Raw genomic sequence first — 71,350 nt, 5'->3', positions numbered from 1 at the left:
AACTATAGTGGCACTGAGGACATCATCATCGGTGACGGTAAAGGAATTCCTATTACTCATACGGGTTCTACACTGCTTAATTCACCTACCACAACCTTTACACTCGATAATGTTTTATGTGCACCTTACATTAAACGAAATCTCATTTCTGTTTCTCAATTTTGCAAACAAAATAATACTTCCATTGAATTCTTTCCTAACTCTTTTCTTGTTAAGGATTTGAGCCCGGGGGCATCATTGGTCCAAGGCCAGAGTAAGGACAATGTTTATGAATGGCCGTCACTTCCACAAATAAAACAGCCCACTGCTTACTCCTTCGTTACAACTTCAATCGATGTGTGGCATCGTCGTCTCGGTCATCCCTCTCTCCCTATCCAAAATAAATTACTTTCTCGTTATTCTCTTCCTACTCTTACAAATAATAGGGTTGTCACTTATTGTGATGCTTGTCTTCATAATAAAAGACATAGACTTCCTTTCAGTGTTTCCTCTATATCATGTTCTAAACCATTTGAAATTATTTATACTGATGTTTGGGGCCCTGCTCCTGTCACTTCTTTTGACAAGTTTAGCTTTTATGTTATTTTTGTCGACTATTTTACTAAATACACATGGCTATATCCTCTTCGTCATAAATCAGAAGTTTCAAAAGTCTTCACCAACTTTAAAAAGCTGGTTGAAAACTTCTTTCAGTCTACAATTAAAACAGTCTACTCTGATGGTGGAGGTGAATTTCAAGCCCTCACATCCTACCTCTCAACCTGTGGCATCCAACACCTTAAGTCACCCCCACACACTCCTCAACTAGTTGGCTCTGCTGAACGTAAACATCAACATATCGTAGAAACTGGTCTCACACTTCTACATCAAGCCTCCATGCCACCAACTTTTTGGTCTGTCGTCTTTCAAACTGCTGTCCACCTTATTAATCGTTTGCTCACTCCAGTTCTTCAATACCAGTCTCCATTTGAAAAACTATTTTTCAAATCCCCAAACATTCAAAAACTTAGAATATTTGGTTGTTTATGTTATCCGTGGCTACGTCCCTATGCCCCACACAAGTTAGCGCCAAGATCTAAAGCTTGCATCTTCATAGGATATTCTCTTGAGCATAATGCCTTTCGGTGCTACGAACCACAATCTCAAAAAGTCTTTATTTCACGACATATTGTTTTTGTTGAATCTGCCTTTCCATTTCAACACCATGAATCTCCTACCATTCATACCACTCCGAAAAATATTCATTCCTGGAGTATACATTCGATCCCCTCAAACGAACCTCCTCCTACACCATCCAGTCCTATTGTTGAAGATCCACACTCTTTTGTTCTCCCGGTTCAACAACTCTCCACTCCCCCCATTCCTTCTCCCCTTCCTTCTTCACAAGTCTCCCCTACCACTGAAGTCGTATCCTCAGAAACACAACAACTTTCTTTACCTAGTGCCATCGATGTATCTCAACCTCTCTTGCATCCTGTCGATGCCTCTCCACCACTCTTACCAATAACACAACCTGCAGTTCTTAGCCATCCAATTACAACACGCTCAAAAAGTGGTATCTTTAAACCACGTCAGGTTCTCGACCTCCATACTATCACCAATTCTTCTCTTGAGACCAGTGAACCCACCACAATTACTCAAGCACAAAAATCTTCACATTGGCGTCAAGCTATGTGTGAAGAATATGATGCTCTTCTACATAACTCTACATGGACTCTTGTACCTTCTCATCCTGCACAAAATATCATCGGGTGTAAATGGGTATTCCGAATTAAGCGAAACCCCGACGGGTCCGTTGCTCGATATAAAGCACGATTAGTAGCCAAAGGGTTTCATCAACGACCTGGAGTTGATTTTACAGAGACTTTTAGTCCTGTAGTTAAACCCACAACAATTTAGCTTATTCTAAGTTTGGCCATCTCCAGATGTTGGAACTTACGACAACTGGACATTAACAATGCCTTTTTATAGGGGACTCTAACTGAAGATGTCTTTATGCAGCAACCCCCTGGCTTTGTTCATCACCAGTATCCGAGACATGTTTGTAAATTACAAAAAGCCATTTATGGTCTTCGTCAAGCTCCCAGAGCTTGGTATACTGAACTTGGATCGTTTCTGATATCAATTGGCTTCATCAACTCCAAGTCCGACACCTCTTTATTCCTCCGACAACATCATGGCAATACAATATATCTTCTAGTTTATGTAGATGATATTATTATTACAGGCAATGATCCCTTGGAGGTTCAGACATTTTTAAATCAATTGGCTGATCGATTCTCCCTCAAAGACTTAGGACCATTGAGCTACTTTCTGGGAATGGAAGCAACATTTATATCCTCCGGTCTCTTCCTCTCTCAAAGAAAGTATATTCAAGACTTATTATCAAAGACAAATATGCAGGATGCGAAAGTAGTTGCTACTCCTCTCTCTACTGGTGAATCACTCAAATTATGTGATGGCAGCCCTACCACGGACTCAACTCAATACCGGCAAGTACTTGGCTCCTTACAATACTTGGCTCTCACCCATCTAGATATCTCATTTGCAGTCAATAAAATGTCTCAATACATGCACCAACCTTCTGCTATACATTGGTCTACGGTTAAACGAATTTTGCGATATCTTAAAGGGATCCTTAATCATGGTCTCTTTCTCCGCAAAACCATTCAACTTCATCTCCATGTCTTTGCTGATGCTGATTGGGTGGGAAACTTTGATGATAGAACCTCCACATCAGGGTATGTCATCTTTCTTGGGTCTAATCCAATCAGCTGGAGTTCTAAGAAGCAAAAGACAATGGTCCGGTCTACAACTGAAGCTGAATATCGTGCTATTGCTACCACTGCTGCTTAACTCAACTGGATCACAAATCTCCTCAAGGAACTCAAAGTTAGCTTTACTCATACTCCCACAATATTGTGACAATGTTGGAGCTACCTACTTATGTGTCAATCCAGTGTTCCACTCACGCATGAAACACATCGCCATCGACTTTCACTTCGTGCGAGATCAAGTTGTCAGACATCAACTTCGTGTCTCTCATGTCCATATGGCTGATCAACTTGCAGATTCACTTACGAAGCCTCTAACCCGCAAACTATTTTTGTTTCATCGATCCAAGATCGGTATCCTTGACAGGAGCTCGATCTTGCGGGGGCATGATAAAAGAGAGATATTCTCAACTGCATGAGGAAATCTCTCTGCTCAGTTAAAGAAATATCCTTTTTCACTATGTATAAATAGACTTCACATACTATTTGAAATGTGCCTTTTTGCTTTATCCTTATAATTTCATTCTCCATTCTCTCATTCTATCAAGCATCACTTAGGCCAAGATCGGGTACAATCCAAACAAGCCATAGTACCACTGATCAATGCCAATAACAACTATATTGTGCGCAGGTCTTGAGATACCCACAAACCAAAGGAGTGCTTTGTGCTTGGATTAATAACCCTCCAAATTAGGCAGGTTATAGTAAATGTGAAAAAGTACACTTTGAGAATTTTAAATGCAAAAGAAGTATGGAAATTTTATTTTTGGTTGTGAAAAGTTAATCTACTAAGATACATTCTCTTTAAACCTTCCACCTTAAGGTTTCAAGCTTAAGGTTCTCACTATATAAATAGGAAGATATAAGTGTCTTGACCTTTATCAAGTGGTTATTGATGACTTTGAGGGTCGAAAGAATTTGGATGTGTCTAAAGTAAAGATTTTTTTAACCTAAAAAAAATTAATTCAAATGTAGGATACCTATTCAAATTCAAAAGTTTTTGTAATTTGTGATTGAGTTATCAAAGATTTAATCTTTTTTAACTCTATTTGTAATTCATTAGAGGCTCCAGAAATAAAAAGAAGGCAAAGATATATATGAATGAGATATCCAACAATAAGAAGAAAAAAATAATTAAATAGAGAAACTCTTGAGTATTTGTTGATATAAGATATGTCAATATTATTAGGAAATATATTATTGAGAAAAATAAATTATGATAAAATTATCACGATCAGCTCAATATTTTAATATTATATTATCACGATTCTAAATCATAGAATTTATGATAACATATTATCATGATTCTATCAATACAAATCATGATCTTAAATGATTTAGCAAATATTTTATATTTATTATTGATTGAGAAAATCATATAATTACTATATTTTATAATCTCTCTTTATGTATATAAATTCACATTCACTATCAATAAAACTACATAAGTCATTTCTTCTCATGGTAAGCTATAGTTGTTAGGATCGGAGCGGCACTAAGAGGGGGGGGTGAATTAGTGTAGCGGATTAAAACTTCAGTTTTGGACAAATCTTTCATACGATAAAAACTCGGACTTAAAAAGCTTAATAACTTAGAAGCATATGGAAGCGTAGTGACTAAGTAAAGTAGTTTGCAGTATGTAAATGACAAGAATAAAATGCAAATCAGAGAAGACGGTAGTTTATAGTGGTTCGGTCAATCATGACCTACATCCACTCCTCCGATTCCTCTTCCGTCGAGGCCACCGGCATCCACTAATGATCTTCCTTTACTAGGCGAAGATCAACCTCCTTCTTACACCCCTCTTACAACCTCTTACAAGTGGTTCACCCTTTTACAAAGATTTTAATGAAAAGAAAGGAGGTGAACACTCAAGCTATTGAAAACAAGACTTTTCCTAAAGTTTTTCTCAACTTCTAGTTTCTCAAAAGGTTGTATTCTCTGCTGAGAAATGAGGGGTATTTATAGGCCCCAAGTGGATTCAAATTTGGGCTCCAAAATTTGAATTCTCTTGGGTTTCCGAGGTCGGCGGTGCCACCGCCTATCAGTGTCTGACACTAACAGTGGACTAGCGGTGCCATCGCCCAGTCTAGGCGGTGCCACCGCCTAGGCCAAATCAGCTCATTGATTGGGCTCCAAACTTGGCCCAAACCAGTCAGAACTCGGGCCCAATTGGCCCATACTTGGGTTATAGGATTAACACTTAATCCTAACCCTAATTAATATGCTAACTATGAATTTAAAGATATTTTCTAAGCTATTACAAAGTCCGTAAGTCAAGACTTCTTCCGGCGAACTTCCGACGGTCTTCCGATAAACTCTCGGAAACCATTTTGCGGACTCCCGACAAGCTCCTAGACTTCATGATTTGATCTTGGCGAGTTCCAACGAGCTTCTTCGACCAGCTCCGATCTTTCTCGGCGAGCTCTGCGAACTTCCAACGAACTTTCCGGTGAGCTTCCGAAAAACCCTTCGGCAAGCTCCCTACTTATTCTTGGCTAGTTCCGGCAGCATTCCCGACGAACCTTCGGACTTCCGTCGAACTCTCGAACTCGCAACGAATCCTTCGTGCTTGACTCTAACACTTTGTTTTGCTTTATGTCTTCGTCGTTATCATAGTTAATCCTGCACACACAAGCAAAAACTCTACTCCGACCTAGACAATTATTACAACGCGAATTGACATTCTGTTGCCCGGCACGTCATTGGTTGGTGCTTCATCCGATTCTTCAGCACATCATCCTCTCTTGCGGCTTGTTGCCCAATCGGCGGTTGACCTCCACAACCCCGATATCCTTGGTGTAATTCCGCTCTCCTTGGCCCGATGCCCGACGTCCGAAGCCTTCTGTCGTCCAATACCCTGACGTGATCTCCTCCGGCACAACGTTAATTCTTCCTGCATTAACTTGTCTAATCCTGATCGAGTAGACCTGCATCACTCAAAATGCAGTTTAAATTATAAACACATATCAAGTGGTTTCATCATCAAAATACGAGATTCAACAATAGTTGCTCCAAGAAGTTTTTTTTTTCCTTTGATCCTTTCATTGCTATTGTTGCTTTATACCTCCTCCTTATCATATTTGAAGATGAAGGTAGCATTGTAACTCATTACTACTATTGCTTTGTACCTCCTCCTTTAACGTGGTTGAAGGTAGTATTATAATTTTTTTTGAGTTTTACCTCCTCCTTCGTTGTGGTTGAAGGTAGCATTATAATTTTTATTAAATTTTATGCTTTAGCAAGCCTCTTTTTCTCATAAGCGGTTTCGAGTCTTTTGTTTTTTTCTTCACTTTTTGACATGGCCGATAATGTCTCTTCAACTAATCATTTATCTCGTATCACCCCCAACCGCTTTAATTTTAAAAATATTCTGCTCACCATTAATGTTTAGTCTAAGCTCCTCTCAAACTCATATCTACAAATTATATCTCTTGGTATACTTAATTTTATTCTCTTTTAATAGACTACGATCTAATGGGCTATGTAGATAGCACCATCACTTGCTCTCCACAATGATTAGAGAGAATAATCTTAAAGTTATTAATCCTAAATATATTTTTTAGACTTATCAAGATTATCTTCTTAGAAGTGCTACCATTGCCTCTATCTCTCCTCAAATCATTCTCTATATAGCCTTCACAAAATCCTAAGTATAGTCTAAACTTGCACCAATGTATGCCAACCAATCTCGTGGCCACCTCATGCAACTTTGAGAAATTCTCTTCAAACTTTCGAAGGGCATAAAACTCAAACCGATACACTTGCTATGGTTGATGCATCTCTTGATGATGAAGAGATCATTTTTTATGTATTAAATGGTATTAGTTTAGATTATAAGGAGATCTTTCCTATGATTCATGCTCACAATAGTCTTATATCTTTTAAAGAACTTCATGATAAGCTTTCTGACTATGAAGCATATCTTAAGCAACGTCACCACCTTTTGATGCTGCTTCTATTACTGCCAATTTTGCTAATAATGCTAGTTATAGCAACAAAGGAAAAATCCACAACTAGTAAGACAACTGTCCAAATAATTATTCTGGAGGAAATATGCAATAACATCACAACAAAAGTGTCAATAAATTTGGTCAACAATTCAACAACAAAGTAATATGTCAAATATGTGACTTGCGATGCCATGTTGCTAACAAATATAATTGCTTGCAAGCTACTATTCTATAGATGTTTCAACCTTCATACCTATCTTCTTCTACATATCCTACTGTATCGCCTACTCAATTTTCTATACCACCACCACATGCTCACTTTGCTACTTAGTTTTTTCAACCTTTATCAAACTGACTTGTTAATTCTAGGGCTTCTCATTATGTCACATCTGACTTGAATAATCTATCTCTTCATTCAAATTATGATGGTTCAGATGATATCATGATACGTGATGGCAAAGGTCTCAAAATAACTTATACTATTTTTACAAATATTCCCTCTTCCTCAAAATCCTTTTTACTTTCTAATGTTCTTTGTGTTTTGTCTCTAAATAATGTCTTCTAATAATGTTTCTATTGAATTCTTACCCTCTTTATTTATTATAAAGAATCTCAATACAGGAACATATCTCATAGAGGGATTGAATAGAGATAGAGTTTCTGAGTGGCCAACTATTATACCATCCAAATCCATCTTTGCTTTAGCCACCATCAAGGCTCCATTACAAGAATGACATGATCGCTTAGGGCATCCTTCTTTTAAGGTTATAAATCATATTATTTATTCTTGTAATTTATCTTTATCATTATCATCTTGTCGTATAACTCATGCAAATACAATAAAATGCACAAGCTTCCATTTTTTACATTCTCTCTCAAAAATAATTTGCTTCTTAAACTTATATATTCTGATATTTGGGATCCTTCATCAATACAATCTTATGATAGATTTAACTGTTATATTATTTTTATTGACTATTTCATAATGTGCATATGGTTATTTCCCATAAAGAAAAAATCTAAAGTTTTTTTCAACGATCCATCATTTCTTTTTACTATGATAATGGTGGTAAATTTCAGAAACTTTGTAACTTTTTTGAAACTAATAGAATCTCTTATTTTCTTACCCGTCCACATACTCCTAAACATAATGAGACTATGGAACATTGTCATCAACACATCATCTAAACTGGTCTCACACTTCTTATTGAAGCTTTCGTACCTCTTCAATTCTGATCTCATGTATTTATCACATCAACTTATCTTATCAATCACATGCCCACTCCAGTTTTAAATATTGTTTCACCATTTGCAAAACTATTTGGATTCACTCCTAACTATAGTAAATTATGTGTTTTGGATGTCTATATTATCCATGGTTAAAATCTTACACTGATAATAAACTAAATGTTTGATCAAAACCATGTGTCTTTCTTAGATATTCTACCAATCAAAATGTCTTTAAATGTTTTGATCCATCAAATAAAAGAATTTTTATTTCTCATCATGTTAATTTTGTGGAATCTATTTTTCCTTATAAATTACCTGACTCCTTTTTACCTAGACTAACTTCCAATAACTATGTTGATTAAGTTTCTCAAAATTCATAAGCTACCTCATAGTATCATTCTCGTCCAAGTTGAAACATCAACCCTACCCACCAATCTAAACACTTTATCCATTCGGATCCCACCATGTCCTTCCTCAATAGTACATAATGAACAACATGTTATCTCATCCATCCGGTTATCCTCATGAGAGTGTCACACAACAAGAGAATTCACACCAAGGTTTGGTTTCAATACCCCGACTTCAAATTATTCTCATTCAATACATCCTAGAGAAGTAATTGACCCTACACCAATTCATCAAATGGTTACTAGATCCACTTAAGTCTTTAAACTAAATATATTTTTCTTTGTTTCCATAAAATAATCCTAAAATTTTATTTATGAGCCTTCCGCTATTAACCAAGTTTTAAAAATTCTTGAATGATAAACAATAATATTTTAGGAATATAATACTTTGTTACAAAATGATATATGTGACTTAATCCCATCCCATCAAGGTCAAAACTTTATAAAGCAAGACTTAGCTTAATATATCTATCAATAAGTACCAAATATATCTATCAATAAGTATAAAGCAAGACTTATTATAAAGGGATTTCATTAACATCCAAGCATTGAGTACCATGATACAATGATAATTCATATTATTTTATGTATTGTTTTATCTAACAATTGGCGACTTCAATAGTTAGACATGAGTAATGCATTTTTTCATGACCATATTTCTAATGATGTATTTATGAAACAACCTCCATGCTTTAGTGATCATAATCTCTCTCAATATATATGTAAGTTAGCTAAAGCAATTTATGGTCTCAAGCAGACCCCTCGTGTTAGTATCATTAACTTGGAATATATTTAGTCTCAGTTGGATTTTATAATTCTCAATATGATAATTTATTATTTATTTATTCTCATGAAGGCATAATCTTGAGTCCTTCAACTATTTTCTTGGTGTTCAAGTAATCTACATGACAAATAGTCTGTTTCTTTCTCAATAGAAATATATTCATAACCTTTTTGATCGCATCAAAATACTTGAAGCCAATACTATTACAATGCCAATCTCTATAAGTGTTCCTCTTACCTTATTTGATAGTGCTAATCTCAGCGACACCATTGAGTATCGCCAAGTTGTTGGTAGTCTACTGTTGGGAAAAACCTGTTAAAGCGGAATATTCTTTTCCCTCTTTATGTATCAAAATGGGTTCCTCATCAAAATAACAACTTGATATCCAAATGAAAATATCAACTAGCACAGCATAAACAATAGAGCAAATAATCAATCACATAGTGAGACCAAATCTTTTTAACGTGGAAAACCCAATGTGGGAAAAACCACATGACCGTAGTCCACCTCAAACTTCCACTATCAATAATAATGATAACAGGTTTACAATAGGTCTTCTCTAGATAACTAGAGGATCACAATAACATCAAGATCATAGATCTTGGCTCAAGAATAGCCTATCTTCATCACATAGGATGGATCTCCTCGTAAGAGAATTCTAGATCTCACAAAGTGGATATATCAGGAAAATACCTTAGAGAGGGTAAACTGTAGATCAACACCATTAGGATTGTAGAGTTTGCTGCAAGGATTCTCCACATAAAATTTGGGTCAAAACTGACAACGTTTTGCCACCGATAGTCAAATAGAAATCTCGAAAACCTAACTTTCTCTCTCTGTTTCTCTCTCCTCTTTTCTCTGCACGCCGCACATGTTCACTGTGCACTCTCTTGCACGCTGCACACCCACTTCACCAAACCCTATCCCTCTTAATTATTGATTTGGGCTCCAAAAGCCTAATTGTCCAAGTCCACATATGGGCTGGACCCAACAATTCTCCCCCTCCAACTCATATGTTGGGCTGTACCAAGCCCGCTCTTCGCCTATATGCTTTAAGCTTCTCTTTAGGCAAAGACTTTGTCAACATATATGATCCATTCTAATTAGTATGCACTTTTTCCAACTGTAATTCTTTCATCTCAAGCACATCACGAATCTAGTGATATCTCACATCAATATGCTTGGATCTATAATGGTATGTTGAATTCTTGGAGATGTGAATGGCACTCTGACTGTCACAGTAAATAGTATATCCTTCCTATTTCAAGCCCAATTCTTGTAGAAACTTTTTCATCCATAAAGCTTCCTTGCAGGCTTCAGTAATTGCTATATATTCTGCTTCTGTGGTTGATAGAGCAACACACTTCTATAACTTATACTGCCAAGAGACTGCTCCTCTTGCAAATGTCATCAAGAATCCTGAAGTGGACTTCCTGGAATTAGTATCACCTGCCATGTCTGCATTTGTGTAACCTTCTAACATAGGTTCATCATTACCAAAACATAAACATAACTTGGAAGTACCTCTTAGATATCTTAATATCCATTTCACTACTGCCCAATGTTCCTTTCTAGGATTAGAGAGAAATCGGCTGACAACTCCAACTGCATGAGCTATATCTGGTCTAGTACAAACCATAGCATACATCAAACTGTCTACTGCAGATGAGTAAGACACTTTGGACATTTCTTCTTTTTCTTTCTCACTTGTAGGACATTGTTTCGAACTAAGCTTGAAATGACCTGCAAGTGAGGAACAAACTACTTTGGCTTTACTCATGTTGAATCTTTCAAGAACCTTTTCAACGTAAGTCTCCTGAGATAGCCAAATCTTCCTTTTCTTCCTATCACGAAGAATCTTCATACCAAGTATTTGTTTCACCGATCCCAAGTCTTTCATAGCAAAAGACTTACTTAGCTCTCTTTTAAGCTTTCCAATTTTTCCAACATGATGGCCAACAATCAGCATATCATCAACATATAGCAGTAAAATAATAAAATCATCATCTGAAAATTTCTTCATAAACACACAATGATCAGATGTGATTCTATCATACCCTTGGCTTATCATAAAGGAATCAAACTTCTTATACCATTGTCTAGGTGCCTGTTTGAGTCCAAATAAGCTTTTCCTAAGCTTACACACTATATTTTCTTTTCCCTTGACTTTGAAACCTTCTGGTTGCTCCATGTAAATTTTTTCTTCTAAGTCACTATAAAGAAATGTTATTTTTACATCAAGTTGCTCAACTTCTAAATTCAAGCGAGTAGCTAAACCAAGAACAACTCGGATAGAGGACATTTTCACAACTGAAGAAAATATTTCTTCAAAGTCAATACCTTTCTTCTAATTGAATCCTTTCACAACTAGTCATGCCTTGTATCTTTGTTGTGAGCTATTATTTTCAGTCTTCAATTTATAAACCCACTTATTCTTGAGAGCTTTCTTCTCTTTAGGCAATTTTACCAAGTCATAAGTGTGGTTCTCAAGTAAGGATCTCATTTCTTCTTGCATGGTTTTAACCCACTCATTCTTATTCTCATGTAGAATAGCTTCTTGGTAAGTTTCTGGCTCTCCCCCGTCAGTAAGCATAACATACTCATGTGGAGGATATCTAGTAGATGGTTATTGCTCTCTAGTGGATCTTCTCAATGGAATCTCAACTCGTGGTGGAGGTGCCTGTTCAGTTGGTTCAACATCATCAACTATAGGTGTATCATCACTAGGATTCTCACCACATTCTTCATGTTCATCTCCCCCATGATCATCATGAACTACAGGTGAAGGAATTGGACCCAAACTCCAAGGAATATAAACAGAGGTTTCTGGCTTCTCAATATTATCACCATTATCAAACAATTGGTCTTCAAGAAACACATCTCTGCTTCTAATAATCTTCTTGTTCACTGGATCCCATAATCTGTGCCCAAACTCTTCATGACCATATCCCAAGAAGATACATGCTTTTGCTTTACTATCAAGCTTGGACCTCTCATCTTTGGGAATATGAACAAATGCTTTACACCCAAAGACTCTTAAGTGATTATAAGATATATCTTTTCCTCTCCATACTCTCTCTGGAACATCACCTTTCAAAGGAACTGATGGAGAAAGATTTATCAGATCAACTATAGTTCTCATAGCCTCCCCCCAAAATGACTTTGGTAACTTGGCATGGGAAAGCATACACCTAATCCTTTCTTCAATGGTTCTGTTCATCCTTTCTGCCACACCGTTCTGTTGAGGAGTTTTAGGAACTGTTTTCTCAAACCTGATACCATGGAACCTACAATAATTCTCAAAAGGACCCCTATACTCGCCACCGTTATTTGATCGAATACACTTTAGTTTTCTACCTATTTCTCTTTTAACACTGACATGAAACTCCTTGAAAACATCGAGTACCTGGTCTTTAGATTTCAAAGCAAAAGCCCACACTTTTCTAGAATAGTCATCAATAAAAGTAACAAAATAAAGAGCACCTCCAAGAGTTCTAGTTTGCATAGTACAAACATCAGTACAAACTAAATCAATAACATCTGATCTTCTAGATGATGGATATATCTGAAATGCAACTCTATGTGTTTTTCCAGCTAAACAATGATCACAAGATTTAAGAGATGTACCTTGCAACTCTGGTAAGAACTGCTTTCTAGCAAGAGTTTGAAGTCTTTTCTCGCTGATATGTCCAAGCCTCTTATGCCAAAGATCTATACTTTTACCTTTTTGAATTGCATTAATCTCTCCTTTGTGTAGCTTAGCTTCCATGACATAAAAAGAGTTAATCTTCTTTCCTTTTGCCACAATCAGAGAACCTTTAGTAAGTTTCCATTTGCTTTCACCAAAATAGTGTACAAAACCCTCATCATCAAGTCTACCTGTAGATATCAAGTTAAGACGAATATCTAGAACATGCCTTACATCTTTGAGTATCAATTTGCTCCCAATATTGGTCTCCAAGCAAATATCTCCAATACCTACAATCTTAGATGTACCACTGTTTCCCATTATGACATTACCAAAATCACCAGTAGTGTAAGATCTAAAAAAATCACCATGAGAAGTAACATGAAATGAAGCACCAGAGTCAATTACCCAATTACTGTCTTGAGCTACAAGACTAACAAATCCTTCATCACAAACAATAGTGATATTACCTTCAGCAATAATTGTATTGGCCTCTTTCTCATTTTTCTTCATTTCATTCTGTTCTCGCTTCTAAAACATACATTCTTTCTTCATGTGACCTGGCCTGTTACAGTGAAAACATTTGATATCTCTTCTAGACTTGGATCTTCCTCTATAACCATGTGGATTTCTACTATGACTTCTTCCACGTCTTTCTTGTTTTTTAGTAACAAATGCACCAGAATAAGATTCACCCTATTCTTTCCTTCTAGCATCTTCATTTAGCAAACTGTCTTTAACCATATCTATAGTTAAAGTCCCCTCTGGCGTAGAGTTACAAATAGTCATCACATACGTTTCCCAACTTTCTGGTAAAGAGTTGAGAAGTAATAATCCTTGCATCTTATCATCTATATTCATTTTCATAGCAACCAACTTGTTTGGAAGACTTTGAAATAGGCTTATGTGCTCAACAATGTTACTACAATCTTTATACTTTAAATTTACAAGCCTTCCGAGGAGAGAAATTCTATTTCTCACTATCTTTTTCGCAAAGAGATTTTCTAACCTTTGCCAAACAAGTTTCATCAGAAATATGCTCATGCAAGTTTATATCCATATATCTTCTAATATAGGCAATAGCTTTTCTATGTTGAACTTCTCATTCTTCAGCGTCCATAGTAGAAGGTTTATCTTTAACCTTGATAGGCTTATATAAATCTTTGCAATATAACAAATCTTTCATCAGACGCCTCCAAGTGGAATAATTTGATGAGTTCAATTTAATCATACCATCTGACTGCTCCATTTCAATCATACAAGAAAAACTAGCACCAAACAACCTGTTACTCTGAAACCATTTGTCGGGAAAAACCTGTTAAAGCGGAATATTCTTTTCCCTCTTTAGGTATCAAAATGGGTTCCTCATCAAAATACCAACTTGATATCCAAATGAAAATATCAACTAGCACAACATAAACAATAGAGCAAATAATCAATCACACAGTGAGACCAAATCTTTTTAACGTGGAAAACCCAATGTGGGAAAAACCATGGGACCGTAGTCCACCTCAAACTTCCACTATCAATAATAATGATAACAGGTTTACAATAGGTCTTTTCTAGATAACTAGATGATCATAATAACATCAAGATCATAGATCTTGGCTCAAGAATAGCTTATCTTCATCACATAGGATGGATCTCCTCGTAAGAGAATTCTAGGTTTCACAAAGTGGATAAGCAGGAAAGTACCTTAGAGAGGATAAACTGTAGATCAACACCATTAGGATTGTAAAGTTTACTGCAAGGATTCTCCACATAAAATTTGGGCCAAAACTGATAACGTTTTACCACCGATCGTCAAACAAAAATCTCAAAAATCTAACTTTCTCTCTCTCTTTCTCTGCACGCCGCCGCACATGTTTACTGTGCACTCTCTTGCACGTTGCACACCCACTTCACCAAACCCTATCTCTCTTAATTATTGATTTGGGCTCCAAAAGCCTAATTGTCCAAGCCCATATATGGGTTGGACTCAATATCTACGGTATTTGACATTTACTCATCCGGATATTACATATGGATTGAATAAATTATCTTAATTTATGCACAAGCTTACTTTCAATCATCAGACAATTATTAAATATTTTTTTCGGTACTTAAAAGCCAGTATTGATCATAGCTTATTTCTTCGAAAAGACTCTCTTCTATTACTTCATACATGTTTTAATATCGATTGGGCAAGTAATAAGGATGACAAGACATCTACTAGTACTTATATCATATTTCTTGGTCACAATTCAATCTATTAGAGTTCTAAGAAATAACACTATATTGCCAGATCTTCTATGGAGGATGAATATCAGACAATTGCTTCTACGACCACTGAACTTTGTTGGATTCGATCATTGCTACATGAACTATTTGTCTGTGATCCTCCATCTATATATTGTAACAATATGGGCGCAACATATCTACGTGTGAATCCTGTATTTCACTCTCGAATGAAACACATAGTTATCGACTTTCACTTTGTTCATGACATGTTTAAAATAGTAAGCTACATGTCTCTTATGTCTTATCTTTTGATCAACTTGCAGATGCTCTTACCAAGCCTCAGTCTCACTAGCAATTTTTTCTACTTTGATCAAAAATCGGTGTCTCCGATGGGAACTCCATCTTGCGAGGGCATATTAGAAAATGTATTATTAAGAAAATTAAAGCACGATAAAATTATCATGATCGTCTTAATATTTTAATATTATATTATCATGATTCTAAATTATAAAATTTATGATAATATATTATTATGATTCTATCAATAAAGATCATGATATTCTATATCATAAAATGATTTAGCAAATATGTTATATTTATTATTAATTAAAAAATTATATAATTATATCTTTTTATGTATATAAATTTATATTCACTATAAATAAAATTATGTAAGTCATTTCTTCTCATATATGAATGGAACGGATGGCTCATTATTTGAAGTGGGTGACGATGGTAGATTGAAATACTATAGTGGTTTTTGTGTATCTCTCCTAATTACTTACGGATTGTATCTCTCCTAATTCACCTCATGTCTAAGTCCCTCTATTGGTCCCAAAATTAATTTGTTTATTAGATCCTTTTGCAAATTCCATAAGGTCAAATGTCAAAGATCGTCTCTTACTACAATAATTAAATAATTTACTTATTTGAAATGCTTTTACTTATCTATGCGATGTATATTTTTTACCTTATTTTATTACATATTATAATATGCTATATATGCTTTTAGTATTAATTAATGTGCTATTTTTATGTATTGGTTCTAATATTATATATATACTTCATGTTATTTTACAAATGTTCATCTTGTCTTTTTATTATTCAATTAAATAGCTTATATTATCTAACTTCCTTTAGTTTTATTCAAATTATATATATATATATATATATATATATATATATATATTATATAATAAATAGAAGCATGCAAGCTTGACATAAATGTGTAAATATAAAATTAAAGCATGTGGTAGTAAGTGAAAGGAATAGTGGGCCTTAAAAACCGATTAAACAAATTAAGATAACAAAATGAGTGAAGCACTTGCAATTATTGAATCTAATAAGTTTGAGTTATTAGATTAGAAATATTCCAATGCTCGGAAGTAACGGTTCATTTTATTCATGTGATTGCCATTCCCAATCACATGAATAAAACCATAATATGAACCTTCAAAAATAATTTCCAACACAAGTTCATTTTAGTCTAATGCATCACTCCACTTTAAACCCAAGCCACCATCTTACTTGGATTTTACCATACTATGATCATATCTATTGGGATAACCAGTCAGTTTCAGTTATTGAGCCTAAGCTATTATCTTAAATTGTTTAAGCTTAAGTCAACATTAATACATCTATCACCCTTATAAGTCAAGCTATCATCCTCTTACATAATTTAGATCAAATTATAATATCACATATACGTGAGGCATAGTTTAGTGGTAATGTATTCTCTAATCTTGTTCATAGATAATTTTTTTTCTACTTGAACCTTTAACTATATTTTCGACATGATGAGATAATTGATTTATTAATTTCATAAATTCAAATCACATAATCACTTACCTAAAATCATAGTGTCCAATTATTTAAAAACAGATTTTTATATTAATTTAAGTAATTTCTTTTTAAAAATATTTCCAGCATAAGATAAAAAAAAGAATCTATTCTTAAATTTGGAAGAACCCCTCCGGTCCAACTTGATTTAGCACAGCAACAATGTCCTCTCCACAAATGTCATGCTGCCTTCCTTAATAAACAAGAATTGTTGACAAGTAATGACTAATACTAGATTGGAAGTATTATTTATTAGTAGTAATGCTCACTGGGATGGTAAGTATTTTTTTTTATTTCTTAATCTAATATCTTTGTATAATAAAAATCCAAGTAAGACTTTTTTTTTTTTTTTTTGCGAGGGAAAGATTAAAAAAATAAAATTTTATTATTCTTTAAACACTCTATGTAGGTTTTGATAAGAAAATGAATGTCCTGAAAATGCAGAGTGAAAAGACAACAACAACAAAAAAATTTATTTAGAGGTTATGTTAGAGGATTTATAAGAAATTTTATGCTTGGAGTTGGAACTTTTAGTTTAATGTTAATAATTATTTACAGTCAAACCATATGAACATTAATGAATGTTTTAATAGATTATTTATAATAATTATTTAAAATATTGATATGGGGCCTCTTTTCTTTTATTTCCCGGAAAGACGATTATCTATCTAAAGAGTCAACAGCTTTACAACACACCAAAGAATGGCGAATTAGTGACATCACAGCCTTTATACCCACCTTTCGCCAGCTAAATTTACTGCATTATTGGCTTACAAAATTTATTTTTTTAGATAATGATCGATTAGGATGCTATAGTTAGGAAAAGAAATGAACTTCATATGTTTTCAGAAATATTATATATTTATATTAATAATTACTAAGAGAGAAAAAAAAAAAATTAAATGTTTTATTTTCGTAAATACGTAAATCAAAATATAATTTTTAAAAATATTAGGACTAGAATACTAAAAATAACTAATTACATATATAATTTATAATTAGCTTCAACTACTGTTACTATTAGATTTAGATTTTACTAATTTAGAGGAATGCACGAGAAAATTATTTTAAATATATAAAAAAAAATTGCAGCGAACGTGTCTTCCATCACGGAAGAGATGATTAGTTTAAATTAAAATAATAGTATTAAGAAAAATCCTTCTTTAATCCTTTCGGCGAGAAGACAATGACAGCACAGCCACAGTGGGAAAAAGCAGTTTCAATGTAGAGTGTATATAACCGCAACAGCCCGCCACCGCCGCTGTCGTGGTCGGTCCAACCCTAGTCGAAGGCGGCATGGAGAAGGAGATCGTGGCTAGGTTGGAAGCGGCGGTGGCGCGGCTGGAGGCTCTCGCGGCCGCCGGATCGCTTGCGGCTCCGGCCGGCGTCCCCGACGCTGCCCTCGCCGTGGACCCCGCCGTCGTCGCCTTCGATGAGCTGGTGGAGAGGTCCCTCGGCCGTCTCTCCGCCGCGGCCGACAAAATCGGGGGAAAGGTCCAGGAGGCCACCAAGATCCTGGCGGAGTCCTTCGCGGTGCTCAAGGAGCTCCTCGTCAAGGCCAAACATTGCCAGGTTCGTAGCATCTGATCGGATCTCCTCGCTTCCTTCTTTTGGTTACAGGAATGTTGAACCTTCGCTGGTGGGCTGGGTGATTCTCTTATTAATTCCTTTGTTTGGTTAGTTTTCTTGTGACCAGGAAGGATGTTCCTCTAGATCTGATTGTCATCAGGAGCCATTATCAAGGAATCCTAGCACTTTCGAAGCTCTTTTTCTTACCTTTTAATCGTAGAGCAGTCAGATTTATAACCTGAAGTATACATTTGTCTGATGTATTTTGTCACTCTGAATCATCAAGTTGATCCAACATAATCTTAACGTGTTATTTTTCTAAATTGAGCCACTTATTGAAAATGCAAACCTCATTGAGTATGATATAATGTCTTAAGAAATGGTTGACTTGCAATTAATGAGATTGATATACCTGCATCATTTGGCATTGGCTGTGGAAAATTATGAATTCCAGCCAAAATGATTCTGTCTTGAGAAAACATTGTGCTCGTCCACATCTTCTAGCTTAGAACAAGATTATTTGTGATGATACATGTGCATGCAATAAAAATAATGAAAACTTAATTTTAGATTCTTTGGGAAATTCTGATCTCTGCTCAGTTCTGTTGGTGAGCTTTCATATTTGGATTTTTTAACTTTTAGTTTACATGATCTTCTTCTTTCTTTATTGTTTATTTTGGTAAAATAGCTCTGGTTCCCAAATATGGAGAATGGTATAGCTATCTGGTTGCCTGGAGGGCATAGTGTGATCAGCACTTTTTTCCATTGGCAGAAACCTGACCTTGCTGGTTTACAAGAGTTCCTAAAACCACTGAACGAAGTGATCCTTAAAGCAAGTGCCTTGACAGAAGGAAGGCGTTCTGAATTTTTCAACCATTTGAAGACGGTTGCTGATAGTCTTACGGCTTTGGCGTGGGTAGCTTACTCAGGAAAAGATTGTGGTCAGTATTCTACCAACTTTTATAGTTATTTTCTTGTTTCCCTCTGGTTGCATTGTCGAGAAATTCTTACCTTTATATCTTGCATCTTTCCAGGCATGAATATGCCAACTTCACATGTGGAAGAATCTTGGCAGATGGCTGAGTTCTATAACAACAAGGTATGCCAAGTGTAGCAAAGCTCTGCAACTATAGGAGAAGTACATCGAATGAGTTTGCATGTGATATTTTTTTTCTTTACATTTTTTGCTGCTTGAATATGTATTTATTTATTGGAAGAATTATCGTTGTGGGTTCAACAACTTTATTGGACAAATTTTTGCATTCTACTGTTGTATTAGAACCTGCTTTGCCTTTGCTGTTGTTTGCAGGCTCCATTGTGCTATTGTTTTTCATGCATCTTATTCTACTTTTCACCCCTGATATATCATATATGCTTGCGGTATAGTATGACCCACTTTCTTCTTTAGCTTACCAATATTCATTGTGTTTTATTCTTCCGTGTAGGTGATAAATAGTACTATCTGCAATCAAACTCATTGTTTGAATATAGGACTACTACCTAAGTATTCATGCCCATGGATTGTTTTTGTAGTGGATCAAATGCTGCCTTTTGTCAAATTAGACATTGCCTACTGGAGTTATTGACCATAACTTTTTAGCCTACAAAATATAATTTGGTTTAGATGTGTGTTCGTTAATTGTATGACAGATTGTATAATCTATCCTGCTCCAAACTTGAAGCTAAGAATTGCTTTGTCAGACACTCTTGTTTGTTATGTACATGTCAACCATATCGATGCATGGTGTATCTGCCTTTCCGCCTTTAACAATTAACATAATAATCATATAGTGATGATCCACTTTTATCTTGGTTCATCTTGATTTAGGGATGAACCCAGATAAACAATAGTGAGTTTCCTCAATTTCAAGGTATCATATTTCAGCATTTGTCAAGGTCTTAGGGATCAATAGTTGCTATCAACAACCATTATTATACCTTTGTTGAAGCTTAGCCAACATTGCTTGCTTATAAAAGTTTGTGGTTCAAAAGTTGGAATTCATGTATTCACCTTTCTTATTGATGAATAGGTTAGAAAATCATCTGATTTTTGTTCGTATTGGAATTAACAACACCATAAATGACATCGTGATCCTGATCTGAGTCTAATGCTTCTAATATGTTGGAGCAAGGATTTTAGTACCACACTATACCAAGTATTTGTTGGCCAGTGAACTGATATAGTATGTTGGTATGAGATGGTGTACCTCAACCATTAAGAAACCAAGTAAATAAACTGGACTGGTGGTTCGCATCCCTGTTCATGCTCGTACTGATACATATCAGCTAATATGTACCCGTTGAGTGACACTTTGTTCGTTGTGAGAAACATTTTAGAAAAATTTTCTCTAAACAGGATTAACATCTTGTATCATCGTGTTTTCAACCAATAGAGTATAATCATTATAAGTCAATAGTCAAATTCCATAAGGTGTAGATTGCTTATCCTAGTCTACAGATCACTTGGCATTTGCTTGACTGTTCAATCTCACAATCAACTAGCAAGGAGCATTTTACTGGGTGTGGATTGTCTAAGAAGGATGAACTTCGCTTGGATCCATTGATTCATCAATTGTGCAATCTGGGGTGATATGACTTGGATTGGCTTGTTGTTCCAGGATAATATGACTGATCTAGGTTGATTCGAATGTTAGTGTATTGCTTGGACGAGAAGTTCCCTTCAATTTGTTTCTTTTGGCCTCAAGGTTTTCATTTGAATGTAAGCTGCATCTTTCAACAATTACTTATAGAATTGTTATGTTTTGGTGTTAATACTTAATTAAAACATTATCATATTAGTAGTACTTTTTTTTTCAATTTATCATCTATGAAAATAGTACATCTTATGCATGTTTGATTGTTTTTGTAATTTTCCTCTTTTCCTAGTGCTGTGACTGTCATACTTGTCGTTGATCACATGGATGGAATCAAGGTTTTTAATTTCGCATTGTACCAGTGTACCGAGCTTTGCTCGGTATGGTATGTATGACATACCGAGCGGTACGCCCTGTTTGTGACTGTCATACTTGTCGTTGATCACATGGATGGAATCAAGGTTTTTAATTTCATATTGTACCAGTGTACCGAGCTTTGCTCGGTATGGTATGACATACCAGCGGTACGCCAGGGCATACCGCTCGGTATATGTATTTTTATATACATATGTTTATATACATTTGTATATAAAAATATGTTTATATATGTATATTTACTCATAAACATATGTATTTTTATATGCATATGTTTATGAGTAATAATTACTATAAAAATTGTTTATAAAAAATCTCCTTTCCATCTCGAGAGACGGAAAGGGGGTGATGGCGAAGCAAGCGAGGATGCGACACATCACCTCCATCCCCGGCTCGAACTCATCCCTTAGGAGGCACTCCGCAATGCTCCCATGGTAGCTAGATCTAGCGGGAATCTAGCGCAGGGCAAGCTCATCTCCCGCTCCCTCGTCGCTGTCGCCCTCAGCGACTGTGAGGAAAGAGACCAAGATGATGACGAGAGCGAGAAGAGGAAGCAACAGTCCTACCTGGGCCAGGATCCCTTCCTTCGTCATCGATCGCGACCTCCCCAACCACAGCGGCCACGATCCCTCCGCCCCCTATTGTGTTTCACTCGACAGAGCGAGGACCCGCCCCCTACAGTGTTCCGCTCGACGAAGCGAGGACCCACCCCCTACCGCGTTCCGCCCGACGGAGTGCTTCATGTCCCTCCACGTCCAACTCTCTTCTTCATCTTGCCTTCTCCATCCAATGAGCGTCGTAGCCCTCGCCATCGTGCTCCTCATTCTGTCCGCCAGTTGATACCGCCCGGTAGCGGGCGGTACAATTCAAAATTTAAAACCTTGGATGGAACCACAAAGAAGTAATTTCTTTCAGTAAATCAGTAGATTCCATCTATAGGAATGCCAAGTTCCAAGTCAATAAGAACTTTTTTCTTCTGCATTTTTCATTAATTTTCTTAATAGGTAAGTTTTTTTCTATAGTTGATCATCCATGAAACTACTCCTTTCAAATTACATTTATATCCTTGTCTAATGAACTCTTGATCTATCATGACTTCTTTCTTTCTTTTCTGTTTTTTACATTTCTTTTTGTTCAACCCCTTCAATTGGTCCTTTTTGTGTTTCAAGATGTGTGCTCCCTTTGTATTATATATTTTTGGGGAAAGGTTGGTGTTGGGGATTTACGATTTTTTTCATGTTCAAATAATTGGTAGCTATATTTGTTGGTCAACTGTGTGTCAATATGTCATGACAGGATGTGGAGTCCATTTATAGTGATCACATGAACCAATTTATGCAGGCACTACATGATGTAAACACATTCAAATGGTGTTGTGTGAGTGCTTATTATCTACTAAATATAAATTTTTTTATAGGACAATTATTGTGCAGAAGGTTCTCTCTTTATTCAGAATGTCAGGTGGATTAGGAATGTGATAGGACAATCAATAGTGTTTTTTTGGTTGCATTTTGGCAAGTTATGGGCTGTGCCAATTGCGAACAAGACAGGAAAATCATCAAATTTGATTGGCCTGTCCAACTTAGACTAAGCATAACAGAAGATCAAGAAAAATTCTTATAAGCATAATGAATTATAAGTTTATGGTGGATTTTGCTGGTGGGCAAAGTATTCATACAAGTTGACCTCAGACAATTAGGAATCTGAAGCTTGCATTGACATCCTATAGTTAACAAATCATCTATTTTACTTGTATAGACTTTTTATAACTGAATGCAGCACATCATGTCTTGGCTCATCCTTATCTCCATTCTTGTAGTTCTTTTAATTTTCTCTTATTCGTTAACTAGAGGTGTCAATTATGCTGTGGATGTTGGTACCCACGAGGACCTGCCTCTAATGGAGTATTGAGGGGTGTTTTTTTATTACCCACATGGTTATGGGGCAGGGATAGGTAGAGTACTCCCCATCCATCCTCGTACCCATCCTCACCTATGTATATTATTATGTTATATATATATATATATATATATATATATTTTTTTTTTTTTTTTTGAGAATTGAACTCAATACCTATAACTCCAACATTCTAGCATTAATAATAAATACGTAGAAACAATATCACCCACAGGTTCCTCGTCCCAGTCCCCACCCCATCTTGGGGAATGGGATGAGGATGGGGGATGAGACAGAGACTAGGATGGGGATGGGGGAAGCACTCCCTGCCGCTCTGCCCTGTTGACAATCCTATCTTTGACTGGGTGCACCAGAAGGTTAACAAAAACAGGAAGAATAATTGTCAATTACTGCAAACTTCTACATGGATGTTTATAATTGTTTTGCAATCTCTTCTCCAATATGGTGGTATTCCATATGATTACCAAGTAATATATATTTTTTGGGGGGTTTACCTCCAATATTTGTGTTTAATTTGCCCTACATTGTAAAGAAAAGGTAACTTCCAGCATTCCAAATCCAGATTCTTGTGGAGTACAGAAATAAAGATGCGAACCATGTAGAGTGGGCTAAAGCTTTGAAGGAGTTGTACCTGCCTAGCTTGCGGGACTACGTCAAAAGCTTTTATCCACTAGGTCTCACTTGGGGCTCTGCTGGTAGTGCAGTTGTTTGTTCATCAGCATCTGCTCCTTCTGTGGCAAAAGATCCCCCACCACAGGCTCCTGTTCCTCCGCCTCCTCCCTCAGCATCACTTTTTACCTCTGAAGCTGCATCATCACGACCCAAGGAAGGAATCTCTGCTGTTTTTCAAGAGATCGGCTCCAGCAAATCTGTAACTGCAGGCACATAACGCATATCTATAGAAAAGAAATGACTGAACCTATAATTTTTCCTTTTTCCTTTTCAAAGTTTGACATAATACAATTTTCTGTATGAAAGGTTTAAGGAAAGTCACTGATGATATGAAGACCAAGAACCGAGCTGATAGAAGTAGTGTTGTTGCTGTCACAGAGAAAGGTTCTCGTGCCAATTCATTTTCCTTCCGTAAAGAAGGGCCCCCCAAGTTGGAGCTTCAAATGGGTCGCAAGTGAGGACATTTTTAACTTTTCTTCCATGAGGAATATGTTACTATTGTGCTTCTAGAGCTTCCTTTTACTTTGCTTACTAGATTAGGTCTTGTATTTCTTCAATATATTCTTCCTCAATTAATCTATAATTTTATTTGCTTTTAGATGGGCTGTTGAAAATCAGATTGGCAAGAAGAACCTGGTTATTGATGACTGTGATTCTAAGCAGACTGTATATGCATATGGGTGCAAAGACTCTGTTTTACAAGTCAAAGGTATTTCTGATCAAGAATTTGGGTTCTATTGATAAAATGGAATCTTTTACCATTTAGTATGAACCCTTCTCAAGAATATCAATTCTCTTTTATGTGCATGTTATGCAGGAAAAGTAAACAACATAACTGTTGATAAATGCACCAAGATGGGTATCGTCTTTATGGTTAGTATCAAAATATGTGTATTCTTGGCTAACAAAAGAAGGAAGGTTTTGTCTTGCATAATCATTTGTAAAATAACAATTCCTCTTCATTTTTGCGTTTAGGATGTTGTAGCAGCCTGTGAAATTGTGAATTGCAATGGTGTTGAAGTGCAATGTCAGGTATCAGTCCATATCTCATAAATTTCAGAAAAATATTATTTCAGTTTTTGCAAGAGCCACTAAGGACAGATAACTTCTTATCAGAAAGCTTTCTAATTGATCAGCTGAGGTGTTCAGTTAGTTTTCTTAGTTCTATTTCACTTACATCGGCATCTTAAAACTGAATCTAGGACGTGTTTTTATCCTTGTTTTCTGTAAAGCATGTCCATAGTTTTAGACAAGGAAAATCTCTGTTATTTCCAATCACTTTCTCGCTTACAAAAGATTTTTTATGACTGAATCTTGCAGAAAATTCCTTCTTTGTTTCTCCTGGAGACAAAAAAGAAAATGTAACTCAGTACTTCTTTTATGTCATTCAAGCCACCAAATACTATTGGCTATTACCTTCTTACTGGAGATATGCAACTTGACAGTCTTGTTTAAACTTTCTATATATCTGCAGCACTGTTGTTTGTTGCTATAATGGTCTTGAAGAAGGTCCTTATTCTTGTAAAGTGTGTTGCTATAATGGTTATTACTTCAATTATTTCCATTTATGTGCAGGGTTCAGCACCGACAATATCAGTTGACAATACATCTGGCTGCCAATTGTACCTTAGCAAAGATTCATTGGGGGCTTCAATAACCACAGCTAAATCAAGTGAAATCAATGTAATGGTTCCTGGGGCTGGCCCTGAGAGTGACTGGGTAAGACTTTTATTCTAATGCATTATTCTTTTCTTCCATATTTTGGTGATAAGACATGTTGTTTTGGGTCTTATCAACCAACCTCAAACATACTTGATTACATCTTCAGGCTTCAGCTATTGTTATTTTTTGACTTTGGGAATTAATATTGCAGTTATCTGATATTAGTGTTTACACATATCCAACAGATATCTGCTTTTAGTCTTTTGTAATAATTGATTAGCCTTCGATTAGAATCAAGATGTTTGAAAACTTCTGGTAATATGCTGTTTTTTAATAGGTGATAGTCTTACCTTTTCTTCACCGATTAATCGTCGCATTTGCTATGATTTATAGTTTAAATTTTAACAAAATGAAATAAATTATATGTTCAAGGTGATTTCTAATTATTCTGATCATGGCATTTACTAATTAGTCTGATCAAGCTTAACTGGATGGACACTGGATGATGGAAAACAAGGTGATTGCCTGACCAATAATTTTTGTTCACGAAGTTATACAATGTGGGTTAAGCAATTTAGTCTTCTTTTAGCTTATGTCATAACTTGATTGTAGTCTTGAACTTCAGGTGAATCCTTTATGCAAAAACAGTCATAAGATTTCGAGAACCATTAATTTGGCGAAGGCAATATAAGGCTTTAGTGGCATGTCACAGCCTAAAACTTCTTGCTAAAAAATTGAAGATCTAGGGTTGCCTGAAGCTGTGCATTTGCATCAGGAACAATCAAATCATTCCTCGCTTCAGTACTTAATCGGCAGCCTTAGGGGGCTTTCTTCCCAAACACAGCAACAACTGAGTTTTAGTCTTATGATTCTTAGTTGAAACTTCCTGTTAAAATTTAGTTCCCTCCCATCACAGATCAAAGTTTTGCTAAGCTTTCTTTGGTTCGTTAACAACTTCCTGCACATGAGGTTGATGGGATAAGGAAGCCTCAAATGGAAGACCGAGAGGCCCACAAAATAATCTTGTTGGTTGGAAATTCTTTGTGCCATCTTGCTATTATTAATTGTCATTGGTGCACTTCACAGGACTAGTCTTTAACTTATCATCGTAAATCATCCCAAAGTAACCACTCTGGAAACTGTGTAGTGTCCTTCCCTGTCTAAGGAAATGGCACTGCTCTCATCTCAAATTGAGCGTTAGAGATGGCACAAGAATCGGTTACTTTCATAGAGAAGCAGAAGTTTTTACACAGCATTTGTTAACCATGGTAAATGTTCAAACTATCAATTGCTAGGACAATGGGCATTTTGAGTTGTAGGATATCTTATGATGCATGCTTGCGTTTCTTTTGAGACTCAATCCTGATTTGCATCAATATGTGGTAAGACAAACAATTTAAACTTTACCAAACCCCTCTTATCATCAAGTACTCCTGATTTGCATGCATCAAGTATTCCTGTCAAGAGACATGACTGATTGCTTAAATATTTAAGTTCTGCAGTTCAAAAAATTCGCTGGGAACCAAGGAATAAATACAAACTTATAATTTGGATTATTCTAACTAAATCTATCAATATTTGTAGGTGGAACATGCATTGCCCCAGCAGTTCGTCCACACTTTCAAGAACAGCCAGTTCACGACATCAGCGGTTTCACACTCTGGTGGTTAGTAGCCATGTTTAATCACCATATTCCCCCATGATAAATACATATAGCCATAGTATTGGATTGGAAGGAACGATGAAGCGGAGGGCCACTCGAATGTTCTTTTGTGTGTTGATTGCTGCATGTGAACTCGTAAATTTGGATTCTGTTCAAATGTATTATTCTTGTAACGGTTTCTTTTCTTATTTCTTTGTTTTGTGTAGTAAAATTAATTTTACATGGCCCTTTTTGTACCAACTATGTTTACCAAAGGCTTAGTATCCTCCTTTGTTGCTTGTGTTTGCTACTTCGATCTGTGCAGTGAGATTCAATTTATTACAAATAACATTAGTTTTGAAGGTTTCCTCGCAATGAAGTATATATCTGTCCAGTTAAACGCCAAGCTCTGCTTGTTTGCATGGAAATGATAACATGTAATGTCTAATATCCATTGGGTATTTAATAATTTGGTACCAAATCCGTCTTGGAAAATAATCGATTCCAATATGTCTGAGGATGAACAAGATTAAATTTAAATTTAATTCAAAATTCAAATTCAAGAAAAATTATCTTCGAAAATCGTGTAAGAAATATCTGAATTCAATTTAAGCGGATTAAATAGTCCGGAGGAACGTAAACGAAAGACAAAAAAATTCTATTTATTACCAGCCCAAATATTTCATCTGAGCCTACGTCATTAATTGCAATTGAAATGGAGGAATTGACCATGTCCGGAGGAGATCTACCGTCTCACTCAACCCAGATCCGACATTGCCGTGGCTGGTCCACGTTTAACTGTGCCAGAAGAACACGGCCAACGAGAGGCAAGGAGTCGTTAAGGCGGTTATCCAGACGCGGGAAGTCGGAAGCGCGACGCAGAGACAGCACGCCGCGAACCGAAATCCATGGCCGCCGCCGTCGTCGCCCGCGAGAGGGACGGCGACAGGGAGCTCCTCATCCCCGTCGGCGAGACGGCCCTGGAGTTCCACCACCTCAAGGATGGCGCACCCCCGGCCGCGATCTCCTCTCCACCGCCTGCCTCCCACCACACGCCCACCGGCATCGAGGTTTCGGTCCTTCATCTCCTCCTCTTGCAGTGGGGCCTCGTCCCCTTTTTAGTGTATAAATCTTTGTGTTTGGAGTTTGTTTCATATTTAATGAGCTTTTCAATTTCCAACATGAATGAATCATGTTCTACTAGGCTTAGAGAGAGAGAGAGAGAGAGAGAGGTAGGTGGTCATGTTTCAGGAACCTATTCTTCTGTCATCTTAATTTGTTAATCTTGTATCATTATGTTTGATTGCCCTATTTTTTCAGCACCAAATGAGACTATTATTTATCAAATCTAAACCTAAAAAAGTTTGATCACTGTCAAACTATTATGGGTAATCAGTGAAATTTTTCCCCCCCTTTTTCTTGTAATATTTGTTCAATACTTTTTTCATTTTTTTAAGGATTTTACACATATGGTTCTTAGAATATGAGTAAAATGAAGGTCAGAGCATAAACGAATTGAAGAACTGATAGATGGAGAGTCTTGAAGAATACGTGGCCTTACAGTTACAACAGGACCATTATCTTTCCTCTTCCTAAGATTTGACTCTGTTTCTTGAATTAACCATGATTAGAAAGATTATTCTCCCAAAGATCGATCCATATTTTGTTTCTCAATCATATCGATTTAGTATCACAGACTCGGCGATGACTAGATAACAGAAAGCAATTAGGAGTAGTGGGCCTTGTTATTAGAAACTAAAGATATCCGATTAATTTGGTGATGCTCAACTTTGGATTTTTGGCTAATATGTTGACTGTGAAATCATGAACATAACAAAAACTTAAGGATCATAATCTATGAACACTAACTTGCTTGTTAGGGCGGTGTTCCTGCTTTACTACTGCATGTCTCAGCATCAAGCCATGATCCACTTAGAAGCAAAATTCTAAATCAAATACTTGTGATGGAGAGCAAAAAGCATGAGTAGGCTACCTACTGATTTGCAATATGCATTCTGTTTTCTTCCTAACATAATCTTTTCCTAAATAAAATTATTGAGTAATAGTTAATTTTCTGTTTTAAAAAAAACATAATCTTTTCCTTAAGTTTATTGTTTGGGTTTATTCTGTCAGATTATTGCTGATATTAACCTACAATAAATATTACAAACATGGTAAACATTGTTGGACTACTTAATAACATAGATCAAAATGCATGAGAAGGCTACCTGTTTCACAATATGCCTTCTTTTTTCTTGCTACCATACTCTTCTACATTAAGAAGCTTCCTGACCATTTATTGCAATTTTGCTAGGCACTTTCTAAAGTCATTCGCAGCTGGGCTTCCAAAACGTTCATGACTGGTTGGTAAGTGCTAACTGCTCAACACTGCAACAATTGGTTGATGAAACTGTTGTAAACAGCATGAAATGGTCTCCTGCAATCTTAATATACTTGCGATTGGTCTTTAGTTTACTTCTCATGCTTTCCCTTTTTTTTTTTTTTTCTGGAGTTATAGTTACAAGCTCTTGGAGACGCTGTGTCAAGTCGTATTTTGCCACAAGTGAAATTCTTGTTTTTCATACATTTTGTGTTAATTAAATTCTTTATACAATTTCTGGGGCTGAAAATTATATTATCTCATTTACATGGAAAATAGGCAAATCTTGCTTCTCAGACCAATGATTCATCTGTTAGTGATAGCCATATGCAGTATATCAGTAGCTTGCTCGTTCGTCTGTTTAGTTACCATTTCAGCAACTATACCTTTGCGCATAATTGTCACATATAAAATACCTAACGATTTATGTTTTCTGCATTACTGGTTGAAGTGTGTCACAGCAGACCTATCATTGGTTGCACTTTTGTTTAATGCCTTTAAATCTAGTTCATCAAGCTTTCCTTTCTATGTTTGAACCAAACATGATGATGTTCTTGAGATTATTGCTAATGATCAATATCAAATAATGATTCCTGGCACATATTTTGAATTGACTTCAAGCTTGGGCCACATTTCTATTTTAATTTTACGGACCCTGAATTTATTACACTTTGATCCACCTTCCTGTGTCCGGCTTTAAGTTAATTTTGGCCTTATTCACATTATTCCAAATGCGTGAGAAAGAAAAGGTTGACAAACTTCATAATGTTCCAACTTACTAAGTTAGAACAAAGATCACGGTCTGAATTTTCATAAGATACATAGTCAACATAATAGTATCATGATGCATTTACCTGTTTTGCAGTGTAATTCTCCTTCCAATTGCCATCACCTTTTACACTACCTGGTGGTTCTTTAGTTTTGTGGATGGATTCTTTTCACCTATATATGCTCATCTTGGAATTAATGTTTTCGGTACGCATTCTCTACACTAAGTAGTTGGTAGAGGCACTGCTTTATTTCATCGCAAACTGGTCTCTGTTTATCTCTTCAGCAATCTTTCACATTAGCAAGATTAAGTAGCAAAATCTCTCCTTTTTTTTATCTTCAACAAAATCTAAATAATATCCTGTTTATTACATGAACACCATCTGATACGCATCAATTTGTAGGTTTAGGATTTATCACCTCAATCACCTTCATCTTTCTTGTTGGAATGTTCATGTCGTCATGGTTGGGAACTTCTCTACTTGGCCTTGGTGAGTGGTTCATCAAGAAAATGCCACTTGTGCGCCACATCTACTCCGCATCGAAACAAATAAGTGGAGCAATTTCTCCAGGTTACACATGCGAGTTACTTCTGTGTGCTCCAAAGCAAAGCAGTGAAGCTAAGCATATAGTATGCTGCAGATCAGAGCTCCCGAGCTTTCAAGGAGGTGGTCATTCTAAGGCATCCACGCATCGGTGAATACGCAATTGGCTTCATTACATCGACTGTGATTCTTCGAGGAAGCAGTGGAGACGAGGAGCTCTCTTGTGTGTATGTGCCAACCAATAACCTCTACCTTGGCGACATCTTTTTCTTCAACTCAATGGATGTGATCAGACCAAACTTGTCTGTACGCGAAGGGATCGGTAAGCGCAAAAGTAGAATTTATGCATCAAAATTAAGACTTGATCAAGTGAGTTTGTGATCTCTTTTGATGCTTGGTGTTGCAGAGATTGTTCTTTCAGGTGGCATGTCGATTCCTCCTGTATTATCTACTCGTAAAGTGAAGGATACTCTTGAAGAAGAAGCGAGGATTCTGCAAAACCCAAAATTGCTGAGTGTGAAGGATTAAAGATTTTTGTTGCAAGTAGCTGTTGTCAATGTGAATTCCACAATGAATCGAAACTACAGTTTCCAAAAGCATGTTCTCGAGGCATATGGAGTAAGGAATTACAATCTATGTTATGAACTTATGCTGTGCAACAATGCAAGCATTATTTTTTCTGAATGAATTGTTGTGTAGCTTTGATGATCATATTCGGTGGCAACAGAATTTTTGTGCCAAGAAATAGAAGATTTGGATGGATTAACTGTCACTAGAGTTCAATAACACTAATTTTAAGTTTTGGTACAAAATCAAATCTCTCATTCTCTATATCTTTGGTGATAGTATTTACGGATGATCCTAGCCATTGATTCTGTAAATTTCGCACCGATGAGATTAGTGCCACTTAACGACAATTGCATGATTGATCGCTATGATCATTAAAACAACATAGGTTGGTTGTACAAATCTCAAGGCAATTATTCATCTGATTTGTGAAAGAGTAAGTCACTTAGGACAATTATTCCTATTATGATGGATCCAATGAATTATCTTTATAATGAACAGAACTAAAAATATTATTATGAGATTTTTTTATTTCATTGAAATTAATAGATGTCAACCAAAAGTAATTGATGTCAACACCAAAAGATACTTTGGCTGACCTGATGCAGGTGGAGGTCAAGCAAATCCATGTCACGCTGTACAAGAAGTCAAACATAATTAATGAGAGTCCATCGTTCCGTTGGGTGGCATGAAATATTAGCAAATCTTTGACATCCATCGGATTTTTTTTTTGGACATACATCAGAATATTTTTGCATAGTTGGTCAATAATATTAATGTCGTGATCTATCATCGACATGAATTCTTCATGCGTGTCTCGTAATGAAGACAAGATTGGATAATATCATTACAGGATATTATCATGAAAAATAATGAAAGTTGGCTCTTGTTGTTATCATGCCTAATCTTTGTTGCAAATATACATGAGCATTATCTGATGAATAATGTCAAAGATTAATGGAAAATAAAGCATTCAGAGCTCAGTAAATACATATTAGAATACATGGTTGGACCCTCCATCATTTTGTTTACAGCGTGAGATAATTATTCTATTGCTAGCTAGCCTTTGAAATATATCTGAATCTATTCTAATAACATAAAATTAATTAACAACATGATATTAATTAATCATAGTAATTGTTTTTACTAACATGTTTGGTAGAAACAAGATATATTGCCAAAAAAAAAAAGAAGAAGCATTATTCATGAATTTTTTTCATTTGAGATGAATTGATTGCTATATATGAAGAGAGAGAGAAAGAGAGAGAGAGAGAGAGAGAGAGAGAGAGTATTATAAGGCATGAAAAGAATTATAGATGTGAAAACAAGTCTTCAGATAATTGGGTCAAACCAATCTTGCTTTGGCCAAACCTATGTGAACCTCATGTCGTGGGACCCATTGGGCAAGTCTAGCGAAGTCATCACATGGGTGTGTGTGACCCACCACTGGTCTCCAAATTCCACCGTTCATGGGTGAAGGAAGGCCAATCCAAGAATGTGGATCCACCCATCATTCCTTCCTTCTTCCACACACTCCTTCCTCTTCAGCACCGATCAACAGACACGATCACATGAGCTTTCCCCATCACTACCCATACACAACCCGATACATACATCATGCTTCTTCTGTCCTATCCATACATGGCAAGCTAAAAGTTCTTCCCATGACTAGTTCATGCCCAAACAACTCATCTTACATCACAAAGAAAGAAGCATTGATGAAGACTTCCATTGTTTGATCTAACAACAGATGAATAGAAGAGATGCAGATATGTTTCTTCGAGACAGCTCATGAATCAAGCACTTCAATCACAACAATAACATTCCCGAACGCATGTAGATCTTTGTACCTCGAGAAGCTATTGGAATCCTCCCTTCTTTTATGATTGACTTGAGATATAGTTTAAGCAAATCGTATGAAAGATGCTTCCCCAGCTCCCTGTAAAAATGGAGAGGCTGTGGGTTCAGCATGCAGCTGAATGAGAAAAAGGATTCAAGCAGTGACCGGGTTTTGGTGCTTTGGAACTGTCTTTGGCGTCGCCGCCGCCTCCGCTGATCCTCTGGCAGGATGGGCACATCGTGAGGGGGGCGGCCGCCGACGGGAGCTGCATGTGGAGCAGTGGCTGCGCGAATTTGAGAGCCTTGAGCTCCTGCAGCTCCTTCTGTAGCCTCTGGTTCTCGTTGGTCAGCGCCTCGTAGCACTTCTTAAGGAACTCACAGTCGACCTCGGTCTGCTTCAGCTTCGTCCTACAGTCGAAAACAGGAACAATAGAGAGTCGATTGTTCTTCCGAGGATAGAGTAAGATGAAGGTGAAGAATAGATTTGCATGGAGCACTCGTGACACACCTTGCTCTCCTGTTCTGGAACCACACTTCCACTTGCCGGGGCCGCAGATTCAAATCCTTGGCCAACGCTTGTTTTTGTTTCTGATGGCCAAAGGAGGAGGAGGAAGAAGAAAAAGAAGAACCTAAGAGACTGACAGAAACAAGAGTCCGAATTCCATGTAGGGTTTATGAAGGAACTCACCGGATTTAGGGTAGTATGCTCCTTGAATCTGTCCTCCAACAGAGCGGACTGCTCTCTCGTGAGCCTAAGCTTCTTCCTGCCGCTGCTGTTCTCCTCCTCATCGCTACCACGAGATGAAACTCTCTCCACCTCCGCTCCCACATCATCCTCCTCCTCCTTCTTCTTCTTCTTCTTCTTCTTCTTCGGGATCGCTACGTACGCAGCAGAGGAGAACGAGGAGGCTGCGCTACGAGAAGACGATAGCTGCCCAGGCCTATCAGCTTCAGCCTTTTGCATGGTCCGGCCACCACTGGAGGGATCATCGGAGAGGCTCAAGCTGAGGGACGGCTCGTCAGGGAACAGGTTCGTGCAAGGCGAGCAACATTCTCGTTGCCGACGACGACAGTCATCGGCCGATGCTGTGCTCGCAGGACCGATGCCTAGCCCAAGAGAAAGGTCAGTATCAAATGTATCATGAGGATCCATGTCCATCCAAGCTTGGCTCTCTACCCTTTCAGCTGCCTCTTCTTTGTACTGCTACAGAGAGAAGAACGAGGAAATGAACTGGAAACGGAGCTCGAGAGGGCACTATTAAGCAAAACATCCTTTTATGGGGGCATTTCTAACTGCAGTGGAACTGTAGTCAAATGTGACGAGCCAACGCCCTGCCACCAAAGGAAAAGGCCGACCAATGACCAACTCCTAGGTTAAGGAAGGCGAGGGGTGAGAGATGACCGCTCGGGTCAACACCGGGAGTAGAAGGATACATGACATCATATTACCTCTCTCTGTTTCTCTCTTCTCGTTGCCATAATTTCCTCTTTCTTAGCGTTCTTGATATGGCTTCACCATACAGTAATCCATATTGCAGAGTTTGCTTTCACAGCAAGTATGGGATCTCAACAACTTGTCGATGCACATCTCAACTGGTGGGAGCAGCACTTGGACGATGATTTAACAGTAGTACTTGATGTGATGTCAACTTTGCTTGGTGTTCATGTTGCAGATCTTTCCCATGTGTCAACGGAGGGGGTCCAACCCCCTTGAAAGCCACACATGAGCTGTCGGTTCTCTGCATGGAGAGTGGTTGCACAGGTTGCAACATCACACCATGGGTAGATGTCGGACGGATAGAGTTAATATATAGTTACGGATGAGGAACTATGATCACCCAACAAGCCAGTGAGTGATCGACCTCTGAGGTTGATTCTTACTCTACCTGGCCGACCGTGGGGCTTTTCTGGTCATTCATGGCAGTGAGCATCTCGGATCACCGTCATGGGAGCATGCAAAGGCATGCATTGACTCCGATGCTACCGGACAAATCCACATCCAAGGATATGATCGGAGAATGTACGCCAACTTATTCAACCGCAAGGAACGTGAAAGCTGCTCGCCAACAAAATCTAGTCGCGTAGGATCGTAGAAAATGGTTTTGCCGGTGGAGGAAGTCACCGCCGCCGACGGCATGCGTGTCGCACCGAGGCATGACCGCCAATCACTCGATTCCATGCGAAGACGATAAGGGCTCGATCCGTGTCATCTCTCCACCACTCTTTCTGCAACCACAGCCGACCATGTTGTCCGCAAACCGTAATGAATGCAAAGCTTGTCTTCTTGTCCCTCTAACATTAGCCATCGTCACACACTGAACCAAACATAGGAAAAGATGACAAGTCGGGAGCTTATTATGATCCTGTGCTGATGAAGCAAAGGATGGACAGAGTCGGAAAGTGCTCTCGTTGCATCCACCAGAGCACTACTACTAAAGCAGTTCTACACTCTCTTCGCTGCTCTCTACTAGACTTTTTGTAGTTGGAAATGATGCTAAACGGTGAAGGTAAGAGTCGAAGTCCGGCAAGTTAACTCACCAAGCAGGAGCATAAAAGCATGATTCTGATCGCATGCAAAATGAGTCGTAATCTGCTGACGAATAATTTCTTATCATAACATACAGCAAGATGAAAAGAAATGTTTGTATTGCGCATACGTGATGACCACTTAAAGGGAGTCGACAAAAGAGAAGACATCTCATTCTTCTTCAAAGGTAAAGGTAATGTTGGCGTCATGCTTCACTTTCTTACCCTCTATCCGATGGTTGACCTTTCGAAGCGCTAAAATATCATGTAATATATAAACATTTGTCCTTTCGAATAAAGGTTGACAAATCAGAATGAATATAATAATTCCATTCTTCTTTAATTTCTTTCTTTCTGTACCTTTCCTTTGCGGCCCAGCAATAAGCTTGCAATGTCAAAAGATGCAAAAAGGACTAATGGATGGAGCAATCAAATCGAGAATGGTAACCTTCTTGTGCATAATGTTCAATTGAAACCTTCTTGTGCATAAAATTAGGTCTGATCCCCCACCTATTTATTTGCAAGATATCATCTTTTTCTAGTGCCAAACTCAGAGAGGACCACAATTGGTGGTGTGAATGTGACAATTGTGGATTCTATCTTGACATGGGATTCAAATCATTTCCCATCACCATCAACATCCTCAAATATATGGTGGAACCTTTTGTGCACCCCCATGTATTGTATTTTGTGACCAGCATCTCAACTACCCCTCTCAATTCTCACTTAGTGACCTCAGTTCATAAGAAACACATATCCTAATGGTGTCTTATTTTATATAATAATAATAATAATAATAATAATAATAATAATAATAATAATAATAATAATAATAATAATAATAATAATGATGATGATGATGATGATGATTTCTGACAAGCTAAGAAGAATAGAGAGTTGAGATTTATCTTGATTAAAATGTGATAGTAATTTAATTCTATTTTCCTCTATAGCTACGAGAGATCGAACCCTCAACCTACGAATAATGACTTAAATGCCTCATCCAAAGAAATGTTTCCTATTAGATGAAATCTATAAGAAAAAAAGGATTTCTTGTTGGGAGGATAACCTTAAGTTGTTTTCTTTTATATAAGTGGTGGGTTGAAAATTTGAAATTGGAAACAAGGTGAATATTCGTATGAGCTTTTACCCTCCTTTTAGTTCATAGCCAATTTAGCTTTTGCTCATAACATATTATGATTGGAAAATTTAGATCCAGTATTAAAACTCTCAATTTGTATGCATCGTTCTACTTCTGAAATAGATTGCACAAGTAATAACTCACACATCATAAAACATGTAGTAGGAGCCATTGCATTCCTATCCACTAAACTAAACCCATAGCTTCATGATCAAACTTTTGGACCACACTTGAGCAGTCGAAGGCTTGTCCTCATCTTCTGGACAATGTTTTCTGACATGCAATTTGTCATTACGTACTGTTCATTTATCATCATCCTCGGCGTTGTAACATCAAATATGTTATCTTCGTGTTTTGGTGACATGCTATCGATGATATTGTTCTAAAGGAAAAATAAGACGAAACCAATAGTGAAGTAAAGAAAACTGTAGTTTGTGATTGATAATTGATCAGATATGGCCAAATCAGAAGTTAATGACAACAGTTTTGCACTGATGATGAGATGGTCCCAATGCCAATACATTTCGACTGTCCTTATGATTAGATCTATGCTGACTTTTGTAGTTTAATCTGCATGATGTGCACTATGTTTAGCTTGAAAGGAACATCATGTTGTGTTAAACAGTCGACATCATGGTTCGCCTACCAATGATGAGCTGTTAGGTGGAGAGTAGAGTTGCTCTTGAAGAAAAATTTGTACTCATGACTTGAATGTCAAAGGTTCTATCCAATGAACAAAATGATATAATCATTGAGGTGACTGATTTTGATTTCACCATATACATAAATGATTTTTTCTGACATTTTGGATCTTGTCCTAGAAAATATCTTCTTCTTCTTCTTCTTTGTGGATGGGGACATCATTCATGGTCGTCACTTGGGCATCCAAGTCGATGCAAAGAGACTCCAGAAAATATTCTTCACCTTAAAAAGTGTTAAATCTAGATATTATTGTTTAAGGTAGTTCACATGAAGTCCATGCAATTTATCATCATCTTCTTCGAGTGATTCATGTCCTAATTCAGTGATGTGCTTGCTATTTGTTCCTATGCATCATTAATAGTCTTGGTTGATTATCCAACATGACCATCAGAAAATCTGACTTCTCTTCTTCAACGTGTAACTCATCATGAGCAACTCGGAAATCGAAAGATGAGACACTCATCCCACAGCATAATTAATTGGCTAGAGATGAGTCTTGGTTGATCATCATACATGACCATGAGAAATTGAACCAAATCTGACTTCTCTTCTTCAACGTGTAACTCATCATGTGCAACTCGGAAATCGAAAGATGAGACACTATTCCCACAGCATAATTTATTGGCTATAGATGAGATGAAATGCTCATCACAATCTGCTTGAACCAATTACCCATAGTTTTTGCCATGTTAGAGTATTCATTTTTCATGGATCTCTCGTCGCATCTTTTGGAAATTTCCATGGATCTCTTGGCACAAATTTGCCTTCAAACAGGAACACATCCTGCATATATCAAGTTCACTTCTGCCTCAATTCCTTGCATCTGAAGTAGCATACCAAAGCTCCATTGATGATGTAAGCAATCGCATCAAAAGAGGATATACACAAAAAAAAGAAACAGTAATTAATAAGAAATCAAATTGTGTAAAGAATGCGTTTGTCGCAAGATGCTACATATCACCTGAGGAACCATGTGGAAAGAGGTAAAACTATTATCACATCATCTCTCCTAAGTACATTTTCATAAGCCTTGTATTTTGTTGCTCTTTCTGCATTTGATAAGCTGAAAATGCAGAGGCAGCTAGAAACAAACATTACCATCTTATTACTAAAAGAATGTGACTCCTCCGGAAAGAACTACAAAATGACGCTACATGCTCCCATTTGAGTTAGATATCATCAGGAAAGTATGTCTTCTCCACAAAATGGTGATATAAAAATCTGCCACATGATATTTTGGAGCAGTTCAGCTTCATAAAGAAGTATGTCGAGGCCCATCTCTATTAGAACTTTTAGAAGTAATCTGCAGAACAGAAGGTGAAATTCTTATAAGAGAACCTTGAAACATTTATCAAAAATAATGAAACAGCCTAATTATTATGTTTAACTAGTTTAATGTTATTTCCAGGAAGCTTATGGTTAGTAGATCTTAGATTTGGCAATAAACTTAGGTTCTTTCATCAGCTCTATAACTGCTCTAGGAAAATGTTTTGACTGCAAATAATTATACGTTATAAACCAACAATGTGCATAAATAGAGTGGAAGTACATGTGCAATTCCCAAGTGACGGCAAGCATAAGTAGCACATTAGAATTGTGCAGAAGATCTGGCTAAGTATTTCAACTGATTAAGAATTGTTTCCCATGGAGGATGAATTTTTAGTTTGCAACGTACCTACTGTTCTGCAGCCTTTTCGTCGTCTGCAGTGTCGGAGGGTCTCCATTTCCTATCACAAGGAAAAAAAGTCCTTTTCTCATCAGATTCCTCCTTATTTAGCTTCTGATCTATAAGATTCAGCAACTCCTGCAAGCCAACCCCTGTAATCGCTGAAGTTTTCACGCAATTGATGGTTTTGGATTCATGATGATCTCCTGAATCCTTCACATCACATTCCACCAAGGAGTCAACATCTTTGTTATCAAAATTTTCCATAACCTCTTCAGTTGAAACATCAGAAGCAATGTCGCCATCATCATAATCATCATTATCATCCATATGCTCACCACAGGAGAACTCAGATGCCACATCGTCAGCATTATCCAGACTTTCTTCTTGTGAAAATTCAGAAGCCATGGCATCATCATCCTCATCTACAGGCTTACCAGATGAAGGATCACATGTCATATCATCCTCTGGGTATTCTTCTTCATCTTCACCTATTATTTCTTCTTCACCAAAACATTCATCAGCTCCACCGTTGCTTTCAAGAAGATCAATCTGACACACAAAATTTGTCATGAATCATATCTTTAATCGATTCATTAAGTAAATAAGAAAAAAGTAGTTCTTGATGTCAATGTCCATCATGAGCACAGTAGTACTTTGTTCCAAACTTCAATCATATTTTTAATCTTTTCCCCTGACACACCAAGCTGTTGCAGCACTTGAAGTACAGCTTCACGTTGCGCATCAAGATCAGGTGAACTAGAGTCTAGTACATGCTGTAGAGGTTACAAACAATAGCTATTAGCTGTTTAGTGATGATTGCAAAATATCTGAAAGTTACTATGCTAGGCAGGAGTAAAAGAGGTGACAGCTACACAAAACACAAGATCATGTACAAAGTTTCTTGATTAATTAGTTAGTTCATGAAACATGCTGTTATCCACTATTCAAACAGGAAAGTGGACCCTTCAGCATTAGCACTTAATTTTATATCAACATATTAAATATTTCAATGATTTTATGCTATCTATGATGCTTGTGGCTGATCACCATCTTGCTCTTGAATGTCAGATAAAATTGCATAAGCAAAAAAGCACACACATAGGACATTGACTTAATCTGAAAGCAGGGAGCATTTGTGTATTCTGTAACATAAGTTCAACTGACGCAGATGAAGATTGCCGAAATAGGTGATTGAGAGCTAATTTTATAAAGAGATATAGAGAATACATATACCTTCAGGCATCTAAAATATGCACCTTACAAGAAAGCCGAGCAGATTTAATTTGGTAACTATCATCAGAGTGTAGAAGGTCCAGAAAATTTCAATGGGCTAAATTTTTATTATAGATCCTCATCGAACATACTAAATTGTGCTTCAAAAGCCTAAATTGATTTTGAGCAATGAAATCCAAAACTTGTTACCGAGAGTAACAGATTCACCTTTGAAGGAACTCCACAGTCCATATCAATGGCATGTTAAGAAAGATGATAAAAAGGAGGATTACAAGAAAAATCTGCTAGAACTTCAAGAAAATGATATTTTGTCTGTTCGCCTTCCAGAATATAAATTTAATAACTCTGCTAGAACAGGGTGGCATCTGACAACTGCAACTAGGTCTGGGGAAACTCTCTTTGTTTTGTTTTTCCATTTGGTTCATACACATCCTCTGCCCATCTATAAGTTCACAACTCAATACCCTTAGCTCCTCAAGAATATCATAGACACCCTTCTGGAATTAATAAATTTCATCAAATGCCTTCCAAATTTCCAGACAGCATAAACATATTTGAAAAGGAAAATGTATATATGAAGAAACTAAAAAATTATCAGTAGACAAACCATGACATTTCACCCCTTTTTTTGGCATTTGTCTGTAGAAACAAAAAAAAAATCCAAAATTGTTTTAGATATCTGCTTAGCATTTGACAGAATCCAAAAATTCCATTCCCAACCCATAACCCTGCAACAGTTGGCAACAAAGGAAGCAAAATAAACAAAACCAAAGCCCCCTTCCCTGTTTCAAAAGTCATACACTAGGAAATTTATGGCAGGATGAGGAGCTGGTATCTTGGACAACAAGCAAGATATTTCCCACCGTACTAAACTGACATAACTTGGCTTCCATTACTTTATGACTGATATGAAGTATAGACATTTAAGTTACAATGCAAGTTCTGCATGATCTGTCACATGCAATCGCCATATATTACTGATATACAGAATAATTCAGAGGTGGCTATATCTTTCTTGCATTGTGTATTATCCTAAGTGATGTACCTAAGTGCCGTAACAAGTGCTAGCAGAACTTACAATTAACTCAAACATTTTTTACTATGTCATTTTCCATCTCAAGAAAGCAAACTTGAAAAGTGATGGGTTTCGGTTATGTATTCTAATTCATAATTAGAAAAGAGCATACCACTAATAAATCTGCTTCAACCACTTCTTCCAAGGTTGCATGAAAGGCCTCCACTAGCTGAAATACATGGACTTTTGTCAAAAAGCAAATGGAAAGGGTCAAACTTGTTCAGGTGACATTTAAAAGTTAATAATAACTGACATTGATATTACCTGTACAGGCAAATCTGAGATGAATCCAACAGTATCACTAAGAAGCGCCTTTTTCCTGAGTGCCAGCATAAGCAAAGATTTCATTACATCAAAACAGGCTAATAAAATTTCACTTCCTATTTAAAGGGGCCTTAACCATGGCAACAAAAACCACAATAGTATTACCCTGACGGAAGGACAACACTTCTTACTCGAGGATCCACAGTTGCAAATAATCTACATCAAGGCAAAATTTCCCATTAAAATTCAGCAACTTATCACATCAATATACCACACAATTAAACCATTTTTATAGAAACAAATAATTACAGTTTGACATAAATGCCTACAAAGAAACTACTAGTAGCATGTAGGAATACCTATCATCACTATATAAATCACTTTCAGAAAGAGCACTGACTAAGGTAGATTTGCCCTGCATACACAAATTTTAAATATAAGTATCCCAGATCAAACTTGGTAGCAACAAGGCAAGAGTAGCTAGAAACTTCTAAGACTGAAAATTGAATGTAATCTGATCCCTTTTTCCACAGGTCAAAAGCAAAATATATTGTAGTTAGGACAAAGCAGCTTTGTTTAGACAAGCTAAATTTCAGCAACAAGTGCAATTACATACAGCATTTGTATATCCAACAACAGCAACAGTTGCTAGGCCCTGACCATATGAACTACCATGCCTTCTACGTGCATAACGTTGCAGAGACCGTGTTCGTCGAACTTCCTCAATCTGGGATAGTATATGGATTCGTCGCTCTTGAATTCTGCAGGTTATTTGATGGAAGAGAATCTCTAAGCATCATTTCTGAAAATTAAGCATGTACCAAAAAGAGGTGAAGCAAACAAAAAAAATTCATCCATCAAAAAATTTGAAACTAACCTCCGACGTTGAAGCTGCAGTTCAGTTTCTCCAGCACCACTAATAAAGCCACGGCCTCCACTTCCTCTCCTGCAGAAAAAAGGTCAATGATGAATATCTACGATAGTTGTCAACCATTACTGCATATTAAACATAGAACAAATCCTGTTAACTAGTTCTTGATGTCTCAAATCTAGTATAATACTAAATGCAACACCCATGATAATATTTCCAACAAGTTCTTCCATATTACATTGATCATTAGAAAAAGTTTCTCTTTTTCATGCATAGCCATCTTTAGAAATGTTTACAACTCCCTCTACAAACAACAACAACAAAGCCGTAAATCCCAATTATCTACGGTCGCCTATACGAATCTTTTGCTGCCATTCAAATCGGTTAAGATTCATTTTCATGAGATCTAGCATAGTTTTGCACTGATTGTCAATGACCTAATGCAACCCTACACCTTTTTCATTCGGGATTGGGACCAGCATTGGCGGTGTTGTTTACAACTCCCTCTCTACATAAAAATATAGAATAACTGATCTGAGAGAATATCATGCCAATATGGTCTGACCACCTTATTAAGGTGCATTAATTGCTATATCTAGCATAATGTCAACACCAAGGATGGTGCAGTGCCAAGCATGTGCTTGGCCAATAGCACGTAGCCCGTGCCTCTATATTGCTGGTATGCCAGCAAGCAGCACCCTGGAAAAAGCACTCAGATTTGTTGCTCAGAATTTTGCAACACCTGTATGATGTAAAAAGCACAATCATATTAACCACTAAAAGAACAAATTATTCATACCCCCGAGCACTAACAACTTCAGCTTCTCCACTTGTTCCAAAAGTCATCCGGCCACCTGGACCACGAACTCGTACAAGCCTTGTCCTCTTATACATAAGAGCTGCTAACTCTGACTGTGACCATGAGAATAGCAAATTTGTAAGTCATCTTTAAGTGACATGAACATTCAGCCAAAGAACAGACAAGTGTAATGACAGAAATCATGACCACGATAAAGAATAGAACCTTTCTTCCATGAGAAACATATACAGGCCATGGAATACAGTGGAAAAATAGAGTTTCAAATCGTCAGTTGAAGGTTGAAAAGAAATCATGGAGAGCAATCAGAAAACAATACCTGTAATTTTGCTTCTTTTGTTTCAGCATGAGCATTGAATATCTCTATAATAAGACCAATGCGATCTAAGACTGGTTTCTGCCATGAAACCTGCCGATTGAAATTAAGGTATAAGCAGTAGCTTTGAACATTTTTTGAAATGGTAAAACAAAAGATAACCTCAAGCCTTTCCCAAAAAGAAAATCCATTATAACATGTGTATATGCAAACTCACCTCCAAATTGCGCTGCTGGATCCCAGAAAGAATTGCATTAACAAAAATTGCATCTATTGCATTCTGTTCGAAAAGATGAAGAAGAATGCAACAAGATGGAAATATCAAAAACAAATAAAAATCAGTCAGATTAACAGGACAGAAACATCTCCATGCATTCACCAAAATTAGAAAACATGCATGTTGTTTTTGAAAGATCATCTTTCTTTACACAAGTGACAGACTCTTTTATAGGCAACAAACAAGACATAAAAAAATATCATATAAGCAAGCCACAAAGATTTCTTCCACTAGTTTTATTCCATATGCATCTCATCACATCTCTAGCACTTCATATATATGCAAGCCTAACCCTCATAAAGCAAATCAGTTTACATAAAGAAATTTTATATAATGAAGCTCATCTTCTCCTATTTGGTTCAACAGGGTGACAAAGACAAAACAATTAGTTCTTCTTTTGTCATCCAGCTATCCCAATAAAATCCATAATTAGTCCGGGCAAGACCTGACTTCTGCAGAAGATAAAGGCGTTTGTGATCTTCTGGATATCAGAAATGTGGCACTCCCCTAACAAGGAATCGAAAGTAGAGGTCAAAGCTTTTGTTAAATGCCACTCTGTATAACCTAATCTGCATTTACTTCTGAAATTTTGATTTTTTAATAAATTATTCTCAGGAGGACTTGTGCAAGAATCTTGCTTGATTGTCGAGCAAATTCAAACAACAAATGTTACAAGCATTTAAAAGTTGAAATAATTAGGAAGGAGATAAAATACATATGTCAAAATCTTTTTAATGAAGATAAATTTTAAAAATTAGGGTGTTTAATAAAAAAGGCCTCTTTTCTCACTTGTTGCCAATTAAAATATTTTTTTGGTTATGCCCCACTCTAAGGTCCCCCTGTGACATTTGCCTGGTGTTTGCATAATGCACATAAAAGGTGCCTAAGTGGGGAAAAAAAAAGAAACCAAAATGGAAGCCTTAAGTGGGAAAATCCAAGAAAAAAGGGGTCTTTTTGGGTAAATCCCCTCGATTAATGTATCCAAATTCCAAACCACTAAAGTTTTAGTGATGTCATAGAACACAAGAAATATGAATTTATTTATAGAAAAGATTAATTTTGAAGATGTACCTCTGTCTCCAAGGCCCTTAGTTCGCATTTGACATTTTCAACAGTCCCCCGTCCAAAATATGTGTCTGCCACAAGAAAATTGCACGTATGACCAATTTAACCATGTTGACAGGAACAGTATCAAGAATATAATCTCAAAATTGAACAAGATCCATACGACATACAGCAAAATAATATTCCAAGACTGAACAATTCATTTACATACGATGTATTCCTCAATGAATCCACAACACTCCATGCTACATGATTTTCCCATTAGTGAATTTCATGACATTGTTCATTTATCCCTTGGCATGCTTTTTGCATTATATAAATAATTGTACAAACCAAAAATTTAAATATATTACATTTCCATCCTTTCTTTACCAACAAATAATTATCAGAATTATTACAATCTTAATAACTACTTCAAAGTCATTATCCAAATTCTAGATTTTTCAAGCACAGTTATTCCATGATTAAAAACTGTGACTGTGCTCAGAAACATAAATTTAACCTCAACATAAAATTTCAGAAAGAAACTCCTAGGAATAAAAGCAGAGGATTACTTTAAGAGTCCATAGAACCTGAACGTTTGCAAATAAATAGAAACCCATGTCAACCTTAAAGAAGAATGTTATTACAACTGGACAGAATTGTAGAACATTGTGAACAAGCATCTCAAAGACAAGTACTAGCACATCGGGTTCAAATATTAAAAGTAAATTTGAGAAGACAGATAGGGCAAAATCTGCTTAGGGATGAAAGGAGTTCAACTTGCAGAACAAATGACAACCATGTGCAATGACATCCATGTGCAAGAATTTCAGCTAGCAGTATGTCACTCATCCCAATAGACACAGAATAGATGGAAATAATTAATGGTGATTAGGATAGCCTATGCTATCTCTTTCTTTGAGCAACATATGCTTGCCTGTGGAACAATATCTTCGTTTTCCTCCAAATAGCCTAAGCCTATCTCCCCTGCTCTTCATTTCCTTTTCTATTTAAGTTCAAGCATACTAAAAAACGGACCAATGAGCTTGCACTACACATGCCACAGATCAATTCATGAGAATAGATGGAAATAATTAATGGTATCAAACAGCCTATGTTTTCAATTTCTTTGGCAACATATGCATGCCTATGGAACAATATATTCCCTTCCCTCAAATAACCTACGCTCATCTCCCCTGCATTCTTTTTCCTTTTTTGTTTAAGTTCAAGCATACTAGAAAAAAGGCAAGATTGTTGGACCAATGAGCTTGCGTTTACTTGCCATAGATTAATTCACGACGAAGTGAGGATTAGAAGGTTGGTGATGTGCTCTCTTGTTGGATGAAAATTCACCAACCGTTGCGCTTGGAGAGAAATTGGTCCTCAACTCACTTAATTATGTCCTTCACGTAAACCGTCAACCATTGAACCGACACTAAGAAGGAATCGAAACAGAAGTCCTAAGTCAAACCTTATACGACAAACGCACCCCACATAAAAACCATGGAGAACCATCCAAGAAAGTATTCAAACTCCACTAAATTCTCGATCAACTCGCAGACTTTATATAAAAATGACAAATTTGGAGCATAAGATGTCAAGGACGGGAGAAGCTAACCCGAGTGCACCCTGAGGGATCTGGCACCAGGGTTCTGCACGACGAGGTGTGGCGGCGGCTCCTTCGAGCCGTAGTCCTCGGCGAAGACGCCGTCCCTCCGCTCCTCGAGGGAGTTGGCAAGATTGAGCGCCTCGGAGAGCTTGGAGTGGAGGAGGGAGTCGGGGCGGAGGCGGGGTTGGACCACGAACAGCTTCGGCGGATGCGTGGGGTCGCGGCCGAAGAGGGAGACGCCGGCCCCGTCGCTTTCATCGGCCTCCGCGTCCCCACCGCCGCGGCGCCTGCGGGAGGAGGAGGTGGTGGAGAAGGGGGCGGAGGGGGGTGAGATCGGGGGAGGCGGGCGAAGGAGGGGCGGCGAAGGAGGAGGGGACGAGGAGAAGGGGGTGAGGAGGATTCTGGGGAGCGATCGTAGAGGGGTTCGAAGGCGAGTGATGGCTCTCAGATGCAGCATAATAGCGTTCGCTCTTCTTCTTCTCTTGCTGCTCGGCGGAGGGAGCGGAGTTGGGCGGCGAGGTGAATGTCGGGAAGCATCCACGGCGAATTTAATGGGACTAATTGGGGTCAGCGTAATTACTTTAAAGCCCCTACCAAAGTGCGAAATTTTATATTCATCCTACAAAACTGTGAAATTGAAATTAATCTGCAAAAATTTTGTTGAGGAAATTTATGCACAATTTCAAGGGCAAAATTATACAACCTATAATTTATTATATTACTATATTAAAAAGTTTAGAGCATTAATTAGTATTGATCAATTTTAATGAATAAAATTACGAATTTTGTATCCATTCTGCAAAACATGAAATCCAACTTAATTTCAAGAACAAGAAGTTGGGGGGTATTTATGCAAAATTACAAGAATAGATCATATAATTTATAAGAGAATTTAATTAGTAGCCAAGTGATCTTAGTGAAGGTTATACTCTAATATACTCCTCTAAAACTATATATATATATATATATATATATATATATATATATATATATATATATATAATTAAAATTGCTAACAAGAAGTTTGCCTTATCTAAAAAATGATAAAAAAGCTCCAAAAATAATAAAAAAAAATTTAAGGGTGTCATTTTGTATATGTTTTTTTTCCCCAATTCATTATTGATGACAAAAAATTGACTTAATTTTATGACATGTGTAAATGAATCAGCTCATTATTATTAAATATAAGATTATATATAAAAAAATGTTTAGAAAAAAAAATGTAGTGCAGGAGACTCCCATCACTACCGAGTAGGAAGAGTGTATAATTAATTAATTTGAAATCTTTTGTGGATATTAATAGAAGGGTGCAATTGCTATATACAAAGTTAGTTATATAGAATAGAAATCCATAATTGGATGGACAATGTCATATTTACACAATGGCTCCTCAGCATCCACGATATTATCCAACAAGGCCATTTCGATGAAGAAGGGGGCAAAAGCGGGAAAGAGCAATCGAGTCGCCGCTCGTGGAGGTGCTAAATTACTCCCCACACGTTCCTTCCTCCACAGATACAATCGCCTGGAATTTCCTTTCGTTCGTTTCTCCCGTCGATCCATCGATCGAAACATGCGCTTGATCTGGGAAGTTTCGATCCGGATCCCGATTTTGAAGGAGTGACTCGAGGAGAGAGATGAGCTCCGGGGATAAGAAGCCCGACCACGATTCGTGGCAGGAGAAGGAGCGCGCGACGAAGGCTTGGCGTGTTCTCCTCTTCGGATTGGTCGGTGCCACCGCCACTACCTTTGTGGTATGATCCCTCTCTCTGGCCCTGCGTTTTCATGGTTCCTTCGTCTCTCTAGGGATCCCGGTGCTTGTTTCCGATTTGGTTTTTCGGTTCTCTGGCTCGGTTTGATTGTCTGTTACGCTGGAGTTGGGGTTGGTCGAGTCGATCATTCAATCAAAGATGCGCCTTTTATTTGGGAGTTGACTATGCCCATTTTCTTTTACAGACACCTGCTGAAGATTTCCGTCGATTGTTACCTCTGCTTTAGTTTCATTGGATGGATTTTAATTTCAGAATTTCTTGTTTCTATTGAGTTTGAATTGAGAGTTAGGAGGATTCTTCTCTCTACCTCGATGGATTCTTGTTGTTCTTATGTTATTGTATGCCTGAATATTATGGAGATCGTCTGCAATTTAAACATCCTTTCTCTAGATATATGTTTGGTTGCTTATATGTTGCATTGAAGATGGAGAAAAATTGTTGGTTTGGATTTTGGTTGTTGCCATCAATTTCTTTTGATTAATCCATGAACCTAATAAACGATGCTTTTACTTGGCAGTTGTCATTGTATAAAAACTCTTTTCATGGAGATAGGAGAAGATTGCTGTTGATTTTTTTTTCCCATGCATTTGTTTCTATTACATGAACATTGTCAAATTTTGGATTGCTTTGGATGAATAAAAAAATGCCTACACGTTGTAGTATCCAGATTCACAATTTTAGCATTTTTCTTTAGTTTCAGTTGAGGCTTAAAAGAGATGCATGTTCTTGTTATCAAACTTTTGTTGAATTACTGGTATCAGATGTGTAAAATTGGATGATGAAGTTCTTATTATGCACTGGAAGTAATGGTCAATGCATCAGGTTCTTATGTCTTCCTTTTGTGCATACTGTCAACATAAAGTTGCCATTGGGTACTCCTGATTTTTCTGGTTCCATGTTAGTGTGAGCAGTGAAACAACAATTGGCTTACTCTTGTTTTATTGGATTCACTGTTCTGGAAGTTTTCTTTGAACATTTGGGAGAGTTTTTTAGGCCCTTGGAGGCATGGATTGGAGCCATTCATTATTTGTTTAAATAAAAATCATATGGACCAGCTATAACTTTTATTCTTTCAACATGGTGATTGTGCTAATCTAAATTCTTTAATTGTTTCACAGCACTTAAGTTCCTTGTTTATAATTCTTTAGGGGATTTAGTCTCACAACCTCTGATTATACAGTTCCCATCCTTGCCATGTTACCTTTTGCTCCTGTTTGTTGCACTATTTGATCTTGTTCATGGTGCTAACTCGATTCTTATCTTTGTTGTAACTGGCAGACTGGTCAGCTGCGGAGGACTGCTGACTGGGTATACACTCAGGTATGGTTAGTCATTGAAATATTTTAACTACAGCATTGCATTCACCAATTTAGTTCCCATGTAAAAGATGCTCCTTATTTTTCAAGGCAACTTTTCCTCAAAAGTTACTTGCATTAGCAATGCCGCGCTGCTTTACCAAATTTTTTCTATTTTCATGTATTTGTTTGGAGTGATGATGAAATGATCACATCTGCCAAGTTTCTTACCTTGCTTTTCTCAACATCTTTGAATATTTGCCTACATTTTAACCCTTAAATGTGCAAGCACATGAGCAATTAGCTTGAAGGAACAGCCAATAGATGGACATGGTACCACTGCATATGGACTTGTCACTGTGAGCATATAAACTTTTGTTATTGAGTTGAAATTTTCTGCTGTTGATACAAAAAAATTTCAGTGATTTATGTAAACATTAAGTGAAGTTGACAATAGTTAGCGGTGCAGTTCATTCATACATCTTGACAGTGATTTAAAAAGGTGCTCGGGCGCTTGCCTAGGTGCTCGGGTGAGGCGAGGCCAGGCCTGAGCGCCTCGTTTAAGGGCTAGGTGGTGTGCTTCAAAGAGGCGCCGCTTGGGCACTCGCTTTAGACCAAGCGTTGGGCGCTTCGGGCGAGTGCCCGGTTCAATTAAGCAAACCAAACCATGTGAAGTTCCTTCAACTGTCGAGGGAGTGGACCACAGGTTCCTTCACCACTGACGGATGTCCTCTAAAGCTTCTGCCATTGCCGCTATTGCTATCCGCAGCTTTCGTCGTTGTCATTACTACTGCTGCTGTCCGCAGCTTCCATTGTTACTGTGACTGCTGTCTGTAGCTTTCACCGCTGTCACTACTGCTGTCTGCAGCTTTCGTCGCTACCGCTGTTGCTATCCACAGTTTCTGTAGCTGTCGCTATTGCTGTTCGTAGCTTTCGCCACTGCCGCTACTGTCGTTCGTAATGTTGTCGCAACCAAGGTATGCAATGTCGAATAATACTGCTTGGTACGGGCGGTACGTACTGGTCCGTCAGTTGACCGGTACACGGATCGCCCGTTACCGGACGGAACGATATATATATATATATATATATATATATATATATATATATATATATATATATATATATATATATATATATAAGGTGACATCGCATCACCTTTTTCGGCGATGTCACCTTTTTCGATGAATATATATATATATATATATATATATATATATATATATATATATATATATATATATATATATATATATATATATATATACACGAGGCGATGTCGCCCCGCGTGGGAGAAGGAAAAGGCGATGTCGCCGAATATATATATATATATATCATGGTATCCGAATGGTACCGTCCGGTACGGGCGATACGTACCGGTTCGATGGCATACCGGTACGTGGACCGTTCGGTACCGGTACAGTGCTACAGTATTACACTATAGCAGTGCTACAGTGCCATACTGTAGCAGTGCTACAGTGCTACAGTAATGAAGAAAAATATATAAAACTATTCGGTACACCAGGGTGTACCGCTCGGTACGTCAGTACCATACCGTACCGAGCCAACCTCGGTATACAGTATCGTACTGTACCGAGCTAATGTCGAAACTCCGTTACGGTACAAAATTACGAACCTTAGTCGCAACAATATTAAACTAATCCTCTGTTACTGTTGCCATTTTTTCTCCTCTCTATCTACGGCTAACAGTAAGTAATATACTGTTAACAGTAGATTTTTAATTTAATATCATATTTTTATTTAAATAATTATATTTTATTATATTATATATATTTTTATTTTTTTTATATTTCAGAACGTCTCGCTTTGCTTGGACGAGCACCTAGCGTCTTGGGCATTTTTGGACCTTGGCGCCTAGCGCTTTTTAAATCACTGCATCTTGATTTGTCCATCAGTTAGAGTGCAATTGGAATATAGAAAGCTCGTCATACCAATATCTATGCCTTAACACAAGAGATTGATTCCCTTCAAAGCGGAATTGTTTATGGCATTGCACGATTAAAGAGATGGCTAAATTCATTATCCTAGGGATGTTTTCAGATCTGACTATTCCCATATTTTGAGGAAAAAACAAGCCTTTTCTTCATGTTAGTCCTAGCACTAGCTGTGAGTAGATATTGTACCGGAATCTTACATGGTTGACTCTTAAAAGTAATTTACCATGTACCTGCCAAAGGACTACCTCTAGATTTTCATCTTTTTTGGATAATACTTGGAGAATCTAACAATCGTTGGAGGATATTTGAGGTTTCTAAGTCCATACAGTCCCCATTTTGCAATATTGGTAATGTTAATTTTAATTTCTTACCCCGGCATGAGAACGATTATTCCATGATTCCACATCAAGATTATCATTCTCAGCATCCTCAGTTAAATTTTGGAAAATTCATCCTTGATGAAGAAAAGGGAAATTAGAAATTTAGAACACTGACCAATCAAATATTCATTCTTTATTAATCGACTCTCCACAAAAATGTGGTCGAGTTTATTCTCATTGATTGCATTAGTCTTATTCCATAGTCCAAAACCTACCACCTATTGGTGGAATCCAGCTTAGCAACACCTGTGTCAAATTGTCATTGGACGTCTCCCGCATTAGGATATATTCTGTTCTACGAACTACTAATAAACTTTAAGCCTGATAAATTATATGATTTGATGCAAAACAAAAGATATGGACTACGACGATGTACTAAGTGAATTCTCATTGGAAAAATCAAGCAAACCTCGCTGGCATTCAGTATGCTAATATTTGAAAAAAGAAAAGACACTTGGATTCTACTCATCTTATTATTATTATTACCTGAAGAAAGAGTTGGAAGCAATATTGTTTATTTGCATTCAATTGCTGCTTACCAATTGTAATTCATCGAAGATTTTCTTTTTTTTCTTCATCAGCTGAGCAGATTACGGGCAAGTTCATCTTGGAGAAACACGAGTAGCTCAAATCATGGAGGATCCAGTCAAGATGCTTGGAAAAGATATTATCGCACTAGAATGCAAGAGGAATATGAAGAGGAAAGGGAGAGAGTTGTCAGTTCTTTTCCTGGTTTTTTTAATTTTTCTATTATCTCCATTAATTCTTTTTTACTAATTATTTTTCAAAGTGATAGTGAATGGTTTGATAGCACCATTTGGTTAGATTGTATAGTCATATCTAACATTATTTACTAAATTCTTATCACTTTACCAAACTTTCAGGAACTTCTCCACAACTTGCTGACTTTTTATTACTCTGGCCTGCTATTGGAGATACCAAAGTTTTGATGTTAAGGATTTAAATTTGGTTTGGTTGTTTATCACTTGGTTAATAGGCTTGCAACTTTGGGTTCATTCCAAACCAACACTAGATATATATAGTTCTAGTTCCAGCCTGATTCAATCACAAAGCATAACCTGACCAAACTAACCCAATCTAGGCCATTCAGGTCATTGTGATTGTTAGAAATCTTGCTCAGGTTTTCCAAGGCTGATTGGTTTCAAGCTGACATACCTAGTAGCAGTCTTACTTGGGACCATTGCCTGGCACTGATCGGAACCTGTAAACAAGTTGGTTTTCTATTGGTCCAATTTGAAGTTTGAATAGATGCACATCAATGGACTTTGAACCCAACTCAGAATGGCTCCATGCATTATCCTTGCCCTTTTGGCCATAAAATATATATTTGCTTGTCCTCTTTTCTTTTATACATTATCCATTTTCTTACATTTCTAAAGAAACAAACATAAAATTTTAGACCTTTTCTAAATTAATGATTATTCATTATTCCTTTTGGGCAGGACTTCTTTCATTTTATCTGTGTTGTCTATTCTTTTCCATAGTTGTCATGTTGAAGATCCTAGAACTATCAATGAAATTAGATGCCCTTTCATAACTCTCAAAATTGTCGAATTGGGAGAAACTGTAGGTATTATTGCAGGTCAATCAATTGGGGAACCAGGAACTTGAATAACATTAAGAACAACAATATTAATCTACTGTGAGAAAGGCCTAGTAAAGTTGGTTTGATCTATTCTGAAAAATTCTAGATTATAGTTTGTTTATTTTGCTTTTACTTGATATAATCTTGTTTTATTTTAGGATGTTTAATTGTTCAGAAATTCAAGTGTTCTAAGAGTCAGTTAGCTTTTGTTCCAAGTAAAAAATATACACCTATAGATTGGCTGACCAATGTTATAAAAATTATTGATGTTGATCATCTATCCAGGTTATCCTATTTGAAGTTTTTCAATTGAAGTCAGTTTTATTATGAATTAGTTTTTGTTTCTCTAATCTGCTTTAGCTAAGGAATTAGATGCTATTAAGATCTTATGTTATTTCCTATTTTGTATCATCCACTTAAAAGAAAATTATACCTAAAATTATATGGAGAGTGAATAGGTGGACATTTAGTTATTTTTTATATGTATCGAATGATCCAATACTTCAGTCCTTGCAGTAGTTCAAGGGTATGCTTTGCCAATGGCATCATGATAGTGAGAAACTCTGACATCTGTGGGGTATGGCAGCTGATATGACATTTGCAGCCATGTTGCATGGTGCAGTTTATGATGAGTGGTACATGACTATGGGCACTGCATTTTGCACTGACATGGATTCATGCAAGGTGTTGATACTTGTTTTGCATGATACATTCAATTAGCACATCGTGACCCTGCCAACACTGCTTATCTTTGAACTCTAATTCTATGATAGTAAATAATGCAGATCATGACTACCAACTATAAGAACAAAGAAAGATGAATATTATTTGAGCTTAATGCATATTATATGAAGACACAAATTACTACTTTGGACAACAATATGGATTGTTGATTTTTTAAGTTTAACAATACGTTGAAATATTTTCAAGTCCATACATCTAAATCACCTATAGATGGTGCTGATTTTGCATAAATTGAATAACTTATTGCTAATTTAAAGATATTTTTTCAGTATTATATTGTTCCTTAAATTTGTGAAAAACAGGGGTTTGATTTTTTGTCAAGTGGGTTTTGTTATAATTTTGGGAAGTTGACTCCAAATATGTAGTCCTTTCGGTTCCTGAAATTAGAATACTATACATATTTTAGTATGGATACCTTTAATGGCTAAGACTGTATGTCTGTGTGTTGGTGGTTGTTGGTAGTAGTAGTACGTCGATGCAATGCACAAGTTCTGATCATTTGTAAGACTATTCACCTAATTCTGAGTTTGCTGTTGCTTTCATGAGGCTTTAAGCTAGAGCTTTTCATTATCTCTATGGTGTCACAAACTCTGATGTGCTTTAAGTCACAAACTGTAACCACTTCCTTTTGCTGGGAATCATCAATTGATTGAAGGAAGAAAGTTCATTTTTCAGGAGCTGAGCTGAAAGGAACAATGGAAATTTGATGAAATATATTATTATAGGGTTGATTTTTAAGCCCTTGATATCATATGTGAAATAATTAGTGACAACTGCACTTTTTGTTACTTCCTAACATGTGAGTCATCTTTTAAAGTTTTGGCCATACCACTTGATACAGACCAGTATTTAGTATTTACTAGTCCCATGGTAAATAATGAGAGCTTCTGACCCATATTCCTCCTCTGCTCTCTCTCTTTCTCAATTGTTCGGGATGATTGATGTGCCAACATGCCATGTATTGGAACACTAGTATATAGCAGCTCAAACTGGTCTGGCTAGGTACCAAAACTTGAAACTTTGATCAAGACCACACCTGATATTGTGATGACTTGTGATATCAACTCGAAGTCTTGAACTTTAATTTTTTTTATTCTTTACGAACAAACGTTGACTAAATTATGCTAGTATATTGTCGACTGTCAAGTACTTTTGGGTTTTGATTTTGTTGCCCATTTTGATTTTAGAATTTGGTTTGAGTTGTTTGCTTCTACTTTAATGCCAATCGACATCTTAGTCTGGTAATTTCTTTTAATGAAGAGTGATAATACTTTCCTCGAGAAATGGGAAAAGTTGGGTGTCTAGTGTTGGCACATGGCTAGGTAGAGGCAGCTATTCTACAATGATATGCAAAGCATGGTTTAGAGTTTTGGCCATGGTCTGGTTTAGAATGAAACTTAGTACAGTCATCCTCATAATACCAGGCTTATCAGCTGATAAGCTGATTGATGCTAAGCTGTATTAGACAGTAAATGTAATGTCTAGTATTGGTATCAGATCCTTTTTTTGTTATAAGCTAGTGACATTTTTTCTCTCTCCTCTGTCAGCCCTTCCACCTTATACTCTGCATTCACTTCCCCTTCCTCTCTCTCTCTCTCTCCCCCTCCGTATCCTCTTGGATTTACATAGATACATGGTACGCCAGTATATATACTGGTACCGAGGAGGAGGTGGGGTGGGAGAAGGACAAGAGGAGGCAGAGGTGGAGGTGGGGAAGATGAGGAAAAATACTGGGAGGTCCGACATGTGGTTGGCTGACTGTCAGTTCTTGTGCATCACGTGTTTGCTTAAATTTAAAAAAATAAACCGGATCTACTGCTTTAAAAGGGGTAGCCAGCTTCCTAGACCAGTAAATGATGGCTGCTATGAACTGGTCATAACAATGCACATTCCTTGATATGTAATACTGTGTGATTGCTCAATCTCTATGAATTGATGTGCATGGTACTAAATTTTATAATCACTTGTGTCTCAGTAGCTACTTTCAATGGCAAAAGAAGCTTCAACTGTACATATTTTAAGCTGATTATATGATTTATCTAATTGGTGTTGCTTTTGATAATTTTGTGAATGAATGATGATCCGCATTCATGTTTGTTTATGTAGGAGCGTATACGGCGAATGCAAAGTGTATTTAACAGGGATAGAAATAAGCATAAGAAGAGCTATGAGACTTGGAAGTATAGCGACCCTGGTGCATATCGGTATATTCCACGTGATGATTGGTATTATGAGACAGATTCATCTTACAGGGAACAAAGAAGTAATTACAATTACACCCCTAGATCCAGGGTGAACTGTACAATGTCACACCACTACACAGTGTTGGGTCTTGATAGGTAGTACAACTCATACTTTTTTTTCTCTCTTCCTAGCAAATAAGCATGGGTTTCCTTGTTTACTCCTGGACACTATTCTCATGATTATGAAGTATTTAACTGTCATTGTCTTGTGTAATGGATAAAGTATATGATGAACATATTCTCGCTCCTTTTATGTGACATACTATACTGTCCCAATCTACGAGTGTGAAACTTTGATATTTGAGTAGCATTTATAGTTAAGAGTACATTTTATTAATGTATAATTTCTGCTAGTTAAAGCTGATTAAGTGAAACATGTCCTGAAGGAGTGGAACTTTTCAGAAGCAAACAAATCCGTGTTTTCATTTGAGGAACTCATAAAACTTAGTTGTCCCCCTCAAAAAATTCAATTTATATGAGTTGTCTAATTTGAACATTATTTGCCTCTTTTTGTAGGTCTAGAGCAGAGCCATATTCAGATGTTGATATTAAGGTACTTCTCTCCAGTAACTGACTTCTTAATTTTCAAATTCCATTTGTGCCTTTTATACGTTTTTTCAATTGTTTAGACAATTTGTTACAGTTAAGGAACTTGTAGAAATAGTTATTATATAACCATGGTCTTATGAAAAGTGAATGAGAAGCTTGCTAGCCAAAAAGATGCTATAGTCAAAATGAGCTTCAGAGCTACAAGGTATTCTTTCACATTAGCTTTGACAAAGGAGCTTACGGGCCACAACCTATTCTAGGCTATTCACCTGTTTACACCCTTCATGTGAATCACATGTGATTAACAGACAATTGGAAGAATTAGTGATTCCCTGGGGACTGATTTCAATTATTGACACAGATTATAATATCATTTGGCACATAAAAAATAATCAGAGGCAACGGCAGCATTCTCTTTAGAATTTTGGTCTCCTGTTTTTGTGACAGTGTCATCAAGTCTTGGAAAAATCAGGTTTGACATAGCCAGAGGCCCTGAATGTATTTTAAAGATGAAAACCTGCTTGTGGATCATGTATAACTCTCAGCGATATTATCAAAGCATACCTGTACCATGATAATCCCAACAAACTCCTTTTTCCAAGAAAAGAAAAAGGGAAAGAAAAGTTGAAGGACACACAGTATAAGCATGGTAGTTCCACCCATGGTTTTAAATAGTGGTTGGATGGATATGTACTAACTGAAATTTACCTGTCCAACAAATGATCATAATTGGGTCATCTAGCTTGGTACCTATGTCATGCTTATTATATTTCCAACAAATGACATTTCTTTATTATTTTCCAGTGATGCTTGACAGTATAGTACCATGCATACCAGTACTATGTCATGCGACAAGTTGTCAAAACAAGTATCGGACTTGTATTTAAATCTTTGGTGTCACCTTTTTCTTATCTTGGAAAATTTCTATTCATGATGATTTCTTTTTTTCACTTTATGGCACTTATTTTCTGTTATGCAAAACATATTTCTTAGGATCATCATGATAATAATCTATGACACTATATGTGCAAATTATATAAATAAAGCATGGCAATACTCTTCCAATGGATTGTAATTTGCTGTATATAATATTCTGTAGATTTTCTAGGACTTTCATCATTTTGTCATACCATAATGTAAATGTCATTCTATTCGTTCATGAAACCATGGTTTAGTGTGTTCCTGCTAACATCTTTCCATGGGTACAAGTAAACTAAAAGCAGTCAGTCAATTATATTTGTTCATAATTTGTGACTAACTTAACTTCCCCCAACAAGATCAGCTGAGTACTTGCTAAATAGTCTCTTAGCACATAAAACCTCTATGGGCTCAGTAAGATACTAGAGGCCGGTTGGGTCCTAAAGAACTCTATTGTTGTCTGATGCCACCTGAATAATTGCAAGCTCAAACATCTTCCAACTTGAGTGTATCTATTGTACTCTAATGTTCAGATGCTAAGGTTACAGTTGTTGAGATATTTAGTTCTCTCGATAATTTTTTCACATTGTGTACCTAATTTTCACTCTTATATGTCGCAGACTGCTTTCCGAGCAAAAGCAATGGAGTACCATCCTGATCAAAACCCAGATAATAAAGGTTATTTCATGTGAAGTTTAACTTATTTACTATTTTGTTTACTAGTCAAACATTTTAGTCAAATTTTATCTTTGGTGAGGGAACCAATATCATTCTTTTGCTGCAGAGGCTGCAGAGGCGAAGTTTAAAGAAATAATAATGTCCTATGAAGCAATTAAATTGGAGAGAAGTCAGAGTTGATCCTCATCATGCTGGTAGAATGTAGATATTGGCATGTCCCAAGAAATAAATAGTTTAGAAGAACATGTCCTGCCAAAATAATAAGATTCATAAAAAATAAAAAAAAGTTGCTGATCAGATAGCAGTTGTGAATTCTGAGCATGCCAAGAGGTTTATCATTTTAGATGGAGTTACTCTTCCATGGTGATCTTGACATCAGGCTTGGCAACTAAGTAGCATTTCTTTTTCCTCTGAAATCTCTGGGCTGCATATATATTTTTTTCTTCCATTCGGAAGTCCGTTGTGAGAAGATTCTTACAGTGCCTAGCAAGTTGAAAACATGTTACATCTTGAATCTAACTACGTATAAGTTAATGTTTAAATTGATACCACATTTGAGTTAGCATTACTTCCAAGTAATAGTGTGCTGGTTATCATTTTCTGTACAAAGTTGTTTGATCTATGCAGTACAATTATCTGAGTATGACAGGAAACTGTCCAAGTTGTGGAAGTAGCATCATTATTTATTACATGGTTAGCGTGATAGCTACCGATTTTTTGTAACTTTAATTTGCAGCCATACTCCGTATCACATAAAGTTGATTGCTTCACTGTAGTGTGGCACAATCTCTGATGCAGTTTACAACAGGAAAACAATGTTCTCCCTACAATATTGGTTCTTTCATCAAAAGAATATTGATATCTGCTATGTGCTTGTCTTTCTTATTCTGAATCCTGCTGATAGTTAGTTATCAATCTTTTGTGCATTTGAATGAATTGAGGAACCAGGCTTGGAACCCTAAAACTGCTATTTGCTGTTTATTCCATGTCTCAGTTTATAGGAATTTGATGCTACCAGAGCTGATTAAAAGTCTGGAGATTATCCATCAATCATCACCAATGGCCAAAGAAAAAAATATTCGATGAACCTAAAAAACACCCACAGTATCAGGACATATTTTTGTGCGGAACTCAAACATGAACCCAACTCCTGATAAAGAACGTGACCTTATTTATTATCATGATTGACCTGCACAATGCATCCAAGACTTACGAGAGAGCAATCTTGAGCTTTAATACCTTCAAACCATATTCCTGTAATCTCAGACCATATCCATGCAATTCAACTTACACAATCACTGGAAACCGAAATCACAAAAACACTGTTTATTGTCAAAAAATTAGTCTCACGGTACCCGAGTGATTAACAAGTTAGTGATCTTTATAGTTTCCACTCCACATGCACGATAATGGGAATACAAATTCAATGCCAGATCCGGCCTCGTGGAATTGCAAACTAAGAACATGTTACGTCTGCAACAGTTATTTAACCTAAAAATGGTACACAGTTGAGCTTGAGCTGAATTCACCACCCATCTTGATGTTTCAATTGGCAGGGGGTTTCCTATAATATGCAGGAACAGTTGCAGGGAAGAACATTTGCCGAACCCCTTCTGCTTTGATGATGGGGAAAATGATACCTGAGGCACCCTGAAAAAAGCACAATAGCCATGTAAATTTCTAAGGTGTGATTCAACTGAAAAAATATAAATCTATCTTAGAAATGCTGATACGAAAGGCAGTGAACCATGCGAATGATAAGTCTAAATTATGGATTATGGCTCACCCATGTAACAGTCATATATCTGAATCTATTCATTAAATCCACATTTATTGAGTACCAGGTATGATCAAATTTGTTGACTAAAAAGATTGATAAGAACAAGGTGGAACATGTAAAAGAATTGCACAACATATACTTAATACTTACAGAAATAAGTCTAGCTCCAATCCACATTCGTTTGGGGGAAGGAAATGGCAGCAATAGGCGGCCAACACCATATATAGCGACAGCAAAGAAGTGTGCAACCAAAGTCAATGGCCTAGGATTCAGACCTGAGAGTAAAGAAATGGGTCCATTTGAGAATACACCTCCCAGGCTTAAATAGTCGAAACATGCTTGGCGCATTTCATTCCTAGCTCGATCAGGTGATGCACTAAAGACCTTGTAAAGAGCACCTGCCAAGGTGTTTATTGTAGAAGCAACTGGCTGCAGAAGTGTCATGAGATTTCATTAATGAAGAGAAAAAAGAGACCATAAATACATTGTGAAAGAAAATCTAAAAGAGATTGAAAAAGACGATAGATATCTGATATGCAGGATAGAAACCAACTTCTACTCAACAAGAATACTCTGTTTACCTTCCGTAGGGTGTAAAAAGACTCCAAGTAATTGCAGAGAGTGGATGCATCATGAAGATCACGAAGAGGCTTGAGAAGATTATGTAGAAGAACTATATCAGATAAGGCCACAGTCATTCCCCCACCGGTTAGAGGATGACGCATATTGAAAGCATCCCCCATTAACAGGGCTCCGGGTGTGGGATGAGGAACAGCTGGCATGCTCCTATTTGCTATAGTTCTAATATTTCCCTTGTCGATTGCCGATATAAAAGGATCATGCAGTTGAGCTGGAATCTGGTAAATATAAAATGTATCATCCATATGTTTCAGGACTCAACCAAAAGGTTTGTAAACAATCCAGATTTATGCAAGATCCATTAGTGGGAGAAAACATTCAATAACAAAAAGAAAATATAAAATCTAGCAAGTGAGATCACTGAAACTACCTGAGGTGTCACCACCGTCTTTAGGTAGCTAGCCATTTCACCATTCGCTACAGAAGGTACTTTCTGTCCAGGCACATCAACCAAACAGCGTACCTCATTGCTACTTATTGGATAAAATAAAATGGGTGAGGGATCTGCCAAGACAACATGCCCATGGTTTGGGAATGGAAGTTCACAGTTCTCAAGAACCAAACCAACAAAAGAAGATGGTATATCCACCTGCAAAACAAGACTCATCAAACCATCATAGTGGAAATCCATCATTGTTATGAGGTAAGTAATTAACAATGTGCAAAATGCAGAGAACTTCATAACAGTTGGCCTAAAGTCTTAAAAAGCTAAAATCATGTGGCTAGCAGTGAACTTCTGTAATACTATTTTTACCTTAGGAGAGCAGAGAGACTTCCGCAAATTTGAAAAGCAGCCATCACATACAATTGTAAGAGGTGCAAAAGCTTTTAATTCTTCACCAGCTTTATTCTTATACAGTACCCCCTTAATTGTTCCATTTTCTTCAAGCAATGATGTTACAGTTCCCTGCTCCAGCCGAACACTGAAAAGTTGTTTATACAAGGAAATTTTAGTTTCTTGACTAAATGACACAACGTAAAAACTAGACAAAATAAAAGAATTAACTACATTTAAAAGAAAGATCAACCAAATAGGCATGAAACATGGTAGTGTATACCTCAATAAATCAGTTGCGAGTGTTTAGCAATCTTCTAGTATATCATATTACCTTTTAAGAAAGCATGTTTTCACAGTAACTTTATAGCACAGATGTCACATGCCTGCATTTTTGTCCCATTCAAAGGTCCATATTGATTTCGACAAGATAACTCAAAGCATTCTCTTTTCATATATCAAAAGACATGTTCAATTGATTTTGAAATGTTTTATTTCATAATCTTATCAAGTCTGACTGAAAATTTGTAACCAATATTCTACTAAATTTCTAAATAGAGATTTGTTAAAATGTAATGAAGCAAGAGAGTGAAGCTTTGAACACTAAAAAACCACTTGAATGATCAATCTTATTCTTTTGAAGATAAAAATTTATATAATAGAAGTAGAAAAGTGATTACTTGGGTAAAGTTGCAGCTTTCTGTCGCATCCTTTGTATGAACCGTCCATGATGAAAGCTCCTCCCAGCAACATCGGAATGAAATTTTTCCAGAGGGTAAGCAAGTTTAGTATTTCTTCCATCTTTAAAAAGAGCATAGCCAAAGACCCGCTGAGCATCAATTTCTTCAACACAATCTGATGGCCAGAAAAAACATGAACATTAAAGAAGATGAAAATAGAGAAATAGTAATCAAATCCTAAGAAGCAGTTAACCAGAAAGATAGGTGTGAAAATTACAACATAAACAACAAAACAGATACCCCTATTATCATAGTGACCATAAAGGTGTTGCACTCTTTACATAATACAGAACAATGAAATTTTTTATTGCTTACCCTGAAGGCCCAACTCAACCAGTTTCAAGTATCCTCCAGGTTGCAAAAGTTCACCAACAATTCTGTCGGGCTCTGTTAAATCTCTCTCAATAACATGTACCCGTCTTCCATCCTACAACCAATAAAATTAGTCATATACTCAAAAGCATGATTTGAACTTAGGTTGTGCATGTTTAATCGTGAGAAAGCTAAGCTAAGAAGCCTATGCTTATGGGCTTAATTGGTTTTATGAACTATTGTCAGAAACAAGCATTAAACAGAAATGAATGAAATGATCCAAGTCCTTAGCTAAGGTCAAACTTCAACATTAAAAGAGGAAAGATTGCATCAAAATCCTGCATACTGCAAATTGCTGAACACCTATGAAAAAGTTTGGGATCAATGACAGTGCAATACCACCAATCTGAATTCACTGGTTGACAATGGATACCAATTTAATCTTTCTCAGCAATGTACTATTGTAGCCCTTGCCCACGTGGAATATGACACAATTTTATTAGCAATGATGTGCAACATGATCCTAACAAAGATTTTAAACATGAAAGAAGTAAATGATATAAACCAAAAGTCTGTCAGAGAGTTGAATGTCACCAACTAGATTAACTTGTAATAGGTTCACTACCTTATTTGTACACTTCTTTGTGAATAATATTCAACTCATCTAGTAGAATTCATAGGAAAGCTAATTCTCATCCTTCCCTCACTGAAGTATTCAAGATAACCAACCAAGAAGTGTTTCTTTAGCAATCAACAAAAAGTAGTGTTCCTTGATAACTCAGTCATCACAAAGTAGCCATACTCTTGGACAGAAGGGGCTTAGCTTATTTTAGGTACCAATGGTGACACAACAAATTTATGTGTATAGTAACTAAAAATTATCATAAATTATCCATATACTATCTGAAAAAAAATCCACAAGAAGGAAAATTGGTGACTGGTCTATGGGGCTCCCGCCAATGCAGTTTGCAGAGTCAATTTACACAGCCTTAGGTTGTTCTCGTGAAAATGCACTTCACATCTCTACAACCTTCAATCCCATATATTCTCAACATGTACAAATCCATTAAAACAAACTAGATTCAACCGTAAAAAGATGAGCATTTGAAGACATCAGATCACAAATTCTAGCGCAAACAAAGCAAAAAACTAAGGAAGCAGTCAGCTGTGTCTTTACCTTAAAAATCATAGCACTAGAACCGATACGAGGTTTGCAAGACTGTCAATTAAAGATCGACTAACCTCCTTGTGCAAAAAAATTAAATGATCAATAATCAATTTGAAGACCCCTAAAAGAGTTCTTTTATCTTGTTTCGAGCCCTAAGCATGATTAGGGTTTTCAAAAAAAGGAAATTATGGAAGATAAGAAGAGCAAGAAGGAACTCCCTGAATAAAAGCAACATCGGGAAAGCCGAGCACAAAACACGCAGAAAAGGAGCATACACATATAAAAATGTAATGATGACGGTAGAGGAATCCTAAATCCCGAATCAACATCATCCAACCACCAAGATTTGCCAAGTAGGAAAGTAACGGAAGAAAAGTTGTCTCCTCCTCAAACGTCATCAAAGTTTACGAAATTCAGGACAGGAACGGAAGAAAAGGTGTCACCTTTCCGAGCGTGTAAGCGAGGGCGGAACCCGCGACGCCAGCGCCGACGACGATCACGTCCGGGACGCCGCACCCATCGGCGTCCGAATCGCACTGCTCCTTCCCGGCGGCGAAAGGAGCTCCATCGTCGGTCCTCTTCCTCCCCCTCGCGGCCTTCCGACCCCGGATTCCGGCGAGAAAAAGGAAGGCCAAGATCGAAGCGACAATGGCCGCGAAAAGGTAGTGCTCCGCCATCTCCGCCGCCACAGAAGCCATCCCCTCCTCGCTCACTCTCCGCCTCCTCTCTGTCCTCTCTCTCTCTCACGCTCCTCGCGTGTTCCGAGCAGCGGTTGATATAGCGCGTTCTGGATCCGGTCCTTCGCGTTGGTGTTTATTCCCAACTACCGCTCCGGTTCATTTTTAGACCAGCAACTTCGGAGCATCATAATTAGACCGCATCTCGGAATGAACCGGACCGACTGAAATCTTACATTTTTCCTTGGTTGGGTCACATCTAGCCATTCATGGAGTCCAGCCACTTAAATATACATATATTCCAATTAATATTTGGATTTACATCACAACTAAAAAGAAATCAGTTTGTGATCGTCACATTTCTCGAAAATATAATTACTTAGAAATGTTAGTAGATTGTTTTTCTCAAAAAGAATCCGAAAAGGCAGGCATTAATTACAAGTCACCCATCGAAGCATATCTTTGGTTCAATTCGAGATTTATTTTCTTCTTTTCCCCCACTCCGATCCAAACCACACCGAGAAAACCAAACCGTCGACGACGAGGGCGGTGACCGCAAAAGCAGAGACCAGACGCCACAACTTAACCCTACAACTGTTCCGCGGGTACAGTTCACGCAATCCTAGCTGTACCCATCTCACGTGGAATAGTTTATAAGCGACGGATGCGGATGCACCGCACCAACCACGGCGATCGGTGCCGTCCATCAGGACAGAGCGGGCATCTTAACGCTGATATTTGGGGAAGAGATCCGTTGGTGGGCCGGAGCACAGGTGGCCAAACCAGCGACGGCTCGCGGATTTGGGGGAGGAAAGGCGCGGGTGGTGTTATACTTAGCTTGGCCAAAGGTGGCATCCGACGCGAGGGAATGGCCCAGAAATTCTTTTATGCGTCGAGATTCGTGCGCATCAAGATCTGTGAAATGCCACATCAGTGTTGGACCAACTGGTTGTTACTTGGCATCGACAAAGTTATGCTCGTTAACAACCCCCGTTGTCCGAGATAGATAGATAGATGTTTGAAATGTTCTGCTGGAAATCGTTTTGAGTGCTGCCTTCTTACTATTTTGGATTGATCGACTCCGTGAGAATGGACGGTAGCGAGGGTCTGTATGTACCCTCCGTGGGCTGTCCTTTTCGGTCACAGGTTTGGTGGTAGTTATTTGAGCAGACAGTTGTGTCACTTTCGAATGCTTTATTGATTGATGATTTGTGATAAATATGGTTCCATTTAAATCTCACGATTCATCGATTCTAAACCGAATCGAAACCAAATCTAGACGATTCGGTAATAGTTCCGATTAAAATAATACAATATATATATATATATATATATATATATATAACTTATTTTTAATTAAAAAATAATAAAAAGTGATTCGAACAGAAAATGAAAACATTAGTTCCGGTTTCAATTCCAAATTGACCCCTATATGGTTGGATTTTAGTTCTCAAAATTTAAGAATTAAAACCGCTATACTGAAAGTTCTGGATGGTATAAATGATAGCCTAAATAAGCTATACTTCCTCTAAGAATAAAAAAATATTTTTTTGTGTCTCATGTGGAATTGTGTCAATCTAAACTATAAAGAATATTAAATTTATATATGTTGGACCACACTAGCTAGAGTATTGAAATAAGTTCAACATTAATGGATGATTTAAGATTAGTAGTAATTAGATATTCTAGGATAATTCATCAAGAAACCTATTGTTTATTTTTTATCATATGATGCCCCTAATTCATTTACATGGGGCATCTCTTTTCTCTATTTGGCTAGAAATACCCTTATTGTTTATGTCAAGTGACATTAAAAATCAAGAAATAGCTCAGTTAGTTTTTTTTTTTAATCGGATTAGTCCAGTTTGAATCCAAATTTCTATACCTCTAACCTAGCTTTTCTTCTTATTTTTCCTCTTTCACCACCACCTCCCCCCTTCTCCTTCATCTTATCACCTTCCTCCTCCTTCCCCCTTCACCTTTTGCCTTCTCCCCCTTTATTATCTTCTCCTCCTTCGCTTCCTCTCATCTCCACTTTCTCTTCCTCTATCTCATTTCATTTCTGCTCCTTTTATCCTTTCCCTTCGCCTTCTCCTAGTCCCTTGTTTTTCTCCTCCCACTCTTCTCCTCATCCTTTATCCTTATTCTTTTATTCCTCCTCCTCCTCTAACTTTATTTTTATTAAAAAATCTGAGACGATATCATACTTAAAGAACAAAAATAAAAAATCTTAGATTTTCACAGAAAAAATACTTTCTTATTGTCATGCAAAAATTGATGTACAAAAACATATGAAACAAAAAACTACGTATATAAGAAAGATGTGTTACATAGAGAGATCGTATATCCTTAAAAATCTACAAATTTGTAAGAGAGGATGAAAGAGGTCAACTGTCCTCCTCTCTAGTAGTGATCCACATGATAGGGGCTGTAAAGATACTTCTTAAATCGTTGCTCAAATCTCCTCACTATGCGTACCATACAATTAAGAAGGGGCCAGTCGTTCTTACTACCACATGCCCCAAACAAGTACTACTAGCTGAGAAAGAGAGAGGGAGAGGAGAATACGAGGTGCTAATTAAAAAGGGTCTAATTTATATACTGGTCATAGGTGTCTTGCAAGCCAGTCACATGAGTAATGACTCGTGTGACATGATATACATTCTTTCTACTTATTATATTATTTAGCATTTTATCACTTTATATTGATTGTTGCGCATGCGCGCACACACACACACATATATATATATATATATATATATATATATATATATATATATATAGTGATGTCCATGGATCTGTGCAATATGAATTGGATTGTGATGAGATCATAATAATAAGACCAATTCATCTTTAAACACAGATCCTAAAGAATGCCGGTCATAGGTTAATCGAGAGGGACATTAAGATAACTAAACAAACTGGTGTACTATATACTAGTACATATGATTGAAGTGACTAGTCTCATAACTGCTCATGTGGGGATACTAGGGCTATAATGTAAGTACTCATTGGAGAATGAGTTTACTAATTGATCCTCTCATGGAATGCTGGATGGTTAATGATACATCATTATCAGACAATGATTCCATTGTCCTAATGGTGTATTTGGTCCTTAAACTTAAGACACCAAGGATGTCCTGTATGAGTACTTCGCTCTTTAATACTAGACTTATAGGTCTAGAAGTTTCAGATCTAGCACAATCGGTCATCGAGAATGATAGCCAAACTTACGATGGCTATTGAGTGTCGATAGAGGATCATCTACTCTCGGTGTCATGAGAGAAATATCCTATGTATTCTTGCTTAAACAAATACATAGCCAGGGTCGTTTGGATTAAGAGAGAAAAAGTTCTCCGGGAGAATCCAATTAAAGTGAGACTTAAAAAGAAATTGTATGGGCTTGATAGTACCATATTGGGGTATACAGTCTTTGAGGTATTAGATGATTGAGAGATTATTAGTACATAATAATTGAGGATAAACAGGTCTAATGGATTGGATTCCCGTGTATCATCAGGTCAGGGGACTATGACATAGTTGCATAGTACGTCCGTAGTCGATGAGTCAAGTGAATTATTATAGAGATAATAATTCATTGAGTCAAAGGAGTTCTGATAGGTATGACTCATAGCCAGCTCGATATTGGGCCTAGAAGGTCACACTAGGCATTGCAACGAGTAGAGGTTCGTGATAGAAGATAAGATTTCCCTAACTATATGAGGAAATCCTCTATTCCATTGAGGAAAATTCTCTATTCTGTTGAGGGAAATCCTTTCTCCTAATCTATATAAATAGGAGAGGGAACATGTTAATGTTGGGAAATCATGGGGGCGACATCACATGCGCAGCGGAAGAACAAGAAAACAAAATCCCCGATTCCCAAAAAGATGTTCGTCGTCGCGCGAAGATTGGTGCGCAAAAATCCGCGAAACATGAAACTGCGTATAGAGTAGATTGTGTTATCTAGGGAGATCGTATATCCCTGTTTCCTTGCAGATCCTTAGGAGAGGGTAAAGGAGGTCAAGCGTCCTCCTCTCTAGCGGTGATCCACACAGCAGGGTTACGACGACGCTCCTCAAAACTCCAGGCCTGATCTGGGGTGGAGAGGAAGAGGAGAATAGGAAAGGCAAGCAAAGACTCTAGCCTATGAGGCTCTGAATCCCTCTTATTTATAGAGGTCCCTTGTCAAACCCTAATGGGTCTTCCCCTAATGGGTATTGGATCTGCATCCAATAAGACAAAGGGCTCCGTCGGATATCTCATATTAGAACCTCTACTCATCGCAATACCTACCATATGTGTGTGACCCTCTAGGCCCAATATCGAGCTGGCCATGAGTCATACCTGTCAGAACTCCTTCTAACTCAGTGAATTATTATCTCTGTAATAATTCACTCGACTCATCGACTACGGACGTACTAGGCCACTACGTCGTAGTCCCCAGATGATACAGGGGAATCCAATCCATTGGACCTGTCTGTCCTCAGTTACCATGTACCTATAGTCCCTCATCCATCTAATATCCCAGAGACCATATATCGAGCATGGTGCTGTCAGACCCATACGGTTTCTACTCGAGTCTCGCTCTAATCGGATTCTCCCAGAGAACTCTTTCTCTCTCAACCCGAATGACCCTGGCTAGGGATTTATCTGAGCAAGAACACATGGGATATTCCTCTCATGACGCCGAGAGTGGATGATCCTCTATCGACACTCAATAGCCCTCGTAAGGTCGACTACCACTCCCAATGACCAGTTGTACTAGATCTGGGACAACCAAACCTATAAGTCTGGTATCAAAGAGTGGAGCACTCATACAGGACATCCTTGGTGTCTCAAGTCTAAGGACCAGATACACCACTAGGACTACGGAATCGCTGTCTAACAATAAGGCATCATCAACCATCCAGCATTCCGTAAGCGGATCAATCAGTGAACTCATTCTCCAATGAGCACCTGTACTGTATCCCTAGTGTCCCTACACGAGCAGCTATGAGACCAGCTGCATCCATCATATGGACGGGTATACAGCACACCAGTCTATCCGGTTATCACGATGTCCCTCTCGAGTAACCTATGACCGGGATTATTTAGGATATGTGTTTAAAGGTGAATCAATCTCATTATCGTGATCTCATCACGATCCGATTCCCATTGCACAAATCCAAGGACATCACAATATATGTATGCATTTATGCAATAGTTATAAAGTGATATACGCCAAAATATAATAAGCAAAAAGATTCTGTATCAAGTCACACGTGCCATTACTCACGTGATTGGCTTGCTGGGCACCTATGACTAGCAATCTCCCACTTGACCTAAAGCCAATCACCTATGTGTCTGATCCCCATCGGACCCCTGTGACGCTCAAAGACAAAATGTGACAACGGCTTTGTTAGTGGATCTGCAATATTATCTTCAGATGGAACTCTTTCCACTGCTACATCTCCTCGGGTTACGATCTCTCTGATAAGTTGGAACCTCCTCAGAACACTTCTGATGAGACCCGGGTTCCCTTATTTGAGTAATTGCCCCGTTGTTGTCGCAATATAAGGAGATCGGCTCCTCGCTACCCGGCACGACTCCCAAATCTGTGATGAACTTATTCACCTAGACTTCCTCCTTTGCTACATCTAATGCAGCAATGTACTCCGCCTCTGTGGTCGAGTCAGCAGTGGTATCTTGCTTAGAACTCTTCCAGCATACTGCTCCTCCATTCAAGGTGTACACATACCTTGAATTCGACTTGCTATCATCGACATTAGACTGAAAACTTGAGTCTGTGTAGCCTTCAACCTTAAGGCTATTACCTCCATATACTAGTAAAAGATCCTTAGTCCTTCTCAAGTACTTAAGGATACACTTTACTGCTTTCTAGTGCTCCAAGCCTGGATCCGCCTGATACTTGCTCGTGACACTCAGAGAATGCGCTATATCAGGCCTAGTACATAGCATGGCATACATGATAGACCCTATTGCTGAGGCATAAGGTATCATATCCATGTTTACCCTTTCTTGGAATTTTTCATGCCAAACCATTTGACAATGGTTTCTATGTACCTGGACTGGGACAAGCCAAGCATCCTATTGGATCTATCTCTATAGATTCTAATCCCCAAGATATAGGATGCTTCCCCT

At 37.3% G+C, this 71,350-nt stretch overlaps 6 protein-coding genes across 7 annotated transcripts; 3 read left to right on the top strand and 3 right to left on the bottom strand.

Annotated features, from left to right (window-relative positions):
• The first annotated feature begins 18,136 nt into the window (after positions 1-18,136).
• Positions 18,137-27,627, top strand: LOC135677029 (cyclase-associated protein 1-like). Its single transcript, XM_065188870.1, has 10 exons — positions 18,137-18,467; positions 19,237-19,405; positions 19,499-19,563; positions 23,913-24,231; positions 24,329-24,476; positions 24,622-24,731; positions 24,840-24,895; positions 24,998-25,054; positions 25,598-25,741; positions 27,269-27,627. The coding sequence occupies exons 1-10, from the start codon at positions 18,192-18,194 to the stop codon at positions 27,353-27,355; spliced, it is 1,431 nt and encodes a 476-aa protein (XP_065044942.1). The 5' UTR covers positions 18,137-18,191; the 3' UTR covers positions 27,356-27,627.
• A 347-nt stretch (positions 27,628-27,974) lies between these two features.
• Positions 27,975-31,791, top strand: LOC135587430 (protein LIKE COV 1-like). The gene is made up of 6 exons (XM_065078835.1): positions 27,975-28,396; positions 29,641-29,693; positions 30,572-30,681; positions 30,879-31,046; positions 31,117-31,341; positions 31,426-31,791. Exons 1-6 carry the CDS (start codon positions 28,235-28,237, stop codon positions 31,545-31,547), a joined length of 840 nt encoding a protein of 279 aa, XP_064934907.1. The 5' UTR covers positions 27,975-28,234; the 3' UTR covers positions 31,548-31,791.
• Positions 31,792-33,427: 1,636 nt separating this feature from the next.
• Positions 33,428-34,786, bottom strand: LOC135587423 (homeobox-leucine zipper protein HOX19-like). Its single transcript, XM_065078824.1, has 3 exons — positions 34,114-34,786; positions 33,934-34,013; positions 33,428-33,833 (listed from the first exon to the last, which is right to left on the bottom strand). The coding sequence occupies exons 1-3, from the start codon at positions 34,582-34,584 to the stop codon at positions 33,551-33,553; spliced, it is 834 nt and encodes a 277-aa protein (XP_064934896.1). The 5' UTR covers positions 34,585-34,786; the 3' UTR covers positions 33,428-33,550.
• A 3,897-nt stretch (positions 34,787-38,683) lies between these two features.
• Positions 38,684-47,502, bottom strand: LOC103999617 (GTP-binding protein At3g49725, chloroplastic). Its single transcript, XM_009421415.3, has 14 exons — positions 46,982-47,502; positions 45,388-45,452; positions 44,257-44,319; positions 44,043-44,132; positions 43,706-43,818; positions 42,913-42,981; positions 42,652-42,796; positions 42,395-42,450; positions 42,201-42,251; positions 42,036-42,090; positions 41,884-41,940; positions 40,117-40,236; positions 39,470-40,012; positions 38,684-39,097 (listed from the first exon to the last, which is right to left on the bottom strand). The coding sequence occupies exons 1-13, from the start codon at positions 47,427-47,429 to the stop codon at positions 39,470-39,472; spliced, it is 1,875 nt and encodes a 624-aa protein (XP_009419690.2). The 5' UTR covers positions 47,430-47,502; the 3' UTR covers positions 38,684-39,097.
• Positions 47,503-48,415: 913 nt separating this feature from the next.
• On the top strand, positions 48,416-59,677 carry LOC135677011 (uncharacterized). Of its 2 annotated transcripts, XM_065188849.1 has the most exons (7): positions 48,426-48,726; positions 50,023-50,064; positions 52,959-53,093; positions 56,834-57,066; positions 57,487-57,523; positions 59,058-59,115; positions 59,222-59,677. In XM_065188849.1, exons 1-7 carry the CDS (start codon positions 48,610-48,612, stop codon positions 59,293-59,295), a joined length of 696 nt encoding a protein of 231 aa, XP_065044921.1. In that variant the 5' UTR covers positions 48,426-48,609; the 3' UTR covers positions 59,296-59,677. The 2 variants fall into 2 exon arrangements, with proteins under 2 accessions (XP_065044929.1, XP_065044921.1); XM_065188857.1 differs by lacking the exon at positions 52,959-53,093 and having other exon boundaries at positions 48,416-48,726.
• A 749-nt stretch (positions 59,678-60,426) lies between these two features.
• On the bottom strand, positions 60,427-65,279 carry LOC135677008 (squalene monooxygenase SE1-like). The gene is made up of 8 exons (XM_065188837.1): positions 64,973-65,279; positions 63,365-63,476; positions 62,990-63,164; positions 62,289-62,457; positions 61,905-62,123; positions 61,477-61,752; positions 61,046-61,324; positions 60,427-60,765 (listed from the first exon to the last, which is right to left on the bottom strand). The coding sequence occupies exons 1-8, from the start codon at positions 65,225-65,227 to the stop codon at positions 60,661-60,663; spliced, it is 1,590 nt and encodes a 529-aa protein (XP_065044909.1). The 5' UTR covers positions 65,228-65,279; the 3' UTR covers positions 60,427-60,660.
• Positions 65,280-71,350: the final 6,071 nt, after the last annotated feature.

The sequence above is a fragment of the Musa acuminata genome, chromosome BXJ1-1 (genome assembly GCF_036884655.1).
Source record: "Musa acuminata AAA Group cultivar baxijiao chromosome BXJ1-1, Cavendish_Baxijiao_AAA, whole genome shotgun sequence".
In the NCBI taxonomy this organism is placed as follows: Eukaryota; Viridiplantae; Streptophyta; class Magnoliopsida; order Zingiberales; family Musaceae; genus Musa; species Musa acuminata.
This window is presented reverse-complemented; position numbering and strand designations above follow the sequence as displayed.

What these genes read in the sequence shown, in the direction of transcription:
- LOC135677029 (XM_065188870.1), top strand. Translation starts at nt 18,192, where the DNA reads ATGGAGAAGGAGATCGTGGCTAGGTTGGAAGCGGCGGTGGCGCGGCTG. An exon ending in GAGCTTCAAATGGGTCGCAA is followed by an intron (nt 24,477 to 24,621) that starts GTGAGGACATTT and finishes ATTTGCTTTTAG; the next exon opens with ATGGGCTGTTGAAAATCAGA. An exon ending in CTGGCCCTGAGAGTGACTGG is followed by an intron (nt 25,742 to 27,268) that starts GTAAGACTTTTA and finishes CAATATTTGTAG; the next exon opens with GTGGAACATGCATTGCCCCA.
- LOC135677008 (XM_065188837.1), bottom strand. Translation starts at nt 65,227, where the DNA reads ATGGCTTCTGTGGCGGCGGAGATGGCGGAGCACTACCTTTTCGCGGCC. An exon ending in AAAGCTGCAACTTTACCCAA is followed by an intron (nt 62,458 to 62,989) that starts GTAATCACTTTT and finishes ACAACTTTTCAG; the next exon opens with TGTTCGGCTGGAGCAGGGAA. An exon ending in AGACGGTGGTGACACCTCAG is followed by an intron (nt 61,753 to 61,904) that starts GTAGTTTCAGTG and finishes TATATTTACCAG; the next exon opens with ATTCCAGCTCAACTGCATGA.
- LOC103999617 (XM_009421415.3), bottom strand. Translation starts at nt 47,429, where the DNA reads ATGCTGCATCTGAGAGCCATCACTCGCCTTCGAACCCCTCTACGATCG. An exon ending in TAAGGGCCTTGGAGACAGAG is followed by an intron (nt 44,320 to 45,387) that starts GTACATCTTCAA and finishes CTTTTCGAACAG; the next exon opens with AATGCAATAGATGCAATTTT. An exon ending in AGTGTTGTCCTTCCGTCAGG is followed by an intron (nt 42,091 to 42,200) that starts GTAATACTATTG and finishes GCTGGCACTCAG; the next exon opens with GAAAAAGGCGCTTCTTAGTG.
- LOC135677011 (XM_065188849.1), top strand. Translation starts at nt 48,610, where the DNA reads ATGAGCTCCGGGGATAAGAAGCCCGACCACGATTCGTGGCAGGAGAAG. An exon ending in CTGACTGGGTATACACTCAG is followed by an intron (nt 50,065 to 52,958) that starts GTATGGTTAGTC and finishes TTTCTTCATCAG; the next exon opens with CTGAGCAGATTACGGGCAAG. An exon ending in ATTCAGATGTTGATATTAAG is followed by an intron (nt 57,524 to 59,057) that starts GTACTTCTCTCC and finishes TATATGTCGCAG; the next exon opens with ACTGCTTTCCGAGCAAAAGC.
- LOC135587430 (XM_065078835.1), top strand. Translation starts at nt 28,235, where the DNA reads ATGGCCGCCGCCGTCGTCGCCCGCGAGAGGGACGGCGACAGGGAGCTC. An exon ending in AAGTGGAGCAATTTCTCCAG is followed by an intron (nt 31,047 to 31,116) that starts GTTACACATGCG and finishes AGTATGCTGCAG; the next exon opens with ATCAGAGCTCCCGAGCTTTC. An exon ending in GTCTGTACGCGAAGGGATCG is followed by an intron (nt 31,342 to 31,425) that starts GTAAGCGCAAAA and finishes TTGGTGTTGCAG; the next exon opens with AGATTGTTCTTTCAGGTGGC.
- LOC135587423 (XM_065078824.1), bottom strand. Translation starts at nt 34,584, where the DNA reads ATGGACATGGATCCTCATGATACATTTGATACTGACCTTTCTCTTGGG. An exon ending in AGCATACTACCCTAAATCCG is followed by an intron (nt 34,014 to 34,113) that starts GTGAGTTCCTTC and finishes TTTGGCCATCAG; the next exon opens with AAACAAAAACAAGCGTTGGC. An exon ending in TTCCAGAACAGGAGAGCAAG is followed by an intron (nt 33,834 to 33,933) that starts GTGTGTCACGAG and finishes TTTCGACTGTAG; the next exon opens with GACGAAGCTGAAGCAGACCG.